Source organism: Cupressus sempervirens, chromosome 5 (assembly GCF_028749045.1).
Source record: "Cupressus sempervirens isolate cs-2001-9-10 chromosome 5, ASM2874904v1, whole genome shotgun sequence".
In the NCBI taxonomy this organism is placed as follows: Eukaryota; Viridiplantae; Streptophyta; class Pinopsida; order Cupressales; family Cupressaceae; genus Cupressus; species Cupressus sempervirens.
The window spans coordinates 554,029,513-554,101,601 of NC_143122.1; the positions used below are offsets into that span (position 1 = coordinate 554,029,513).

The window sequence follows — 72,089 nt, forward strand, 5'->3', positions numbered from 1 at the left end:
TATACTTTATTTAAAACGTCATTTCAATCATTTGCTTTTATTCTCAATTCATAAATCACAAGTTTAAAGATTTCCTATATTTCTTGCCATTTGGAAAATGTTTATTGTGTTCACGTTCTAATTGATCTGTTTTAAGTGTCTTGGATTTAAGTGTTTTGTCCAAGATTAGGTACACCCGCCTCGATTTTACAGAGTTGAAAGTGCAGGGAATTCAGACTTTGCTATTCAGTTCCGTCAAGTTGGCCTTAACCAGTTGGATATCCCAACATCAAGAAAGCAAGGCTTGTAGGATTCCAATTTGCAATTTTGGGAACCAACAATGTCATTTGAGGACATTTTTATAGATTATTATATTCTTGGGATTCATTATATCTTGTTCCTTATTGTACATGCACTACTCATCATCAAAATAACATGGGGGGTTGATGTTTTTCCTATGTTTTCCATCTTCCTTTTTTCAATGAGTGTCCCTTCCATGACATTAGCCTCATGATGTGTCTGAGATTGATCACCTTAGTACACACATATATACTCTTTTGTGCATCTTGATCATGGTTCCTTGACATGCAATTCTTTTGGCCCACTTTTCTAGTTTCCTATCACCTCACCCTTGTCTACACTAGGGGGGTTCTATTGTTTCTCATGCTTCCTTGGTTCGATGGAGTGAACTATGTATTTAATTTTTGTTCCTATGTACTAGGCAGATGTAATGGCTAGGTACCTATGCATTTCGGTGAGATGGATCATTTACCATATAGAAACTCTTCTTTTTGTCTCTACTTTGGTTGTAGTATTCCATGTTTGATTGATCAACTCTTTAGGCTATGGCATTTTATGCCATTTGTATCTTTGAGTTTAGTTGTTTGCCTTTGTGTGCCTCCTGATTTGATGCAGATTATAGTCTTCTTTACCTGGCCAGATTCTATTTCAGTGGAGGTTCTTCAAATCAATAATTACTTTTGACAGAGCTTTACAACTTCTACATTCTTTAGTGATGTCCTTCATGATCATATTTTGTTTCTATCTTCTAGGATATTCCTAATTTGGAGGCTTCTTTAGTCCTTCACTAGTTTCTTTCAACATGTTTTATATCTCTTTTTGGAGTAGGGTTTTTTCCATGTGGTTTACTCTATTTCTCCTCTTTTTAGAGATTTGGTTGTGCTTGGGTACCTCATTTGACTTTGTTTTCGAGACCCAAATCTACTTTTTGTAGTGGTTTCTAGGTTTTTAGCTGCTCCCTAAGTTTATCTTGGGGGAGGGGGGTGTTAGAGTAATTAGATATTTTCTAATTAACTCTAGTTTTCTTAAGCTAAACTTTAGTCATCTAATAATTAATTTTTTTATTAATTATTATGATGCAACCTAGGTTAGACCTTTTTAGGGTTTTGATCTCCTTTATAAGGATGATCTCTCTTTGTAATTAATCAATTTCATTATTGATAATAGAAAATTATATTTTTTCTCATCAAGAATGTCTCATCTATGGGTCTAGGAATTATAGCCTCCGTAGCCTTTTTTCTTCTCTCTTTCTGTGAGAAATTTTTGCATGAAGGTGATTCTTGGGAGTTGTGGGTTGAGCTTTCATCAAATTCAACATTTATTTTATTATTTATGCCATTTCTTTCGATGTTAAGGCACAATTACCTATGACCAAATTATCCTGCTAATTTTTGAATTCAAAATTTTAATCCCATGTCTGCTTTGTTCATAGGTGACCAATGATCCCTAGGCATGATCCCTATGCCTAGGGTCTAGATTGGTATCCCTACTAGTCCTTCTGTGAATCAATGGCAACCTTTGTCCTTGCTTGCTTCCACCACTTTTCTCTTATCTCTAGTAACATCATTGGTGATTCATCATGTTGATGACTTAGATCAACTACCACTCATTCTCAACTCTTGTGTTGACGTGGGTGTGCCAAAGTGTATGCTGGTGTAATCCTTGATTGGTAATCATCAACTTCCTTCTTCTTCTCCTTCCTTCAATCGATTGTCACACATTTTGACAATCAAATACTTTAGCTATCAATGGCAATACTTCCTACTTCTTTCAATATTTGTGCCAAAGAGATTTGTAGGGGCCAACAAGTTAACAATGTTTGAGCTAAGAAACTTTGATAATAGTTAATCAAGATATGAAGTGACACTTCAAGCTTTAGCATGTGAGGAACCATGCTGAAGAAGAATATTTGTTGATGATGGAGAGTATGAAGGACTAGTAGTAGAAGAAAAAGAGTTGGAAGAGATGGAATCCTTGATTGCTAAAAGATTTCCCAAAGGAAAGAGTTCCATTACATGCTAGAGTTATAGGAAAATTGATCACTTTGCACACAGATCCCTTAGCAAAATGAAGAAAGAGAAAAATGAAGAAAATATGAACTAGTAGAGAAAGAATAAACACTTTGGACAAAAAGACAAGAAGACATCTTACATAGTCGATTGTGAAGATAATGAAGATGATGTTGATGGAGATGATATAAAAATAGTTTTTGTTTTAGAATGTTTAGAATAAACAAGAAGGGGCAAGGGGGGCGTGGTGGGTGCGAATAAGTTATCCAAGGTCTAGATCTAGCAATTGAACAAACAAATACTTAAACAACTTCATATCTTCAAATCTAGGTGTCCATAGTCAACTTTTAGTAACATCAACTAGCAGTACACTATCCTAAATAGAAAAAACTTGTAGAATGTAAACACTAATGATTAAAACACCACATATAACATATACACAAGCTTGACACTAGGATTTAATGTGGAAACCCAATTTGGAAAAAAACTACCAGTAAAATGCCACAAATGTTTTACTCTTATGAAGTGAGCTCAGTTAGGAGCCAACCTTGTTAGAGGTTACAAAATACACTATTAAATGTGACCTTGTTAAATTATTTAATCATCCTATTAGGAGTGGCCTTGTTAGAGGTCTTTAGAACATTCCATTCAAATGCCACCTTGATTAGAGGATTTACATATGACTGTTAGGTCAACCATGATTAAAGGATATCAAATACTGATACAAGGGTTAGAAAATAAAAATAGGTTTTGATTTGTCAAGTAAAACTCACTTTTCATTTATAGATCTTAGTTTGGCTCATAAGATGATCTACTAATAGGCTTTCATTGTCATCTCAATATTTAATTCTCTTGGAAACACTTCAAGAAATCTCACTTCTCCTCTTCTTAGCCTTCTCCTTAAGTTTTCTAGTCAATAACAACATCAACTACTCCAACCTTCAACAACCCTTGTTAAAGTTAGCCCTTATGCCTCCTTAAATAGGTAATTTTGATATTTTTTTCTTAAAGACCACTATAGATCTTTGGGTTACAATTAGATTCAACAAATACAATGAATCTATCCACCTTCTTGTTCATCCTCTTCTTTTTTAGAAACTTCTTCATGAATCCTTACATAGTAATGCACAAACATAGTTTCCCTTGATTTAAATATTCCAGGTCATCCATCCTTATCTTCAACATGATTTCCATATTCCAAGAAATCAACTCTGTCGGTTGGAAATTAGGATTTCTCATAAATTGTCAAAATTTTGTTCCTTGACCAACACTATGTCCTAATACTCAGGCATCACTAGGTTACTTGGTCACCACTAAATTTCTTGTTTGACATATATACTATCACTCGGTCAATAATGATGCTTGGTCAACACTAATTCTACTTGACACATACTATAGCTCAGTTGACACTAGCATTAGTCGGCTTATTCTTCAAGCTCTTTAATCTTCTTCTCTATTTCTCAGTCAAGCCTATGCATTTGGTCTATCTTTGATCTCATCTTCAAAGCTTTAATGTTACTGCCTTCTCCACTTGAAACATGATTAAAAAAATCACTTTATATTGCCAAATTCCAACTAATCAAGTGTCCATTTGCAATTTTCTCTTCATAACTCAATCTTTCCTCTAGGTCCTTTTGTTATGAACAACATCAATTCCTCTTCATCAATCAGATAGTTATGATACTTAGATTAGATAGCAAACTGTCTCACCAGCAAGGTTTGGCATCAATTACAACATAACAATTATTTAAATTTTAGTTTCCAACATCTTGTTGATGTGAAAGAAGAGACATCTACTGACACATATGTTATTGAAGAAAAAAGGCCTTAATCTCAAGCATGGACAAGAACAATGATTAGATCATTGATAGTGGTTACTCTCATCACATGACTGGAGATAAATACAAATTCATAACCATGGAGCAATGTGATGGAGCTTAGTAAAATTTGGAAATAGAACACCCTGTGTAAAAAGAGGAAAAGGTTCAATCTATCTAATTGATGATATTGTTTGTGATGAAATTTATTGGGCATACGACTTACAACACAATCTTTTAAGTGTTTCTTAATTGAACAACAAAGGGTTCAAATTTGAATTTAGTAATGGAAAATACAAAATATTTGAAAAGAGTGGAAAACTGATTTCAACTGATGAATAAATAAAGGGTAATATTTTCAAGTTACACACATCACTAGGTAATTGTTTGATTGCAAAAATAGAAGAAAGCTAGTTATGGCATAAGAGATCGTGTCATGTCAATTATGATAATCTTGAAAAAGAAAGAAAGAAAAAGTGCAAGAGGAATGCCAATAGTGAATAAACTTGGGAGTGTTGTATGTAAGAAGTGTCAATTTGGAAAAATGACCTATTCAAAATTTTCAAGTAAAAAATATTTAACTTAGATTATATTGGATTTAATACACACAGATCTTTGTAGTCTTATTGGTCTTGAGAACTATCATGGAGGAAGATTATTTATATTATTTATTGATGACCAATCAAAGATAATGTCTATCATGTTCTTAAAGGAAAAATCAAAAGCATTTGATATGTTCAAAAAATACAAAGCTAGAGTGAAAAAGGAAACTGGTAGAAATTTTAAATGTCTTAGCTTAGATAGAGGAGGTGAATTCACATCTAATGAGTTAAACCAATACTGTAAAGAGAATGGAATCAAGAGGTAGTTGACACCACTGAGAACACCCCAAAAAATGGTATTACTATGAGAAGAAACATATCTATAGTTGAGTGTGCAAGTACACTATTGAGTCAGAACAATGTATCACACATATTCTAGAGAGAAGATATTAGTATAAAAATCTACAAACTTAATCAGGTACAACTCAAAAAATAAGTAAGCAAGACATCATATGAAATCTGGTATGGAAGGACACCTTATGTAAGTTATTTAAGAATCCTTTGTAGCAAGTGTTACATTAAAAAGGATGAAAGATGTGGAAAGATTGACACCAAAAGTGAAGAAGGAATATTTTTGGGATATTCAACCAAAAGAAAAGCATACAAGTGTCTAAACTTGAAAACAATTTTTTTTTTTTTGAAATCTCAAACGTAAAGATAGATGAAGTCTTTGAACATAATAAAGAGAACAACAATAGGAAACCAAAAGTATATATGAATTAATATACTTTGAACTTGATAAGACACAAATACAATGAGTGATTGCTAGAATTGACAATGATAAACTAAAAACACAACAATGAGAACAAATTGAGGAGCAAAACCAAAACACAAAACATGTGACACCAAAGTGCATGAGAATCATCCACAACTTTTTATACATAATTGGAGACATAAATGAAGGAGTATTAACTAGAAGTCAGCTAAGAGAAAGGAATTCTACATGTTTAATGTCAGAGATGGAGCCTAAAATGGTAAAGGATGCATTGAAGGATGGAGATTGGAAACAAGCCAGGAAGGAAGAATTGGAACACATTAAGAAGAATAATATCTAGTCATTAGTTCTAGACCTAAGGAAAAAAATTCTATAGGTACTAGTGGGTTCTTAGAAAAAATTGAATGAAAAAGGAGAAGTAATTAGAAACATGGCAAGATTGGTTTGCAAAGGTTATGCACAAGAGGAGGGATTATATTATGGAGAAATGTTTGCACCAGTTGCTAGATTGGTAGGTGTAATAATACTAGTGACATATGCAACCTATAAAGGATTTAAGGTCTATCAAATGAATGTGAAATCCATATTTCTCAATGGAGTCTCCAAAGAGGAAGTATACATTGAACAACTTGAAGGTTTTGTTAATGAACAAGGAAAAGATTTAGTACATGCAAGTTACACAAAGTATTATATGGACTAAAATAGGCACCGAGAGCATGCTATGAAAGGCTACATTCTTATTTGATCAAAATAGGATTTGTAAGAACGAGTGATAGCTATAATATGTATCTCAAAACTGAAAGTAAAAGCAAAATCTTAATTATAGAAATTTATGTGGATGATATAATCTTTGGAGGGGATGAAGCTTTAAGTAGGTCATTTGTGGAAGAAATGACTAGTAATGAGTTTGAGTCTATGATTGGAGAAAAAAAATTCTTTATTGGACTTCAAATACAAAAAATGAAGAATGGGATCTATCACTCAATCAAAGTACACAAAATAAATATTGAAAACATTTCGGATGGAAGAGTATAAGCAAGTTAGTACACCAATGGTTATCGGTTGTAAGTTATCATAAGAAGATGAATCCAAGGGAGTAAATGAAACACTATATAGATCAATGATTAGGAAGCTACAATATGTTGTCCATAGTAGACCTGACATAGATCAAGTTGTAGGAATTATTGAAAGGTTCTCATCACAACCAAAGGAGTCGCATATGATAGTAGTTAAAAGGATATTTCAATATCTAAAAGGTACCTAGTATCACGACTTATGGTATGAAAATAAAGGAGAATTTGATCTTAAAGTCTACAATGATGTAGATTATGAAGGATATATTGGTGGAAGGAAGAGCACAAGTGGAGGAGCATTTTTATCAAGAGAAAGATTAGTTTCATGAACAAGTAAGAAGCATAATTGCATTTCACAATCTATTGTGGAAGTTGAATATGTAGTAACTACAATCAATTATCATGGATGAAACAAATATAGTAAGGAATATAGGAAACACTTGAAGAACTAGTTGTTATACACTGTGACAATACCAATGCTATCAATATATCCAAGAATCCAGTAATGCACTCAAAAACCAATCACATAGCAATAAAATATCATTTTTTGAGATAGCAAGTACAAAACAACGAAGTCAGACTAGAGTATATTCCCACCAAGGAATAAATTGCTAATATTTTCACAAATCCACTACCAAAGGAAGGTTTTGAGTATTTGAGAAGAAAACTAGGGGTCCTACCCCTATGAAAAATTAAGTAGAAAGATGCAGCGTGCATCAGTTCATGAAGAGTTTAAATTAGAATATCTTTTACATGGACTGATGTAAGCATCAGATCCTCAAAGGAGGAGTAGTCTAAAAGGTGAGTACAAGAGTTAAGATATGAAATTATTTTCTATGGAACCTTTGACCTTATTGTCAAAGGGGGAGAAGATATGAAGATAAAGCAAAAATTATGATGAGAATGAGGGAGAAAGTAGCAAAAAGGAGAAACTAAAGATCTTACGAAGAATGAAGAATATGAATCATTTAAATAAAAAAGTGTAACGCCCCGCTCGGGAACCCAAGAGAATTAAACCTAAGATGTTACAATGTTTATTGAACTATTTAAAAAAAAAAAAAGTTTAAACAACATCAAATAATATTAATGCGGAAGCAATAAGAACATACATATCAAATACACATATGCAATTACAGATACAGTTCAATTCCTCAAGGATTCCTTTATGTTGAGTCACATTTAATAATTTTAAATTAATTAGTTTAAGTTTTCAAGTACAATGTCTCGTGATCATAAGGAAATGACAGATACATAATTGCATAAGCAAAGCATAAGTATAGCTAATACAATGAAAGTACATCCAATTAATAACATCCACTCCACATGTCGCAGGGTATGTGAAAATAGATACAATAAATCAGAATACATGATAACATATATACATCATCTGAAAAGAAGTCTCTAAGATAAGAAATAAGAATGATAAAGGTACATCTTCTGCAACGAACATCCAACAGCTGGCAATGTGAAGGGGAACCCAAATGGTAAGAAGGCACTACCTCCCGATCGCGTGGTTACCTAGTCAGGCTTCCACTCCCACCATGCAGGGAAGATAATGAACGATCCAGATACGACTAACAAACATAAAACATTCCTAGGCAAGGTACCCCTAATAGCCAAAACTACCTTAAAGGTAACACATACTACTCAAGAAGATAAAATAATCCAAAAGTAAGAACACTCAATCCAATACTGACACCACATAACCAAACATCATACACGAACCAAGTATAAACCAAATACCAAGATCATAAGATAAAGTCAACGAAAGATAATCATCTCAAGTCAAAAGCCACATGTCAAAAGTACAACATCCATGAATCACCAATCATCATCAATGAAAGTAAATAACCATAATAGACACATCCGACAATAGATACACCACCAACAATAAGTACACCACTAGAGGTACACAAATCTACAGAGGAGACTTAGGCTACATACTAGGGAGTGTCATCACATGGCTGCTTGACTTACCCTGGACTGATCTCTTAATAGGCCCCAGACCCTCAAGCGTTGAGTTACCCTGGACTGGTTACTATGAACCCCGGACCCTCAACATCACACATATGGAAAACTAGAAAGCCCTCTCAAGAAGACGAGGCACTCTTCTCATTCCCATCCTTAGTCTATACAAGCACTCAAGGCATAGGTGGATCAAATATCTCTAACTTATCTTTTTAATGTGTTTCCCCCCCAAAGATTTTTCATTACTAGATTATCACTTATTACACAACTTGCATAGGTTACCTTGGTACTGACCACTTTGGGTCCTGGACCCCTACTGCAAGCCACTCCCAAGTCATGTACCTAGACAACCTTTCCTAGGCACATAAAAACACAGTTGTGTCCCATACCACAACACCCATAAAGATCAAACTCGGTTCCTTAACAGGCAACCTGATAATAAGATGGTTCTCCCACCCAAGTACACATAAATGCTTCATAAAGTAAACCTCATAACTATAATTTCAATTTGAATCACATAACACATCATGACAACTAGCCACATAAATGGTATAACAAAAATCTGGCAAAGCCTCTGGTATACATCCTAGACTGGTCAAACTAGGTCAACTCCAAAATCCACAAGTAAAGACAATACATAGAAAACAGTACAATTTCACAGTTTGGGTTTGATTTGAAAGGACATAATAAAGTCAAAAGTAATGTTTTCAATTTGCATTTCAATGAACGTTTAAGTGTATAAGATTCTCAGTTTATCCCACCCAATAACCCATTCAACTATTCGACTCAAATATATATATAAAGTTATGCTCATGATAAAATTCAATTTTCCTAAAAGCATAGTCTGAGTATACCCATTTATTTCTTCAAGTTACCAAAGTAACGCTTTACTAATTTTAATTGAATCATGATCATTAACAATAATAGATAAATTTACATATTCGCTCAATAACTCTCGTTATAATAATTCTTAATCAAATTCAATTAAGTCAATTAATAATTTTATTTAAACCATATTTCAATTATTAATAATTTAAATAATTACTAAATTAATAATAAATTTTAATAAATAAATGTATAAAAATTATTAATAAAATTATTAATAATTAATAATATAGAATATTAATAAAATTATTAATAATTAATAATATAAATTTTATTTAATTTAAAACGTAATAATTAAAAACAAACTCAAAAAATGAATTAAATACTTTTCATTTTTTTTATAATGCAAAAAGCGCATTGCTTAAACAAGCAAGCGCAGCCTTCAAGGCTTCGCTGTTGTGCGGCAGGCCTGCTGACGCAGGGCTTGCGGCAGCTCATCTGCGCAGTACCTGCATCAGCAGAGACTGTCGACAGCTGTACGTCGCAGGAGGTGGGTGGGGTACGGTGGGGTACCCACCCCAAATTAATAAATTTGTTATTATATATATATATATATATATATATATATATTTTATAATTTAATTTCATTTAAATTTTAATACAATTGCTATATATATATATATATATATTTATAAAATTATTATATATGAAGTTTAAGAGGAGTTTTATAAATTTATAAATTACAATTTTTATTTTATTAAAATATATGATACTCATTTTAAAACAAACTCCACAATTATATATATATATATATATATATATATATATATATATATATATATATATATATATATATATATATATATATATATATATATATATATATATATATATATCACATTATAATCTAATAGGAAAACTAAGTTTAATTATTCGAATTTCTAATTCAAAATCTTTCTTTTCCTTCAAACCCTACATGATTTAATTAATTTCCTCTATGATTCTTCTGTATAAACAATGAGAAACTAATTTTAACCAATCAGATCTTGAAACCATCGAGATGATAAACATAACTTCAATCACCCAACAATCACGAAGCAAACAGATATTTCCAATTAAAATTGCATTCACGAGATTTCAAAACCCTACCTCGTACTTATGCTAAAACTCTAACAGCTGGATGAAAATTTCTACTGCAAGCAATATCCTTCAAGCTACGAAAAATTCCTTCTTTTCCAAACCCTTTGAATTGCTCTCCAAACCTGTGTGTGCCCTTTAAACTTGTGTCTGAAAAACTCTCCCCTAAATAATGACCCCAAAACCCTCTAATATAGAATCTAATTACCCTTTAGGGTTTCTATCACCACCAGTCTAAAATTATAATTATTTAATTTAATTAATTCATTCATGCACAATTAATTTTTTTTTTAAATTTAAATATTCTTTTATTATTCCTTTATGCACTTTAAGTGAATGTTAAATTACTTTATTTAACTATCCACTTGACTTCTATTTTAATCAATTTATAACTTATAAATCTCATGCGCACTTAATGCGATTAAATATCTTTATTAATTTCACATGTTTAATCTTTTCAATTAATTTCTTTTATTTTCAACTCATGCATAAATCATGCGAACTATAATCTTTATGATAATTAAATATCTTTTCACTTTTAATTTCATTTTTTTAGAAACTTAATTGATAAAATATTTATTAACTTAAATAACAATAATATTTAGCATTTATTTAAAAATGCACTCTAAATATATTATTATTAAATTAAATAAATATAATCACGTTCTAAATTTAAACTTTATTTAACTTTTATCTTCCAATTCAATTCTTTATATTTAATTAATTTCTCAATTAATTAAATATAATTAAATATTCAAAAAGTCATAATAATTCTCCATTAAATTAAATTATTAATTTAATCTATTAATTAGACTTAATTAATAGAAATTCATCAAAGACTCACAAAACAACATACGCACAAAATACTCACAGGTTTAAAAAGGGTAGACAGTCTGTTACGAGTCCTCTTTGCAGGACAAGTATTATAGGCTTATGGCTAGGATTGGACCTGATCATTATCTTCCCATTCTCACCATTTGAGTATTTGTAATAGGGCACGCTCATCCTGGCAATTCAGGAAAGTCGATGCCCGGTACCTACATCCTGCATAAAAGACAAGCATGTACATGTATATAATATATCTAAACTAAACAGACAATGGCGGGGAGTGGTTCATCGTGTAGATCTCGACTAGCAGGTGACTACGATTCCCTCCTCTAACCACATCAAACACGTCAGACAGAAAGATAAAATAAACACGCGCACCATACACATGCAAGTATGGGGTAAGTATCGTAAAAATAACAAGTCTAATATCAAATGCGTACATATAATAATGCATCTCTATCAATACAACATAATCATCATTAAAGACATCATGTTAACATTTTTATGAAAGAAACCACATTTACTAACTAGGAATCATTAAAATATCATTAACAACACATGAATGAAATCAACTAAGCAACAATAACTGATACATTTGTGATCAAAGTCATGAAATAATATCATAATATTACAAATCTAGTATCTCTAAAACTAATCAATGCATAAAATCAACCTAAAGCAAATTGATAATGATAACAGAAATGCAAACGAGGGGCAGGCACTACAAAAAGATCATATGGTATGAGAAGATCATTCTTTGGTACATGACGACATAGTTTACTAAATTTTTTCATCAATGCCAAAGGGGGAGATTGTTGGTATAACTGATTTACAAGTTGTTGATGAAGAAAAAAACTTAAGTTTTATTGTTTGTCATTGATGTCAAATATTTGGCATATTATTTCATCTTTTTACCAGGTCTTTAAAGTATTAAGGGCATTGAGGAAACGAGGAAGAATAGTAAAAAGAGACTCATCGAGTACCAACTAGAATAAATAATGGAAGCAATGTTAGTGTTGAAAAGTCTTATCAGACTATCGTAAAAGAAGGCTTATTAGTGAGCTAATCTCTTATCATAAGAACAAGAAAGGTTAGTCATCACTAGATCAAGAAAGGAAAACTATTCAAACAACTTCTACAAGGATGAAAGATGTTATGATGATCACTGGATCTAGGTTAAGGGTGTATGAAATAATTCATGAGAAGAAAAAGGCAAGGAGAAGGTATTGTTTCTAGAGAAAGTGGCTCAAAGAAGGAAGTAGAGGAGATGGCTAGTGATAGAGCTATTAGAGCACAAAATTAGAAAGGGGGTTGTGATCATAGAACAATTAATGGTTAAGTTGTTGTATTGAAGAGATTTAAGGGATCTAATATAGAAAGATAGTGCAAGTTATAGATAATTTTATTTTTTGTTATATTGTTTTCATTTTAATAGTTGAAATCCCTTGAAATGTTGGCCTTAATTAGTTTATTGTAAAACCTCTAAAAAGGTAGAAGTTTTTAGATTAGAGTGTTGAAATCCTTTAGAAAGGTTACTCCTAGTAGAGTAAAGATCCTAACAGATCTAGAGAAAAATTCTTCAACAAGGTACACTTAGTAGTATTTTATAACCCTTAATTAGGCAAGCTCCTAACAAAGCATATTCCAAAAGCGTACAACATTTGTGAGCACCGTTATCACACTATGATTTTCACCCAAATTAGGTTTCCACAAGATCAGTATAGGTGTTACTATTATATGATTTCTTTTACTATTCTACATAATTATTTATGAACTTAACAAATAGCAATATTATTGGTAAAACTGTATCTTATCGGTAGAAAATTTGATAGTTATTTGAAAGATTGTTAAATTAGTGATTACTATTTCACCCCCGCTCCCTCTTAATAATAAATCTTATACCTACACATATAACACCCTTAAGCTATGATAGCTTAGTTTCTATCAGAGGTCTCACCACTGACTAGTGAGTTCATAGCCTCTACATGTTTGGAAACCTCTACTTCATCAATTTTCTTGATCCAAGTTTTGTAGAAGTCCTTCTTGGCTTCTTTTGTGTTAACAATATTTCTCTTCCCTTTCCTGTTAGGGTGTGGATTATTGGATATATTTCTTGACCTACAGTCCTTGGAAATATGTCTAGTCTTGTTGTAGTTGAAACATGTCATTCTTGTATCTCTCCAAGGTCCAATTTTGTTTCTCTGACTAGTCCTTAACTTGCAATATGCTATGAGATGTCCTTGGTTTCCACATGTTGGGAATACCTATGTGGTGAACCTTTCCCTCCTAGTGGGACTCACTAACTTTGGGGATGACTAGTTTGATGAAGCCTTAGATCTATAGTCTTCAACCTTATGGCCATACTTTTTATAATAGTAACAATATCCATCAATCTTTGTCTCACTAAAATGAGACCTGAACTCTGTGCTATATGACCATACCAATGAAACTTGTGACATTATCCATCAAAGGTACATTGGATACCATGTGATACCTACTTGTGGAAACATACACTTGAAGTATGTCCTACTTTACCACAATAATAACAAGTGGATTTCTTAGGTTTCATACCTTTAGGTGATGTCTTTCCTTACTTCTTGAAGTTTGGGTCTTTTGTTCCAAATGACTCACCCTTTTCAATCTTGTTTTGACCTTCATATCCTAGATCAATGGCACTCTTGGTATTTCTTTGAGCTTTGAGTTTCTCATCTATCTTTTCAGAGTTGTCATTAAACTTCTTCACTTTTTCATTCTTGTCACCAATTAACTTATGAACTTGTTCAACTAGTTGCTTGTTCTCTTCACTCAATTGTTCAATATTCTCTTTGTGGTCATGATCATGTTCAAGCAAGACATTTTCTCCTATCTTATGTAGTGACGCTCTTCCTCCATTTGTGTCATTTGGTCATCTTTTGTTCTTACAAATTCCTCAAAAACTAGCTTAGTCTCTAGTGTTGTTCTCAAAGATTCTTTAGCTTTATGTTTGGCTTGAATATCATAATCTTTCTCTTTAAGTGCTACACTCATTCTTAGTGTTGTATCTTCATGTTCTTTCATCAGCAATGCAATAGTTTTGGTTAGCTTCTCATTATCAACCATGGGATCTGTTATGGCCTCTTCATATTCTTCTAATTCACTTTGATCTTCAAGCTATTCAATAAGTTCTTGAATGTTACTAAGCTTTTGTACTAGTTTATTTCTTTTGTTCAAGGAACCCCTTAGCTTGTCTTTTAAACCCTCAATTATGGTGAGATATTTATCAAGTTTCTTATGAAGTCTAAAAGATTTCATTATATCTTCCCTTAATTTTTCAAGCTTGTTACTGTTAGGACCTAAGTTCTGATACCAATTATTTTCCCAAATGGGTACTAAGAAGCCGGGGGGAGGGGGGGGGGGGGAGAGCTTTCAAACCAGTTATTTTAGTTACTTTTACAAACACTTTAACTACTAGTTGCTTAAGCAGTAACAAAACAATGAAAGCAACACAATAGAACCATATCAACTCACACAAAAAATAATATATCAATGATACATGAATTTTTGTACATGGAAACCCTTGATGTGAGAATGAAAACTATGGTGGGAGTAATATACCCACTAGCCCTTTACTGCAGATAAAAGGTTGCCCAGTTAGAGGCTACAATTATTCTTTCTGAGAACACATTTGGTCAAGAATTCTAGTAATCTATATTAGGATTACAATAAGCTTGTCAAAGCTACATTGTGAGAAGATTTACAACACTCCTTCTAGGAGGTACCTTATTAAAGGATTTAAATGTGCCTACTAATGAAGCATGCCCAGTTAAGAGCTTCCAAAGTAGTTGCAATGGTAAGAAAGAAAACTAAAATGTTTGATCTAATAAGTGACAAATTTCCTTGTAGATCTACTCTGTAAACCTTGAAAATTTCTTGATCTCCTCTTTTCATCCTACCTTTCCCTATGAACACTCTCGTATCACCTTTCTTTGTTGCCCATTCTTCACTATCTTTAGTCACCTATCTATTGTTCAACCCTCTCCTCTGCAACTCTCGTATACTTCTCTCTCATGCAACATAATCTTCAACAACACCAACCTCAAAATGCAGTGTACAAGCTATTTACACTTTGCAACATCTAGGTGGGTAAAAGCACAGATCTGTGTCACCATTTGTGATACAAAAATCTGTTTTGGTCAAATCTCATTTCTCTATCAAAACTCATTTTTTTTCAAAAACTAAAAATACCCTTTTATAGATCTTAGATTCAATATCATCATTATATATTTTTTTGAGTGTTTTGATTAGTTATAATATGTTATAATCTCAAAACATTATAAGTCGATATTTCAACATTTCAGAAGATGCTCTCTCAAAAAATGAAAAAAAATAGTAAATCATATCAAAAAAATAAAAAATATATATTTATCACTAGAGGAGAGAATCCTCTTCACGAATATGTAATTTTTTTTCAAGAAGGTATAGATTTGATAGGGAAGTTTTGACGGGAGGAAAAAATTGTTGGATTCTGACAAGGTCAAACTTGAGTACTTATAACAAAGAAAATATACATCAAAAATAATTATTTATTTTTTTGTTCACTAGCTATACATGTCATCTATAAAATATTTTCAAATCAGAACAAAAAAAGATGATTTGCACATACTTGTTTGACGGGAACTACATCCTATATTTTTTATAGTTAAAAAAGGGACTTCAAAATAAAATAAAATGAATAAATTCTTAGTCAAAAAAATTATAAAAATTATAGGCATAAAATTCATAAAATTCTACACATTTCATTAGTTTACATCATCTTCATATTTTAAACACAAATACCATTTTTTTTGTCATTAATGTTGAACTGTCACATTCTGATATCACATTTCTTTATAAAAGGTGACACAGGTTTGTGCTTTTACCCAGGTGCCAAAACCCATTCAAACTCCCACTCAAACTAATGGATTTAAATTTGAGTACCATACATGAGTTAGTCACATAACACCCATGACTACCTACGAGTAGGGGTCTAGATTGTCAGTCTCCCTACAAGCCTATATATAGCTTATGTCTTTCAACTCTATGATTGTTGAAACATAGATGTTAGTCACATCATGTTGTCTACTTGTCCCATTGTCATGCCACATCATGGTGACTCCCTGTTTACATGTCGTGACTTGACATAATCACTATCGTTGTACTGACCGGTGTATAATCCTACTGACTTGAAGTCTTCCTCCTCTTCAGCTACCGGTTGTCAATTAATGACAACACTTAAGTATGTGATGCAAAACATTTACCATCTCTTGTCTCGAGTCCTCATGCCAATAAACTGATAGGGCCAACATAAACAGTACTTGAAATGACCACTTTTAAACTCTTAGACATAAAATAGATTCCACAACAGGTATTGTCATTACCAAGAAGAATCCTGAACAATAGCTATTAGCAACTAAGAACATACAAATGCAATAGCTAACAACAAAAAGATCTTAGAAATCTAAATATATGAATGCACAATCTATGAGTCTAAAATTAGCTAATAATGATGGCATTGGCTAATCGCCACACAAAATGCACTAAAGACAAAAAAAAAGTTAAGTTCTTTCCAGATTCATGAAAACATAGTGATTTAATTAATTTGATTTATTGTTTTCAACTACATATTGATTTAATTTAATTTTTGTTGTTGTTTTAGACTGATAGGGCCAACATAAACAATACTTGAAATGACCACTTTTAAACTCTCAAACATAAAATAAATCTAGGCCATCTGCTTCTCCTTCAGTAATGAATCTTCGATCATGCAGGGAAGACTCTAAATCAAAGGGCAAATCGTGATGTATCTGGCCCTACCTCCTTGCTAGATCTTTTATTATGGTTGGTGATAGGATTTTTTGTCACCTAAGTTACCCTTTGTTTGTGGGGTGGCCAGTTCTGCATTTGTTTGGTGCACCTTTGGGTTATGCGCTCATTAAAAATCTTTAGTCTTGTACAAGGTTTTAGGCACCCTTCAAAACCTGTTTTACTTAATCAAAAACATAAAATAGATTCCACAACGGGTATTGTCATTACCAAGAAGAATCCTGAACAATAGCTATTAGCAAGTAAGAACATACAAATGCAACAGCTAACAACAAAAAGATCTTAGAAATCTAAATATATGAATGCACAATCTATGAGTTTAAAATTAGCTAATAATGATGGCACTGGCTAATCGCAACACAAAATGCACTAAAGACAAAAAAAAAGTTAAGTTCTTTCCAGATTCACGAAAACATAGTGATTTAATTTAATTTGATTTATTGTTTTCGACTACATATTGATTTAATTTAATTTAATTTAATTTTTTTTGTTGTTTTAGACTGATAGGGCCAACATAAACAATACTTGAAATGACTACTTTTAAACTCTCAAACATAAAATAAATCTAGGCCATCTGCTTCTCCTTCAGTAATGAATCTTCGATCATGTAGGGAAGGCTCTAAATCAAAGGGAAAATTGTGATGTATCTTGCCCTACGTCCTTGTTGGATATTTTATTATGGCTGGTGATAGGTTTTTTTGTCACCTAGGTTACCCTTTGTTTGTGGGGTGACTAGTTCTGCGTTAGTTTGGTGCACCTTTGGGTTATGTGCTCATTGAAAATCTTTAGTGTTGTATAGGGTTTCAGACACCCTTCAAAACTTGTTTTACTTAATCAAAAACATAAAATAGATTCCACAACGGGTATTGTCATTACCAAGAAGAATCCTGAACAATAGCTATTAGCAACTAAGAACATACAAACGCAACAACTAACAACAAAAAGATCTTAGAAATCTAAATATATGAATGTACAATCTGTGAGTCTGAAATTAGCTAATAATGATGGCGCTGGCTAATCTCCACGCAAAATGCACTAAAGACAAAAAAGAAGAAGGTGAAACTTAATTTTTTTCCAGATTCACGAAAACGGAGGGATTTTTTTTCAATTTTTATTTTATTTTCAACTACATAAAGATCAAATGCTGAAAATTTCAAAAAAATCCGAGATGTTTTTAATTTTTAAAATTTTAGTCGTAGCTTAGTTGGGTCCAATAATGATTACTATACACTTAGCATACATTATATCTTAAATAATATATTTTTAATAAATACTGATATTGTCCAAGATAGGCATTGCGTTATCAGATTGTGGAGTGGCTATTACGTTATTGGGAAAATATTGATGTTTTGATAGTCCTTCCATGCGCATTGGGCAACTTTTGTTTTAAGCGCTCACATGCCTTGTATGGGCCTTTTCCCATTGCTTCACGCATGCATTCTAACCATAATCCATAATCTCTTGCTTGTCAAAATCCACCTTATATTTGTTACAAGCCTTTTCTGTTTACATCTGCAAATGTCGCTTGCATTGTGCCTTAACTGATCAGAGAGCATTCAAAGGCAAATATTGCACTGAAAAGTCTTCTAGGCAACACAAGCTACAGGTACTTCAAAATCACAGTGGATCAGATTTATTACTTGCATTTAATGTTCCAGAGTTGTCTGTCTCAGAAAACCATAAACTTTCATAAGAATGGCCATTGTTAAATCAGTTTTTACTTAATTTTGATGTAGTTGTTAGTTTTTAGAAACCTTTTGGTTCTAATGTCTTCGGTCTTTTCTCTCCTCCTTATTCACATGCAAGTTAATTTTAAATTGTGCTACTCTTTTTTCTCAAGCTTCTTAAAAAAATTATTCACAAAACTTTAAAAAAAGATATTGAATTAATATAAAAAAATTTAGTCCCATCTTAACATGGATGATAAATTTTGAACTAAGCCTTCTCCTAGCCTATCAGATTCTCAAGCTGCAAGGCTAATGTTTTTCCAATTTCACTGACACATGCAAATATGAGATAGTTTGAAGTTTTCATTTTTTAAATTAGCAACAAAAAATTGAATGATGATGGTGACCATCTAAAATTTGGATGCGGCTATCCTTCCTACAAATTGCACCATGATCTGTATATTTTGTGATCCAAAACAACAAAATTTTCTTAAAATTTCGCTGTGTTTTCTTGAATATGAAAAAGAATCACATTTGATTTTTTTTTTTTGTCTTTGGTAATTTGTCTGGAGATTAGCCAGCGTCCTCAAATTTGTTTGTAAGTTTTGATACTTAATATCTATCTATATAGTATTGAAGATCATGATAGAATATTGTATATCTAGATGTCTCAAGTCTTATTCAAAATCTTGGAGAAGGGTTTAAGTGTCCACATTATGAATTTTGTGGAGTGTGATGAATAATCTATCAAACTAAGTTCATCATTTTTTTGATCTACATCATAACAGATTGATTCATATCTTCTTCCATTGGAATATGATGTTAATAGATATAGAATATGATGTCAATAGATATAAAAGGATGTTAGATCTCAAATATCAGATTCCTATATGGTCCAAAGCTAAGTTTATGTTAAATGTTTCTTTGAGTTTAGTGTACTTTACATTCCTTTGTCTTTAGTTGTTTAGATGTTATAATTCTCTTATATTGCTATATTGGTCTTGGATAATGCTATTTTGAGTATCCATAGTTGTTGTGGAGCTCCAGACTATATTTTGGATATGTTTGGTTGACGTACATCATAGATGGAAAACTCATAGATTGCTCGGCGAGTTTTAAACACTTGTCGAGTATTTAAGCTGGGCGAATAAATCCTAGAAAACTCGCCAATTACTCGACGAGTTTTTACTAAAAACTCGGCGATTTAAAAAAAAAAACTCGGCTACATTGTTTGATGCCAAGAACTAATTACTATTTTGCTTCCTCCCATGAGCATTCTGCATGAGAATGCAATTTTGTACGCACTGTGCATTTATATATATCTAAACTCTGCTTGTTTCTTTTGTATTCTCTTGAATTAACTCATTAGATGCATCTTCTCATTAAATTTTGCAAAATAAATGTATTTTTAATTAAATTTCAGCAATTTTTTTAGGTTCTCGAGTTTTCTCGAGTTTTTTTTTTAATCGCCAAGTTTTTCCCGATTAAACTTTTGCAGGGCTTGGCGAGTTTTCCAACTATGACGTACATTAACAATGTTAGCATTATCTTTTGGGGCCAAACTAAGTTATTTTGGTTTGTGCGGTAATGTGCATTGTTGAAAATATCGATTAGGGATTGAAATGAAGGTTTGCTGATATGGTGTGATGTTTCATATGTCTTGTTTTCCTTCAACATGCTTTGGAGAATGATTTAGGGGCCAACGTCTTAAGTTTTGAATATGACATCTAATTACGCCACACTAAGGGTTCGTTTGGTTGTTGGAATAGGAATAGGGGAATAGGAATAGCTATTTTGGAATAGAAAATGGGGCTACATATTCCTGTTCTCTATTTGGTTCAGCCAATATTTTATGGGGAATTTGCAGACTCCAAAATTTATGTTTTTTAAAATAAATAAAAGTGGAATAGGAATAAGGATTCCAATAACACTTATTTGGGTGGAATTGCAAAACCTCATTTTTGAGCCAAAATTGGAATACATATTCCTATTTTACTTCGTATTCCAATTTTGTTTTGGTGCATCCAAATGAAGAGTTCAAAATTTTAAGAATTTGCATATGCCTATTCGGCTTGTATTCCCATTGCCAAACGGGCCCTAATTGATAATGATTTGTGCTGTGGATGATATATGAAGGTCAAAATATCTTTTAAAGATTGATGTAAGTTGTGAAGGTGATTTGGTATGGTGTTTTTGTGAAGTACAAGGTAGGAATGGGTAGACAATGTATAAAATAGTGAGTAACATTAATTTATTGCAATTATTCCAATTTCAATGATGTTTTGAGGAGTGATCTTTAGTGTTTTTCAAGTTTATATATTTGACTTTAAGGTTGTGCACTTTAGCATGAAAGTTCACTCGCACACATACATATCATATATAATGTGCATGATGATCATGTGGATGAAGTGATTATATTGTACATTGATCAAGACTTATAAATTTTATTCTCTATCATCAAGGTAAATTGATTGCTAGAGTCATTATTATGTATGATTGTAAAATTTGATAATTATTTGATTTGATTATAGGACATTAATAACACAAGATTTGTGCATATGATACATGTTACAAGAAGCAATCATACAATAATCCTCATGTTGGCCTTAGACTAGTTAAAATAGTCAATATTAGAAAGCTTGTCATAGTAGATATATATGATTAAGATACAAATAGTTTGACATTAAGTATTATCTATCAAGTCAAGCATCTCAAATTTATTGATAATATCATCAGTATTTTCATTTAAACAAAATCTAGGACAAACAATGAAAATTATGTTAATAATAGAAAAAATAATAATAATAATTCATAATTGTACTCCTTATCAGTTATGTTCTTTATTAATATCATAATGTGACAATTTCTACACTTGCAATTAAACCTCTTTCAATTGTTTCATGTTATTGTAACTATGCAAAATATATTATTATTATTATATTTTGTTTACAAAATAATAATAATAATTTGATTTCTCAAAATGGTCTCTATGGTATGATCAACTTATCCAAGTATTTTATGTTGTAGAAAATATGTTATGGTTTGTTCTTTGAATAACTTGTCAAATTTTATGGATCCATGTTTATAAATTGTATATAATGTTCATTTTAAATTTCTACAAAAGTAAACTATGGTGATAAGATATCATTAAACACTTATGTACATTTAAGATGTGCATCTAACAATATGTATATAGCACATATAACACATAAGTTCAATTTATCATAATATTTTTATTAAGTAATGTATTTTCAAATAGCTTACTATATAGTGTATCTTAAAACTAGTGTTATTGAAAATATACATATTTGAAAAAAAAACTTATGAATTAATTGTTGCTACATGATCAATACTTATTATATCACTTTTAATCATTCTTAGAAATGACTATTTATATTAATTAATTAAAATAAAATTAACGCTGGTTTATTCTTATAGAATGTTTTATTATCTTTAAATTATATATTTGTGAATTCTTAAAATTGATAAGTAGGACTCTCCATTGCAAGCCAAATAGAAGGGCTCTCATAAGAATAACAATATGACAATTCTTAAAAGTTAATAACAACATTAAAAAATACTATCAATAATTGATATATAATTATATGTATGAAATAACTCTAGTAAAATTAAAACACAGAATACTTAATCAACATAACAATAAATGTTTATCATTTTAATTTTAATTTTTTTAGGAAACCTTTCAACTTCACTCTTAGACCAAGGACATATTGACAAATGTTTATTATTTTTTAGTAAAGACTGCCACTTCTCTTAGAAATCAAGGACTACCAAACAACAAAACAGTGCCACCAATCAAATCAGGGTGAATTTATTCAAGATTGCCTTATTGTTTTCAAATTTGTAAGACTACTGCATTTCTCACCTTGCTGAGCAAATAAGATATTTAATGCCCAAGCACAATGAGCCCTCCATTGCACCAGTATACATAGACATTTCCCAATGTTCCAAGCAAACAAACAATCATGAAGCACTTCCAAATGTTTGTACAAACTATTGTACACACTAAGTAAAACTCCAAACAATTGTTCACACTAAGTGAAACTCCAAACAATTGATGAATGATTGTAAAGCAGCAAGCATTATCTTTGCATAGCCAAATCCTCTTCATCATGGCCACTCACCAAATCAATAGAGCTCTGTGATTGCCTCCCCTCCTCAAACACCTTCTTCCCAACTCCATTAACAGGCTCATAAACACCATTTTCACCATAGAATCTCAACACTATAACATACACCCCCATTGTGAACAAAACCAGGAATGCCAAATACCAACTGAACTGCAAGTTAGCCAGAGCTTTAGCCCTGAGTGTGGCCTCTTCATCCATACACATGACAGCACCATGACCCAAGTTCCAACCATGCTGCATTTCACAGCCATGTGGAACACATGCAGGAATCCACAGCATAAAGGCCATGTGCAACAGCCACAGCCCCTGAAACAGAATTGACAAAGACCTCACCATGGCAGCCACAAAGCTGTAGCAGGGCTGAAGCTCTAATACAAGAGACACCATCCCCACCATAACAATGAGCTGCAGGAGCCAGTGATAGTGGCCCTCTAGTCCCATATGATCAGTGGAGTGCTGCTGGAATATGAACAGCTCCTGGCTGAACACCAGGGCACCTATGACATGGAGCGTGTTCTGGGCGATTTTGGCAGAATGGATACCTTCCATGTACAGCGCCACAATGGCATAGATGATAAAGAACAATGAAATGGTGGAGTGCTCAAAGTTCTTGAGATGCACTGCAGGGATGGACCAGTCCTCTGCCAGAGGCTGGTGCTTTGCTGGCATTATGAAGAGCTCTAAGGAAATTGAGAGGCAGGAGCCTGCTATGATGCCTAGCAGCTCCAGGTACTTTAAGAATTTAGATTTGAATCTGGTTGGAAACCATGTTCTTGTTCTGAAGTCCCATGGACATGTCACATAGTTTCTGATTGTATTGAAGAGATGCCACAACCCTATGACTGCAAAACCTAATCCAGGATACACGTGCCCTAGGAAAGAACCCATTACAGTGTTGGGGTAAAATGTTCAGCACTCCCTTCTAGATTTGTGACAAGGGTCTAATTGCCTCCTGTGTACTATAAGTTGAGTGGTTGTATCAGGTACTGACAGATGGGTCTTTTGGTGCAAGGGCAACCCTACTCTAACACGCATGAATCCTAAGAATCTGATACTGTACACTGTCTATAACTATAAAATCACAAATTTATTAAAGCAAGAGTTTACAACATAATGATAACTTGTGGGCCTCTCATATGAAAGGTCTTAGATTCGAATTTGCTCAACCTTAACACATAAATTTATTAGTTCTTAGGCAGCAATTATGGATCAGCACATGTTCTATGAGCATAAAACCTGATTCAGGATGCATATGCCCTAATAAAGAACCCATGATGGAAATTCTAAGAATCTGATACTGACTTTGTCTGTAGCTACAGACACAAACTTATTCATTCTTGGGCGTTAATTACAAGGAGATATGTAGCCATAGAGTGAACTTCTGAACCAGAGAATGGAAGGAAACGTGACGAAATCTTGGTTCGGGTTTAAGATTTTGTTTTGTTTATTCCAACACTCAAATTCTTTTTATGTTCGCCATACTTCTTCAGATTTGTTTGAGGAGATCACGGCCAATGTTTATGTCAATGCCCACAGAAAATGGGAAATAAACAAGTTTGCAGAGAGCCTATAGAGTGGTTCGTTTGACTTTAACAGACCCGGTAAGCTTGAGTACAAGTCTTTCTTTCTTATCCATTTTGCAGCTTACCAACCTTCATCATTTTTTCTATACGCATTACGCATTTCTTGTCCAGATTCTTAGCTTTCTAAGCAGAGAATTGTATAATATTGTTTACTTCAAATTAAATTGATATTGAACATTCATTCCAAATTATTGTAGACTTGCAAGCAACGATTAGCAATTAAATAGATAAAAAAACAACTATTTTTTTTTTCACCTGAATTTTGATAAGAATATCATAATCATTCCGATCTAATCATTCAAAAGGCATTTCATATCAGATTTCCTATATCAAATCAACAGCCTACGTTTTAAAATCTATTTTAAAATTGAAGAGGGATATGTAAGATTGTATAATTAATCTCAATGAGAATATTATATATATATATTTCAAAGTACTATAAAAATAATACAAATAATATTTTTTAATATTATTTTATTAAGAAATTACAAACAATAGTTCAAAGTTATTATAATTTGAATTAAATTTTATATTCTATTTTTATTTTGTTTCATAAGAATGTTATTTAATTTATTTCAGTTTTTCCTTTCTTATTAAGAATTAATTTTTATTTAGTTAAAATTTTGTTTCAATTATTTATGTCTTTTTTATGAAATTATAAATTTTTTGAAAGATATTAGAGTTATTCAATTCACAATTTAATGTTTTAATAAAAATTTATTCACTACAATTGTATTTTCATTTAAAAAAAAAACTAATAAAATAGTTTTCAGCTTAAAACCTGAATTAAAAGTTTGAACAAGAGAAAGAGAGAGAGACCACTTGTATTCCTAAGTATTGATGCCTCTCTCTCTCTCTCTCTCTCTCTCTCTCTTCCCCCCTCCGCCCTCCCCACCGCTGCCCCCCCCCTCTCTCTCTCTCTCACACACACACACACACACACACACACACACACACACACACACACAAAACTCCCTATTTCTCTCTCCCTATCTCCATCTCTATATCTATCTCCCTCTCATACACATTGTTAGATGTGAGGATGATACTATCCAATTATCATTGTCATTAATAATTATCATTAATGTCAACATACACATCTTTTATCCTTTGGTGTATCGGTTGTTGGGTAGCTAACTCATTGGTGTATCGATCGATGTGTCGATAGTCTGTGTATTAGTTGGTGCATTCATTGACTGGCTATGGCATGAAATCTGCATCATGGTAGATCATATGTTTTCATATCTAGATGTGTATATGGTTTCAATCCCAACTATCTAATTATAACATGTTGCATATATTTGTTAGAGTCAAATCCTAGGAAAAAGATGTTGTGTATTGGCCTAACGCATGACATGACGTATTATTTGAGGTACTCCTCATTTCATTCCTTCCCACTTTGAAAATGTTTTGGTGTGACCTATTTCAATTTTTTTCCCAACCTTGTGGATCTCATAATTGTGTATAAGTGGGGCAAGCAGTTTAGCTATTAGAAAGAGAGTCAAAGTTTACAAGTGTATTGCATTTAACGTGGCTTCCGTGGATTATATGCAAACTAGCTATAAATCTATATGAAGGAGATTCATGTTCATTCAAAGAAGTTGTAGATCTTAGAGGTGGATTTTATCTATTTTCATATCTTCCAGTAGTGAGCTCCCATGTATTGCTAGTGAGCCTAATTGTATTGATAGTGAGTCATCCAATAGTGAGCCTTCTTGTAGTAAGTCTCTTGTATCAATCATATTTTTGTGTCACCTTAACATGTCTTTTCATATTTGACAAGAATTATATTTTCCTTTTTTTTTTCTTTTTTTTTTCTGGTGCAAGTTTGAGTTTTCCATGTAAAATTTAGTGTTCTCTATTTTGGTGTTCCTATGTATTTCATGTTTACATTTATGGTGGATGTTCAATATGTTAAATTAATAAATCTTAAGTTGTTATTGGAATTGTTTAAGTGTTAACCAAGAGAGATTTTTTTTTAAAAGTTGTGTGAGAATAACTTACTCAACCCCCTCTTAATTATTTACCCCGCACCTCTCTCTCTCTCTCTCTCTCTCTATCTCTCTCTCTCTATATATATATATATATAGATAGATAGATAGATAGATAGATAGATAGATAGATAGATAGATAGATAGATACATACATACATACATACATATGTATGTATGTATGTATGTATCTATACACACATATACACACATACATACGTACAAATATATACATACATATATATCTACACTTGTATATAGACACACACACACACACATATGTGCATGTGTGTGTGTTTGTGTGTGTGTGTGAATGTATGTATATGTATAGATATATATGTATGTATATATACATACACAGATATATATGTAGATATCTATATTTATCTATGGATATATATAGATATATATACATACATATCTATACATAGATACACACACACATATATATATATATGTCACATAGACATATATATATATATGTGTGTGTGTGTGTGATGTATATATACATATAAACACACACACACACACACACACATATTCACCCCCCCACCCCCCTCTTAATTATTTACCCCCCACCTCCCTCCCTTTCTCTCTCTCTCTCTCTCTATATATATATATATATATATACATATGTATGTATGTATGTATACACACATATACACACATACATACGTACAAATATATACATACATATATATCTACACTTGTATATAGACACACACACACACACACATATGTGCATGTGTGTGTGTGAATGTATGTAAATGTATAGATATATATATGTATGTATATATACATACGCAGATATATATGTATATATCTATATTTATCTATGGATATATATATATGTGTGTGTGTGTGTGTGTGTGTGTGTGTGTGTGTGTGTGTCTATATATAGATATGTATTTATATATATATATATATATGTGTGTGTGTGTGTATATATATATATATATTTGTGTGTGTGTGATGTATATATAGATATAAACATACGCACACACACACACACACACACACACACACACACACACACACCCCCTCGCTCTCATACTTCATATCTCTTGTATGTGTACAATATGAAAAATGGAGCACATAAAAGGAATAACTTTCTCCAAATTATAGAGCACATTAGAAGTTAAATTCACCTCAAGAAAAATATGATTAACACCATTTAAAAGTTGTCAATCCAATATATGTGTTTGAAGGGTTTTTATTCTTTTTTGTTGCTTGCAATCAAGAAATACATAGATGATACTAATATAGAAAGTACTAAATAAGAACATATCTTATTTAATCCAATTGAGAAAATATATGTAATGCGGCATAGAGTAGAATTTGAATCCATATAGAAATAAAATAGAAGTGAATTTTTAGATCCAAATTCTCAATTGTAAAAATCTTGAAATGCCTTGTAATCCAGCTCTTCCAAATTTGAGCAAAAAATGCAAAGTATAGGGATAAACTCACTCTATACCTGGGGACAAAATGCCAATGACATTTTATATTGGGTGATTTTGGCTAAACATTTTTTGAGTATTTTTGTCTATGTCAGATCTTTATGATTCTTGTCTAGTGGATCTATAACTTATTCTTGGACACGTAAAAATGGGTAAGAAGGTTTGATAAAGGGGTTTTCCTTTGTAAAATAGCTATTTAGGAATCAAATTTAAAAATGAAAGTAATTTTCATAAGAAAATATGAGATAGAAGCTAGATCTAATTTGAAATCGCCCTATACATTGGTGGTATGATGCTTCTTTTCATGTGATAATCTTTTCTGATGTAATAGCTTGATCCAAAAGGAAATCATGAAATAAAATTTTCTTGATTGATAGATATTATAGTTATCCAAAAATTATTGAGGAAGAAAGAGAATATTTCCTTAAAAGATTTAAGACTTGGAGGCTCATCTATAGAAGAGATCTAAAGAATGTATGAAAAATTTGATAGTGGATGATTTCACCTAACAATAAATACCAAAATGAGGAGAGATGGGGTGCTTATAATTTTGGAGTTAGACCTTAGGCATACCGACTACAAAAGAAAATCTCCTGCAAATACTCAAATATATGCCTCCTAGCCATAGAGGACAAAAGGCAAATGAAAATTTGTACCTAGGAAAATGAGATAGAAATTGGACAATGGGTCTCAAATAGTTGGCATAGGTAGGAATTATGAGTACAACTCAATATGTGGTTAGAACAAGTCATGAAAGCCACAAATACAAATATAGTGCCAAGATGATGGAATGAATTATTTGATTGGAGGAAAAATAGAGAAGTGCACATAGAAATAAGGCTTGACCTTGTTTTTGAAGAAATTGAATCATTATAGGACTTGTAATGTTAATTTGAAGTCAAATAAGTGATACATACTAAAATGGGGCTAAAATGAGTGATTGATTAAGGGTGCTTCCCTTTTAGGATGGTACATTTAGCCTTCACCTCAGTGGGAGTATTAGTTCACCTCATGGTACAATAGAAGAAAGGGAGAGAAATATGAGAACCATGGGAAAATTGAAAGGATATAAGATATCAATAAGCTTATGAACATAAGACTAGAAATAAAGGATCTTAACTTGGACATCTATATGAAAGGACACATAAAAAAAGAGAGCATAAAGCTAACTAATATTCCAATTCGACTAGATGAAGAGACCTCATTAAGTAAAATATCTCAACCACTAGAACCATGCTAAAAAAACATATTGAAAAATATCAAATGGTCACCAAAAAAGAGGAGCATACATCAAAAGTAAGATAAGACTCAATGATTTAATTAAATAGGAAATTGTTTTATTCTATGTAATCATTGAGGAAATGAAAAGACAATAATGGATGAAACAAGCTAGCCACTTGTGTTGAGTTGGGAAATTGATGAGAGAGAAAGAAGAGAGAAGAGGGAAATGGTGTAGCAAATCAGAAAAGAGTGGACTTCTCTAAGTCCTTCTATCCAAGGGATTTCATGGATTGAGAGTCTCAAATGGTGACTTAGAGCTCTCTAGTCATGATGTGTAAATGAGAGAAATGAAGTATTTGTGCTCTCAAATGAGCTTAGATACACAACCCGTTACAAAGTGCACCATGAAATGGGAAATTCAAGAATAAGAGAAAGAGTGCAAGTGTCCAAGAACCAACATGAAATGCAATACAAAATGAAACTAAGCTAAATGGAATGAAAGAAATGCAAACTTACTAATACAAAATGATCGTGTTACAAGCCTTCTAATTAAACTAGATGAGCTAAAACTAATGCATAAAATAAACTACACTAATGCAAGTATGAACTATGATTCTTTGATGTGAAAGAGATCAAGGTGATGTAACAAGTCCTCAAAAGCTCCAAAGAGTACCTAGAATTCCTGCAACATAATGTTAGTACAAAAATGAGTGGTTGTGAGGTGAGAAGAGAGCTCTCCCTTTTAAAAAATAACAGACGGTGGAGATCATGAGGTAAGAAGGATCTAATCAAGGGTGGAGGATGAAAGTAGAGTGATCCATGTGCACAAGTGTTTCTGCTAATCGCAATCAAGAGTTGATTTTTGTGCCCCACATGAGACAAAATAAGTTTTTATTTTATTTTTAAAGTGGGAATAGTAGTTTATATTTGCACAACTTGGGATAAGCGGGAAATGGGTTTTTTTAAATTTAATTAAAGGGGGACAAGTTCATTTTAATTAAATAATGACTTAGGATATAATGGTCAAACTATAGGATAAAATCAATTTTTCTTTTTGAGATTTGGTCAAGATAAGTGATTTAATAAATTTAGCAAAAATGATAGAAAGGGGGGTAATAGTCTAAGTGACCATTTTTGGATTCTTATATTTTTACCTCTTTGACTAATGTGTGATCGATTTGGGAGCATGTTACTTTAACGATTGAAGAAGCCTAAGCAAGCAAAAAAGCGGTCCGACTTTGGAGAACAGAGTGCAGAGTGATAGGAGATCCTAAATACACAATTTGTTAGTGACAACACTGAATACTAGGAGAGAGAGAGAAAATATCAAAATCCGAGATGAGTATTAATATATCAAGAGAAAATGGAAAGGTCAAACATATGCTCTTGAGAAATAGATAACTATAACATAAAAGCAATTTGCAGTGATGATAGAATATTCCTGGCCCCTTAGGATCAAAATCAAAATGAGATAAAGGAGATGTAGAAATGAGATAAATATGATCAAATGGAGATACAATAAGGTCCACAATGATAGATAAGTGATGAAAACTAAAGATTGACCACCAAGAAGGGATATTATGCCCTTGTTTGACTAAGTTTGACTAAAGAAGATAAAGCATAAAATTTAGGTCAAAACAAGAAGAACGGTGAAATGGAAATGAAATAGAATGAGCAAGAAAAGTGGAAGAGAGTAGAAAGGAGGAAGGAATGAAGAAATGGTAATGCCCTGACAAGATGCAAGATTAAGCCTCAAAAGGTCAACTAATTACATAGAAGAAGGAAGAAAATTTTAAAGGCAATTTTGGCCATAAAGATGAATTCAAATTTTGATTTTGATCCTGAAAATAGATCCAAGATGGCAAAATTAGCCAATAATGCAATTTTCGGGTAAACATGAGGAGTTCAAAAATTAGGTCAAAGGTATAAAAGGGGTCCAAGAGTTCATTTTCAATTCATTTATCTTATTTGATTTTGGAGATCTTAGAGCACCTAGAGAGAGATTACGATGGCCCAAAAGGGAATTTTAACCCTTTGATAGCAATTCAAGCACAACTAGTTACATAACCGGCCTCTAGTCTGGAGCACCTATAAGTTTTTAATTTTTTAAGAAATTTAATGATTTTATGAGCATTTTAGCATGTTTTTCTAGGTCAAAATAGGGTTTCAAAAAAAATTCATGTGATAGTTTATAAAGTATAACATAGTAGTTTAGAAACTACCGTGCAATATTTTTTGCATGCAAAAAGTTTCGCACATGCTATATACAGAGTATTGTATGGGCCCTACCCATCTATTATATGATAGCATGCAAAGTATTGCATGGATAGATAATGTAGCATGGCTATAGGAGAAAATATCGCACAGTACTTCTTCAATGTTTTGTTGATGTTTATGCCTATTTCACATGTTGCATCAAATTTGCATACTTTTTTTGTGCTTGAGTAGCTAAATTATGATGTTTTTAATGGCAATTTGATTTCCATGTTCTTGACCCTTAATGTTAGGGTGCTCATGGTGGTTAGTTTGATACTTGTACGATGGTAGGATGATTTTGATAGGGGCAAATTAAATACCATGGGATTTGGTTGGTTATTGCAATGCCCCATATCCAGGCAAAACATGGTCTCCTTACAACCCTAGATGAGCGCTGGCATAGTAAGCATAACACCTTTCACTTGTCGACTAGAGAGGCCACCATTACACTTGAGGATGTGTATTGCATCCTATGAGTACCATGCCATGGAGACACAACGAGTATGATGAGAATGTTTAGAGAGTGCATTGTACTTAGTCTCTTGTGATATGCATGCTGATATGAGCTTGTATCACAGGTGTATTATGACTAGACCCTAGAGGATGACAGAGCAACATTACAGGTAGTATTCCATGATGTGATGATCTTGGATAGATACATTGCATGGGATCAATTGATAAAAAACTATAGAGATCAACATCTAATGGTGGTGGCATGAGCACTAGTTACTGATAGGAGTTAGAGAGGCTTCCCTTATGGCTAGGATAGATTGGTGATGGACTTAGTAGGGAGGCCATGGCAGATGACATAGGGTCCTACAATACTAGCTGATATGTATCATGAGCTACATGAAATCGTGTCCTAAGAGGGGCAGACTTGAGTGTGTGGAGATATCTTGGCATAGATATGGGTGTGGGATCACATTACAATGATCTAGCTAAGAGTACAACCAAGGGAGAGATGGTATCCATACATCTATAAGTAATGTGGATTTATATCAGAACTGCATAGTGGGGATGTGACCTATTATGACACATTTTTAATGAGTTAGCAGTGTTCAAGTGGAGACCCTACATAGGCTACAAGGTATATGAGAGGCCCAAGATGAGATGGGTTACATGTTCAAGAGTCAAACATTAGCTGGCCAACATGCAAGGATTGTGGAGCATTTTGTGATCACTCAAGTATGGAGGCTATTTGGGTGGAGACAATGGGTACCAATTGAGACTACTACCTATGCTTACATGTGGGAGGATGAGGATAGGGGGTGGTTTTCGATGATAGACTATGTAGTGTGTCTCTAGGAGACATATGCATTATAGAGGCAATTTTGGGACAATTTTCCTACACAAAAAAATGTGGGGATATCGCCATATTATGCATGGAAGATGAGGAGACATCCATTTCCAAGGTTCATAGTACCATATGTGCTCCCCAATGATGATTTATATGGAAGGGATAACAAAGGAGATGGAGGAGACAAAGGGGGAGGGTGGAGAGGTCCAATGGGTTCAAAGGAGGAGGGACAGGTGATATCAAATGAGGTATAGGAGTCAGGCAAAGAGGATAGAGGAGGAGAGGCTTGTTAAATGGCCTTGGGTGGAGAGACAACATCCTAGATAGGAGAAGAGGTAGGGGCCACCCACACTAGCTGGAGGGGGAGATGATCTGAGGGACCAACAGATCATAGTGCTAGAGGAAGAACTATAACATGCACAAACTATCATTGTCATGTGAGACCAACAGTTCATATATGAGCGAGCACAAAATGAGGAAATGACACTAGTAAATTTAACCCTAAATTTTGACCAAAATATGAATTTCTTAATGGTTGGTCACATTATAAAGGAAACTCTTGTTTTTTATATAGCATGCCTGTGTTGGTCGTAATTGCGACCAATGCTTTCTATTTTGTGTTGGTCTCAATTATGACCAACACATCAACATAAAGATATAAAAAAAGTACCAAACATAATTTTGCATTTGAATTTCGAGTTGCATTTTGGCAAGCATGGACCAATTGAGCATTTACATCCTCTCGCTTACTGGGTACAGACTCTGCATGTCCAAGGAGATAAGTGCATGAGGATTTCTCTCTCTCTCTCTCTCTCTCTCTCTCTCTCTCTCTCTCTCTCTCTCTCTCTCTCTCTCTCTCTCTCTCTCTCTCTATTGCAGCTTATAAGTCATTGTTTGCTTTAGACATTGGTCCTTTTTGCTTGATTTTTAATGGGAATTGTACAAGTTTTGTATTGCATTTTGCATGGATTGAGAACAATTATTAATAGTTGTTGTTTTTAAGAGCTTTTACATAAACTTATTGCTCTTTTTTATAAGTAAATACCGTACCTATGGTTTTAAAACACAATGGATATCTCACCTTTGAACCATAGAGAAATGGAGATCTTGTCCAGAGAGGGAGGTAGCCCAATGTATTATAGAATTCGACACTCAACAATTATACAACTCACCATCTCCAAGTCCAATTCAATTTGTTGAGATTAGGCATTTTGATGTGAGTAACCTGGATAACATTACTAGTGAATTTTTTTGGAAGTAGGAAGGGCATTGATTTAGTGAAGATGAACATTAGGATGCATATGAAATGTTCTATAGGAATGGATATTTGACATTGGGTATTCCCTAGAAGCTTGAACTAGCATATGCCCTAATTAGTAGGACTAAAACCCTTAAACTTAGGGTTTTGCGGGTTAGCAACTTAGAAAAGAGTTGAAAAAATAAACTTTGTAATCTTGAAGTACTTTGAAATGGGAGTCTAAAAGTCCATTTTGGTTTGGATGTATTTTGGAAGAATTTTGAATTAAGGTCCGAAAATTCAATATGGAAGCCTAACTATTTTAGGTTTGTTTTAGGCCTATCTTGCAATTTCTCTTTGTGGGCATTGGTAATGAAGCTTGTAACCTCGAAGATAGTTTTTCTAAGTTGATTGAGTTGATTGAGTCATTCTTATGGGATGCCTTTGTAAAGTTGGAGTTGATAGGTCCTACAAAGGGCTTGTTTGAATTGCTTGGAAGGTGAAGAGTCATCTAGGAGATTGGTGAACTATCATGAAATAAATCTACCCAACAAGGGTTATTTCCATTTGAGTGAATGATGTTGATAAGTAACATGTACAATAAAGTAGTGACTGACAACAAGCAATGTTAAGGGGCAGTAATACTATATTACATTGTCAACAACAATTCTATAAACAACAATGACAATTTCATATGCAAATAACACCCATTTTATGTGGTATGTTGTGATTAATAAATTGTAGGGATCAAAATATTCAAAGCACAAGTGGGGAACTCATCAGGATCAAGTTGGGTTCCATAAACCTAAAATACAAAACCCCCAAAGTCTATAATGAAAGAAGGAAATATAAAATAAGTATAAGATTAGAGAAAAAGTAGTTTCCTTGCAAGGAGAACCAAAGGATTCAAAATATGTTACTAAGTGGTTTTGGATCTATAATGAAATCCTCAAAGTATCAATAAACAAAGCATATTTCAAATTGTGGAATCCAATACCATGGAACCATTTATAGCCATAAATACTAGTACTTTGAATAGAAATAGGGCTGTGCTCCAAGAACGGGTCTCTGAAAATGTACAAGAGCAAAAGACATATTAGAATAGGGTTCAACCCTATCACAAATAGTTGATGCATTTGGAGTCATGTTTTTAACCCTACTTTCTATGCTTCTACACGTGTCAAGACAACTCCACTGTACCTAAAATAAGGGTTACGAAAATTGGTCAAATTTAAGCATGAAGAGTTGACTTTTGAGGCTTTAGACATAGTTTCAACAAAATCAATAATTACTTTATTAGTTAACATTTCAGTTCACAATCAAAATTTCATTGAAATAAGGAGTTTATTTGATTCCCAATTTTTATGTAAAATAGTTCTATTTGCAGGGAACCACAATCTCTTAAATTTTTAGTTTTGTATTCGAGTCATGGTGCATGAGACTTAAGAGTGTTAAATATTTTCAACATGGTAGGTTTAACTGGTGATTTAATTGGCTTTTGTCTCTTGATAGTCAACCTACTCCTTCTGTTATCAGGATGAAAAAGAAGGCTCCTAGGTTTACTGTCAATCGTGTAATATGTTTGGATAGTGATAGTCTTTGTTCATTAATGAAGTTTTATGTGAAGCCCTGTTATGTTACATACAAAAAGACAAAAGATCTAGCACATGGAAAACATTATCCATTAATTAGGTAATGCAACAGGAATGTACTTCTTGGTGGAAGGGATTTTGTAAAATATTTAATAGAGACTAGTATTTGATGAAGCTAAGCAAGCATACTTCTCTTGAATGCGTTTTGACTTGCCTTGGCCCTTGTAACTTCTCAATGAAGTTTATTTCTCTTATATTTGCCACCCAAATTGAAATATTATTGATACTAAAGTTGTTCCTATTTTCAGTCTTAAAAAATTAGACTTTTCATCCACATTATTTTTTCTAGTCTTTGTATAAACCAAAATTTAGTTCAGTGAACATAATCTAAATTCAAATTCAGAGTTCTAAGATGCAAGAATCCAAATACAGGGCTTATAACATTTGTTGGTGCCACTACATTTTATTTAATTATTGATATTTTTCTTTTTTTCATGAAATGTTATTGTAATTGGATTTGACAGTGGCAATGCAAGCCTGAAAAATCTACAGCTCCATGGTATTGATGATGGAGTTACTGAATTCCATACATATGTAGAGTAGATATTCTAACCAGACCTTTATGAGAACTTTTGTGACATTAATATAATTTTCACTAGCCATAGTTTTAAAAATTTGACATTTCCACTTTATCTAAAATGAATTAAAATTACTAAGGATTGTGGGAGCTAGAAAAACCCTAGCCTACAAGACCCTCCTTTCCCAGTTTTACCCAATGGTCTTTCATCTAGTAGGACATCAGCTCAAATACTGACCTACACTTTTGAGATCACTTGAGCTCAAAGCTCAACTCTAGTTAACCTCTTTAGTAGGATTTATCTTGATCGTTAGAGGTAAGGAGACCGATGGTGATGTGAAGGCTTTACATATTCATAAGCTAGAGAGATGATGATTAAAACTAAAATTACAAGGGTTTCTGGGCAAGCAAAGTTGAATTAATCTTCATAATGCTTACAATGCCTCTTAAAATATCTGCAAACACCCACAATTCATTAAACATGCTATTAGTTTGGCAAAGACCTTTTTAAAATGAAAGTCCCGCCTATGCTATGAATATTTGTTGTGCAAGAATTCTCCACCTTTAAGAAATTCTTCCAACATTCTATGGACATTTCAAAAATTTGCATAGTAGATGATACTTTTATTCACATGATTTTTTAATGGCTTGAATGGAAAAAATATACACACGCATACGTGCATAGGCAGACTTTAAACATGAACAAGAAGATCATAAATCATATAACAATGACATATTGAAAATGATAAAATTCTGACTTGAACAGTGATAAAGTTTACTTTTAATCAATATTGTATCAAAGCTTCAGACTGATTATGTATTGAATTAACCTTGATGAAGGTATTATGATTTCATTCAGGAATCACCTTTGAGATTCAAGTTTCTAGATTTTGGAGTTTCATGTTGAAGGTCATTGATGCATATTACTTGCAGTTTTTAAAGAAGGATTTTTGATTGATTATCACTTGCAGGGGTGTAAGATCACTACATTTACACCTGGAAATGGTAACTTGCTATAACTACCTAGTAGCTACATTCTCTAGTAATTTAAGATTTTGTGAGAAATTGAAGATATTTTGATTCTGGGCCGTACATCTCTATTTATAGGCTGACATATCTTTTTGGGCATCCTTGGGGCGTGAATCTACTAAGCTAATTCTATCTTTTGTTTGATCATTTTCAAAATGTTACTATGATCTCTATTTGTAGGCCATATCATCTTTTTGGGAAGCAACCAAATTGATTTTGTCTTTTGTTTAAAGTTTTTTGGAAATGTTATTGTGACCAGGTTGCAAAATCTACAAAACATATAGCAAAGGAATTTTTTTGATTGAGTTGTAACATTGCCCTGGTTGGCCATACCACTAATTGTTGAGCGTGAAAATTAAAGAGCGATAAGCTACAATTTGGAGGTGTTTTTAAAATTACATGGTGAGCCCATGACATTGAGACTCTTCATGGATAAAAGATAGGGTGATGTTGTCTTATAAGCTTTCCTTGGTGGCTATTAGAATATATCAATTGAAAATTAGTGATTTTTAGGCCCTTTAATGAATTATTTTTCCTCACAATAGATTATTATTATACATTGACAAAATTTGCTGGTTTGGAATGTGATTAAGGTTGTTTGGAGGGACATAACAATAGAACATTAGTTATTATCAGACCCTTTAAAGAATGATTTTTCCTCACAAAAGACTTTTATTATACCTTAACAACATTTGTTGCTTCAGATTGTGTATAAGGTTGTTTAGAGGACCTAACTCTCAGTGATGGGTATGAATGGAAACCTGTGAATTGATATGTTCCTTGCAACCTGAAGCTATCTGTAATGGTGAGTCTATTAAAGGTTGATGATCAACATTAGAAAGAGTAATATATGTTTGGAGGCACTCAGACTTGCACCTTAAAGAGTGATTGTACAAATATGTGAGTTTTTGGTGATAGGTGGAATTGTAAGCATCTATACCCTTATACTTGATTGTTTGAACCATAGTACAAATTTTAGTTCTTTGCCACTTATTGATGAGGCAAAAAATAGAATTCTCGATGAATATTGGAGAGAAGTTGGCAACTTCTTGAGAAAATATTGAGAAATTTGAAAATACTTAAATTGAATTAAAAGTGCAGATTTGTCTTTCCATTTTAACCCACATGTTGTTATGAAAACATTATTAATTACATTGACAAGCTGCATTTTGGATTTCTAATGCAACATTTTGGAGCATTTCAGATTTCTAGTACAACCCTAAACTCGAACTGCCAGGAGTATTTCGAGCATACATTGTAGCATTTCATTGCAACATTTCAAGCATACATTGCAACATTTTGAGCATACATTGCAGTACTTCGGCACTATTAAAGGTATTCAATCATTGGGGAAGCCCTAATTTGATACTTGGTAATGTATAAACAAAATTTGGACTTGAACAAAACAAAATTACCTTTGTTTAAGAAAAATTTAAACTCTCATTTGAAGATTTGATAAAGAGTTGAAAAATAGGTTAAAAATTTTTGCTAACTTTATGATTTTAGGAAATTATATATTATTTGGGAGTTTCATTGATAGATATGCACTTGTGAACTTGTTTTTCAAATTATGAGTAAATATTATGGTTACCTTTTGTTTTTTCTTTATTTTCGAGTAGTTGATGTTATTCAGGGTGATCTTATGCTTGATAATGGTATACTGAGAATTATATTTGTCAGATTCAGAAAAGATGTGAATTTATATTCTAGTGTTGATGTTAATCTTGATACATTTTTTCTTTACAATAGGATATTGTTGAATATGCTACATGGTTTTGAATTTATATCTTCTATTGCCACTCAACCATTAAATTTCATACTAATTGTCACCTTAGTTACACACAAATTGTGCCTACCTCTTTTCCATGAGAATAATGATAGTTCCAAAAATAGTTCAAACTTAAAAGAGTTCAAGAGTCATCAACAATTTAGAAGAAACAAGAAGTGGTGTCGAAGGATAAATAGGAAATAATAGTAACTCTATTTTTTTTACAATCAAAACATGTTTCTTGGCTCCTCCATCAATGTCCAATATTAAGGACTATAGATGAGTCAAAAGAGGTAGAATTGGAATAAGGAGAACCTAGTAGTAGGAGAGAAAAATCTTTGGTTTTGCATGAAAGAGAAATGAGCTCTAAAAATGCAAAGAAGAAGATATAGGAGAAGATAAAAAAACCAAAAGGTATCTTGCTGGATACTCAACTGGAAACCCTTTCACCTAGACATGTTGAGGAAATAAATGAGTTTGATTCTATCATACCCTCAATATCAATAGTTATTTAAGAAATTCATTTAGAGGGCATATCTCATATCAAGAATCCCTATTTTATTTCCTAACTAGCCACTATTTTTGTATCTAACTCATATTTGTCTATGGAAAGAGTGATGCCACAAACTCCTACTGAAGTTACATGATGTAGAGAGAGAGAGGACAATAGAGGTGGTGAATATGTGACAACAATTCAAAAAAATGGTCATTTAACAAAGCAACTATAACTTATATTTATCCCTAACTATGAAACTTTCAACAGTCTTCTAATATGACTCCAAAAAAAAAAAAATCAACTCAAAATGACCCTAAGGTCTCTGCAACTATCAAAGCCCCAATTTGGTCTTTGACAAGCCCTTAAGGCTAGGGCCTCCTCAATGTACCCTCTCCAAGCACTTCTAGGCTTAACCAATGATTTCTAGGGCCTCCTCCATGTACCCTTTCCAAGCATCGCCTTAAGGAATCCTTCCACAAATTAAGTCCTTCAACATAAAAATCAACTTCTCGAGGTGATCACTTGTAATATTTACTTAATTCTTGCAATTATAAGGTTAGTTTATCATAATACAAGTCATGGATTCATCCCAAGTCACAATAATCACATTTTAGGGATGAATCCTTAATTCATGTTTCCAAATCAATGTAAACCCCAACACCTGTAATAGACCAGTCAATATAATTTGCTAAAAAATGATATAAGGAAGATGAATGTGCTTCAAAATGATCAAATGCAATATTCTTGAGCTATAGAAATGATTTAGAATCAACAACGCATCAAATGGATACCAAGAATGCAAGAAAACCTTAAATTTTTTTATTGCATTCTTCCTCACAGTCCGTACCATCCCCATTTTCTAGGCATTAAAGGTTGTTTATAATATTATTCCCAACTTCCATAACTAACTCCAAGTGGTTATAAGTGTTTATAATTTTTTTTAGGCCTTAAAACTCATTTTCCCTCCAATTTGCATATAACCATTAATATTTATTTTTTTTGAATTTCTAACTATTGTTTTTTTTTTTCTCATTCTAACTTATCAATATTTATTCTAATTTTTTCCTAGGACCTAATTGACCCATAAAATCAATCTAGATTCCTATTTGGAACTATTGGCCACCCATACAATATGTTGATTCTAAGTCCTTACTAGGACTTCTAGGACATTTAACTTTTAAATCAAATTGATTATTACAAATTGCCATTATTGGCTTCAATATTTCCCAATTAAAATTCAAACATGATTTTGATCCTCTGATTCCATTTGGTTTTAGGTGATTGGATAGATGCTTGTATGTAGCAAGTGCAATATGTAGAGGTAGAGTTATGGAAGGTCAACTAAGTATTTGTTTCTTTTCATTTTTTTAATTTCTTTATCTCCTTATCAATCTATATCTCTATCTATACCTCTTTCTATCTATCTTTCTTTAATATTCATTTCTATATGTATCTTCCTCTTACTACTCCATTTGCAGTTTGCAAATAAATCATCCTTCTTCCACCAACGAGTCATTCCATTCAAGAAAGACCATGTCTAATGATATCAATGCACAAAAAAATAGGGAGACAATTGCTAGACTATGGTCTAACTTAAAAAGAAAAGGTGATGGAAAATGTTATTGTCCTTGCAAAAATTGTAAGGGCTTAAAGACTTGAAGATATCTAATCAAAATAGCTGAGGAACATTGTAGGCAACATGGTCACATTGAAGGGAGAAACAAATATCATCCATTGGTATGTATTTTAATAGTTTATAAATTACATAAGACATGATTTGATGATGACATCATGGTCATGGCTAATATAAGGTCATCATTTTCATATAGGTCAACATCCCTGAGTTTCATGTTATGGACCATGACAATTCAGAGAATGCAAATTTCCAAATGAGGGAACATGGAGGTGTGAATATTGAAGTAGAAGGTGATGATACCATGGAAGAAGACCACAATGATGAAGATCACAATGATCAAGATGATGATGATGATGATGATGTTGACACAGAGCTTGATGTACCTATACTTAAGAAGGCAAATGAGTCCCTATATGAAGGCTTCAAAAAAACTCTTCTTGCCGCTATATTGTTGTTGGTGAACTTGAATGTTATGAATGGTTTATCCAATGTAGCAATGACATGTATGTTAAGGTATGTCATCTTCTTTCATTATTTTACTTGTAGTTCCCTTACAATTAACATTGGGCTTGTCCCTTTGGTGAAATGGTGGGGCTTCTTGCCTGTAAGGCCTACAACCAAGGTTCAAGTTCCGACAGGGCCATTCTCTACTATGGATCTTAATTGAGAATCTTTTTCCATTGACCCTTGGTGAAATAGTGGGGCTTCTTGCATGTAGTGCTTACAACCAAGGGTTAATAAATATTAAAGAAGATGGGGAAAAAGGGGAGCAAGTAGGGGAGTGATCAAGAAGTGCATGTTCAAATTTCAAACCTGGCGCCAATAGGAAATCTCAGGGAGGTGGATCTTAGAATCCAGGTACGTAGGATGGAATCCAAGCTGATTGTGGAGAGGTAGAGTTTGGGGATGGGGACCCACGTGTAGCTAGTGGTAAGGGGAGTAGACTAGGGAGTGGGAAGGGGAGAGATTGAGAAGTGCTTGTTCAATTTTCAAACCTGGTGCTAGGCGAGAAATCTCAGGGAGGTGGATCTCAGAATCTAGGCACATAGGAAGGTACCTAGGCTGACTGTGGAGAGGAGGAGTTTGGGGATGGGGTCCCATGTGATGTCGATGGTACCTAACATGTGCTAGATTCATTATCCAAGGTGGATAGACTAGAGAATCTCCCAGTGAAATGGGCCTCACTCTTTGGTGTTAAGCCTTCAGGTAAGTCCTCTTTCCCTCTGGTTAAGGTTGTGTCAAGTCTGGAAAAGGGATCGTGCATGATTACCATTCTAGATGAAATTGTTGACCACAACATAGCTATGATGGCTGCCACACTTGTGGGGAAGTTTATGGGTCAGAGACCAAACATCAATGTTTTTCGGTCCTTTACAATGAAGAAATGGAGTTTGAAAGGGTAGGTTAGTGTTACTGCTATGGCTAAGGGGTTTCTTTCTGTTGAATTCACCTGTAAAGAGGATATGGTTGACATCCTGTGTAAAGGACCCTAGACCATTGGAAGAGCTACCCTAGTGTTGCAAAAATGGTCCTCCAAACTAAATTTAAATGAATTATTCTTTCAGCAAGTGCCAGTATGGGTTAGACTCCCTAAGCTGCCCTTGGAATTATGGAGTGAGGATGTGTTTATGGGTGTGGCCAGTTCTTTTGGAGAGCTTCTCTCCATAGATCCAACTATTTCTTCTAAGAGTAGGATGACCTATGCAAGGATCTGTATAGGTGTTAGGGAAGGGGATGATTTGCCTGAAGTGGTGTGCTTTCAGTCCAAACTTGGCACTCATATTTAGAAGTTGGATTATGAGAGTGTCCCATTTGGATGTTATCATTGTTTTAAGATAGGTCATAAACCTTAGTTAAGAAGAAGAATCCCTCTATGGCTTCTCTTATTAGGGTCAAGAAAGTATAGAGAAAAAAGACCACCATCCAGGGCCAAAAGGGTCCACTTTTGGAAAATATTAAGGTGGTAGAAGATTCAATGAAGGTAAATGAAATGCTACCTTTTGAATCAACTTTGTCTCAGGGCATAGATGATAAGATGGGTCCTCGTGCTAAGCTGTCAAAGCCTGCCCTGATCTCCTCTCTTGTCATTAGGGAGAAGAAAACTATTGTTCAACCCCAACTAATAGAGGGTGCTCTAGTAGAGGGAAGGTTGGATTCTAGAGTTGAGGAAGGCAAGAAAGCCCCACAATAGGTTGCTTAGGTGGTGGTGCTATTAAGGTCTCCACTTTCTGAGGGTAGGCTAGCCCCAGCTCCCATAGAGGTGGACAATGATAGAGTTAATAGGGATATTATCATCTATCAAGACCCAGAGGAAAATCTTGTCTCCTCTTTAGCTGGAGGGACCAACACAGGAAAGTTGGATGTTTTGGTTAAGGAACTAGACCAGTGGGAGGTTCTTCCAACCAACCCTAAGACTGCCCTCAAGGCTTCTAGATCATTGAATTTTGGCATGAAGGGTGAAGTTATTCTTTCCCCAAATCCTAGGAAGAAAAATGTTAGAGGACCTTCTCAGGCCTCTTTGGTGGAGACTAGAAGTAGCTACAAATTGGATGTGGGCTCAGCGGCCAAAAGAGGCAAAAAATTTGAGAAGGAAGCCAGAGAGGAGGAGACCAGAAGAAGCTTGGCGAATGGATGCCAAAGAACTCTTTAGGAGTGTTCCAAGAATTAATCATGAAGATCATATCATGGAATATTAGGGTCCTTAATGAAGCCCATAAACAAGAAATTATTAGGAACCTAATCAGAGATCAGAGACTAGACATCTTGATGATCCAAGAAACTAAGATGAAAAAGGATTTTTTGGGGAAGATTAAGTTTAGCAACTTGATGAGTGGGGAGGCTTTAGACTTTGATGGTGCCTTTGGGGGTCTGCTGACCCTTTTTAATACCAAAATTTTTAGAATGGAAGTGGTCTACAATGATGGTAATATTCTTTTGTGGAAAGTTTTTCATTTCCCTTCCAATGAATGCTGGTTCCCGATGAACTTATATGCTCCTAACAATAAGAGAGAAAGAAAGAATTACTGGACTAGAGTTCGAAGTCTAGTGTAGAGCAGCAACTTAAAGAAAGGAATTATTATGGGTGACTTTAACACTCTACTGTTGAATGAGGAGAAGAAGGGAGGTCTGCCTCCAGATTGGGAAAGCAAAATTGACCTTGCAAACTTCATTAATGGTTTGGATTTTTTGGATATGGACCTCATGGGAGGTGCCTTTACATGGTCAAATAAATGCATTGGTTAGGTCCATATTTAGGTTAGACTGGACAGAGCTCTTATCGATCTTGATTGGCTGAAGACCTCCTCTTACAAATTAGCTATTTTTCCCAGAGTGGGTTCTAACCACTCCCCTATTTCCCTTTCAGTTGTTCCTATAGGTCCCAAAAGGCCTCCCCCTTTTCATTTTGAAAAAATGTGGACCTCCCACCTTGACCTTTTAGACAAGATTAAGCTCTGGTGGAGTATTGATGTGGAAGGCAGAACTATGTACAGGGTAGCAAGAAAACTTAGCAATGTTAAAAGGATAGTTAAAGCTTGGAACAAGTCTGATTTTGGCCATATATTCTTTGAGAAGGAAGTCCTAATCGATAATATTTCTGCTATCCAAACCTCAATTTAGGAGGAAGGGTATGAAAAGTTAAATAGGGAGGTTGAGTTGTCTATCCTATCAGATTTACACAACATTATCATTAAAGAGGAGAAGTTCTAGAGACAAAGATCAAGGGTAAACTGGCTAAAAGAGGGAGATCAGAAAATGAAGTTTTTTCATCTCACTACTCTAAAACATCGTGCAAACAACAAAATCATAGGTTTAAAGAAAGGACAGGGATTGTTGGCCAAAGATGAGGAAATATCAATTGAGGCAGTTTCTTTTTTCTCTTCCCTATTGTCTTGGGATCCTTTTCTTTCCAAAGTGGATCAGAATGACATTATCTCTTGTATCCCTAAGGTCATCCTTCCTCATCATAATAAACTACTTTGAGCCATTCCCTCTTAGTCAGAAGTTAAAGAAGCTCTTTTCTCTCTACCAACAGATAAATCCCTTGGCCCTAATGGCTTTCTGTATTTCTTTTTCCAATTGTTTTGGCCTATTTTGAGGAAGGATGTGGTTTAGGCTGTTTAGGAATTCTTTGGGGCTAGAAGCATTCTTAAGGAGATTAACTCAACTTTTTTAGTTCTCATTCCTAAAATTCCTAGAGCCAATTCCTTGGACAAGTTTAGACCAATTAGTCTTTGCAATTCTTTTTATAAGATTATTTCAAAGGTTCTTACTTCCAGGCTACTCAAACTCCTCCCTCTAATTATTTCTCATCAGCAAATTGGTTTTGTCCCGAGTAGACAAATTTGAGACTCCATAATGATGGTGCATGAAGTGATTCACTCCATGGAAGCTGGAAAAAGAGAAGGGATGTTACTTGAACTGGACCTTTCTGAAGCCTATGACAGGGTGGACTGGTCTTTCTTGGATAGAGTGCTTAAGGCTTTTGGGTTTGATGACAAAACTTGTAAGCTAATATCTTAGCTGGTGTCTACTTCATCTCTTGCAGTTTTAGTCAATGGATCCCCCTCTAATTTTTTCAAACCCTCTCATGGCCTTCGTCAGGGGGATTCTCTTTCACCTATTCTCTTCATTATCTTGGTGGAATGTTTAGGAAAACTTATTGAGAAGAATAAGAAGGAAGGGAGAATCAAAGGTTTTAAACCTTCTTCTAAAAGTGTCCCTTTTTCACATCAGCAATTTTTTGATGATACCATAATGGGAGGGGAGGCTTTGTTAAGGAGGCTAAGGCTATGAAGGACATCTTGGATATCTACTCCAAAGGGTTGGGGTAGCTCATCAACTGGGATAAAAGCTCTATTTTCTTTATCAACACCCCTGAGGATAGACATAAGAAAATCTCCAAAATTTTGGGATGCAGTGTGGGGAAGCTTCCCTCTACCTATCTTGGGCTTCCTTTGGGCATGAATCCTCTTAATTCTTTCTGGAATGGCATTATGGATAGATTTAGTAAGAAGTTGGTTGGTTGGAAAGGGGCCTCTCTTACCCAAGATGGAAAATGCCAACTAGTTAAATCCACCCTTTAGAACTTTTCTGTCTATGCTTTGAGCCTCTTTGTGATCCCTGTGAAATTTTCTGAGAGAATGGAAAAAATTTAGAGAGACTTCTTATGGATGAGGGCTGAAAAGAATAAAAGGTATCATCTTGTTACTTGGGAAAAAGTTTGCCTCCCAAAGAAATATGGGGGTCTAGGCATCAAGAAGCTAACTCACCTCAACAAGGCTCTTTTGGCTAAGCAAATATAGCATATCTTCAGTAGCATAGGGGAATGGAGAGACATTATGGAAAAAAAGTATATTAAGAGACCCTCTAAATAGTTTACCCTCTTTTGCAAAGATATCCCATGAGGATCTGCTATTTGGAATGGTTTTTTAAAAGCTAGGGACCTAGCTAATTCTAGAGTATCTTGGAAACTGAGAAATGGGAGGATATCTAGTTCTGGTTTGATAGTTTTCTCATTCAGGGCCCCCTTATGAACAACCCCAGCTATGAGGTCTGGATGAAAGACTGCATCAACGATTTTGGGCAGAAAGTTAGTAACTATAGGAATGACTAGGGATGGATAGACCTTTTCGTCATCTCTGAAGATCTTAACGCTATTATGATTATGCTTAACTCTATGGCCCTAAATAACAACAGGGATGAATTGGTCTAGGGAGATAATGCCAATGGGCAATATATTGTCGCCTCTAGGTACTCGACCCTTTGGAGATTAAAAGAGATTCCTCCTTGGTCAAGGGCTTGGATTCCTAGCCTCATTCCAAAAATTAATATGTTCTATTGGCTAGCTCTATAGGAAAATATCCTTACCTAGGATAACCTCATTAAAAGAGATCATATTATGCCTAGTAGATGTGTGTTATGTAAAGATCAGACAGATACTGGCAATCATTTGTTCATTCATTGCTCTTTCTCCAGGGAGGTTTGGGTTTTCCTGACCTAGGACTTGGGCTTTTGCTGGTGTGTGCCTTTTAACCTCCTGGATCTCTTCTTTCAATGGAAGTGTATGTTCAATAGGTCTCAACTTCAAGAATTAAGTTCCTGGATCCTGCCTCATTTCTATTGGAGCATCTGGAAGGAGAGAAATAAAAGAATCTTCAGAGATAAAGAGGAGCTAGCTATAGTGATAGGAAAGAAAATATTTGTTAACATAAAGGAAAACTATTCAGTTAGGAAAGGAGGAGATATTGAATTAGGTGGCAAAAAAAAGAGAAGGCAAAGGACAAAAAGATGAAAAGATAGGAAGCCAAATGGCTTCTCCCCCCGGAAGGTTGGCATAAAGCCAACTTGGACGAAGTGTCCAAGGGAAATCCTGGCTCCTCGAGAAGTAGAGGTATAATAAGGAATGAAAATGGAGATGGTATTGTAGCTTTTTCCCTCTCACTAGGTTATCAAACCAACCACTTTATGGAAGTGAATGCTGTGTGTAATGCTATCAAACTGGCTTTTGAAATTGGAGTTACTAATCTTTGGCTTGAAGGGGATTCGAACAACATTATAAAATGTATTAATGACAACTCTCAACCATCATGGTCGATTGTGAATCTTATTGATGAGACTCGTGAGACTCTTGCCAAATTCAGTAGAGTCCACGTTACTCATATTTTCTAGGAAGCTAACCTAGTTGCTGACAAGTTTGCAAATATTTGGGTTGGTGCAAGCCAAATTATGACATGGCATCCCATAAATACTTTGCTGGTAGATGTTAAAAGCATGATTGATCTAGACAAGATCTAAGGAAGTACGAAGAAGATCAATTTTTAATTATGAGTATGAATGGATTAAGGGGAAAGGGTACTTCTCAAAAAGTTAGCATGGGAAATTGTAATTGCTGCAATTTATTATAAACTAGTCGACACGCTTTGTGGGTTGTTTATTACATTTACAATAGGAGCAAAAGATAGGTTAATTCTTTCTGCATTCTACTTATTCAAAGAGGATCCAATCTTTTGCAGTGCGAGGTGCATATGAGAATTGAGGGTGCGCAGAGTGCAGATATGGTTGGCGAAAGGTGTAGAAAGGAGCCAGTGGACGAAATTGAGAAATGGATGAGTAGGGACAAAGTTTGGGAGTAGCTGGATTAGGGTGGGATTACTAGATACATTACAAAATTGCATTTCTTTGATCAAGAGGTGACCAATAGTATGATTGGTTCATGGAAGGATGGTAGAGTGAAGGTGAATGAGGTTTCTTTCATGATCACTAAGGAGGTCATTTCGACCATTGCTGAAATCCTAATTGAGGGTTTTAAGTTTTTTGGGACAAGAAGCTCTTGGCTAATGCTGTGTGAGATTTTGTTAAGGATGAGAAGGAACTAAAAGCCCTAAAGAAGATTGACACTTACTATGTTTCTGATACCATGAAGAAATTGTGGAGGTATGTTCTGAGAGTTGTTATAGAGTATATTAATTTGGACCCTAGGTTTGATAGGGCTCGTACCCACCACTTTGTTCTTTTGAATCATTTTTGGTGCAACTGTAAAATTTATTTTCCTTTTTACTTGTTAACTTCTTGAGCAAGGTGGTGGTTAGCTTCAAAAAGAAGCCTATTGATAACCCTGCGTTGCATGAGGGGCTCCTGTTGTTTATTTATGAGCATTTTAAGGCTAAGAATATAAGCAAGGCTCCCCCTTAGACTGAGAATGTGACATCTGGAAGCTCCAACTACTCTTTAGACTTGGATGACATTTAGAGCTTTAGCTCTGAGGATGACGTGATTTCATCTGCTGATAAAAAAGTCACCAATTAGGTCAAGAACTCACCTTCCTCCATCACCCCCAGTAGAAAAAGCCTTAGGGATCATGGGCAAAAGAATCCTTTGAAAGATGTGAAGGATGAAAGTGATGAGGAGGAGGATGTGGAGATGAAAGAGGAGGAAATGGAGATGCAGGAGGAAATTAAGGATGATTGGGGAGGGAAGAAAAGCAAGAGGGAGGGTCTGGAGGATGAGATTATGCAGCAAGAACGGGACATGTCTTCGCTGCCTCTTTCACCTATCCATACTCATGCACAACCTGAGGAACAAGATTTGGATTTTGAGATCGAGGGTGGGGAGGTGTAGGTAAATAACAGGAGGAAAGCTTGGAAAAACTTTAAAGTTAAGACCTCAAAAATGGGCATTTTAGAGAGGCCATGATCCCACAGGTCCTTGTGGATAACCGAGAAGAGACAAGGCTTGAAGAACTCATTGACCTGACGATTGTGGCTATTTAGGAAAAAGCTAGGGAAATCAAGCTGAATCTCTTGAACAATGCCTGCAATAGCATGATTGATAACTTTAGATCAATCAAGTGGCTTTTCCATGAGCTGGAGGAGGTCAAAGAGTAGGTGGGTCATAATGACAATGGTGAGAGGCTTAGTTTGGCAGAGAGAAGGATTAACACCCTCAAAATCTACAATCATAATATCTCGAATCAGATGATTTTGATGCTAAGCTCCATTAACAGCAACATCATATCTTTAACGGGCTAGATCAAAGACAAAGTTATGAAGGATGATGAGGATTGTAAAGATAGGGAAGAAGCCAAAATGGGGGTCGACACCACAAAGGACAACATCAACAATGGTCAGGACCAGGAGGATCAAAGGGCCCACCAACAAGAGGCTGAGGAGAACAAGATGGCCTATGAGGCAGCTTAGGTCATGCAAGACCTGGAGAGAAAGAATGAGGACTAATCCTCTACCTATTCTTTTGTTTCTTTCTGTGCCTTTTTTTTGGCTTTTTGTAAGGGCTTTTTCCGTAGTCATTTCTTGCTATTTTTGTTCTTGGCCTTTTCTTTGGTTTTTGTCTGTTGGTCAGGCCTTGTGCTTATTTTCAGCCTTTGAACTAGAACTTTTTTGGCTGGGCTTTTCACGCTTATTGTCAGCCTTATTAATGTTTTAACTCTTGGGTTTTAGGTTCCCTGTAAAACCTATTTATCTAATAAAAAATATTGGGTTTGTGTATCAATTAATATTCTTGAAATTAACAAATTATATTTTTGGTCATAGGTTGATAGGTGAGAGTTTGTTACCACCATCAAACATTCTACCTCGCTCGTACTGAGAATTATCTGACATCATGAAAGATATTGGAATGGAGTATCAAACAATACATGCATGTCCAAATGATCATATTATATATCATAAATAACATGAATTTGCAACACAATGCCCTTTTTGTCATACTAGTAGATATCAATCAGATCGATTAACAAAAAAGGTGCCTTGCAAGGTTCTTTGGTATATTCTCATTATTCCATTTCTGCAACAATTATTCAAGTGCAATAGCTTGGCACAATTTATCCATTACCATGCACGCAATAGAAGTCAAGATGACATTATGCGAATGCCTGCAGATGGTTTAACATTTAAGGAAATAGAGGAAAAATGGCCACACTTTAAAGAAGAACCTCATAATCTCAAGCTTTCATTGGCAGTAGATGGTGTTAATTCTTTTGGAGAGATGAGATCTATTTACTCGGTGTGGCCTATTTTTGTTATCAACAATAACATACCTCCTTGGTTGTCCATAAAGAGAGAGTACATAATGTTGACACTGATTGTTCCAGGTATTTTTTGATTTAATGGTCATCTAAATTAATTTATTATTACTAATCCATCAAAATGGTCATAATAATTATGTAATGTTTTTATTCATTCAACTAGGTAAGTACTAAGTTAAAGATATCAATGTATATATTGAACCCCTTATTAATGAGTTGATGGTGTTATGGAATGAGGTTACTATGTATGATATCTATAGACCAATAGGAGAAAGACAATTTCAATTTCATGCAATGCTTGTATGGACAATACATGATGCCCCTGGGCTAACACATTTTTGTGGTATGTTCTCTTCTTAACACCTCTTTTTTGGTATGTTATAGTGACAACACAAAGTTAACACATTTAATCCAATTATACACGATCTTGTAGGTCTTCAAAAAAAGGGAAAATTTGCATTTCTAGTTTGTGGTCCAAAGATGAAATCTCATCATTCAAAAAGTTTAAGAAAGTAGTTGTTCGATGAGAATAGACATTTTCTACACAAAAATCATAAGTACCGAATTACCAAAAAATATCTTTTCAATGGAAAAGAAGAGACTACGTCAAAGCCACAGAGAATGACACCTCACCTATGGAAGTTGGCATACAATAAAATAAATCATCCAGGTAATGTCATTCCATCTGATGGTTTTTGTTTCAAATTTATATTTTGATATTCATTTAATCCAATTATACACGATCTTGTAGGTCTTCAGACAAAGGGAAAATTTGCATGTCCAGTTTGTGGTCCAAAGATGAAATCTTGTCATTCAAAAAGTTTAAGAAAGTAGGTGTTCAATGAGAATAGACATTTCCTACATAGAAATCATAAGTACTAAATTACTAAAAAATATCTTTTCAATGGAAAAGAAGAGACTACGTGAAAGCCATAGAGAATGACACCTCACCTATGGAAGTTGGCATACAATAAAATAAATCATCGAGATAATGTCATTCCATCTGATGGTTTTTGTTTCAAATTTATATTTTGATATTGTGTTTTGTTTACTGATGATTTAATTGATGCTTGTGAAGGTCATTAAGACATCAATGACCAACTTCTAAAAGGACTAACAATTTATCCTACACAATTTACTAGAAGATGCATCACATACTAGATTATTTTTTTTGTGGTAGGAGATGAACCATCTACTATGCTAGATACAGATCATAGTGCATGTATTGGTGATAATTCACCATGATTTCCTAGAGCTACCTATGCTTCTAACATAGGAGCTATGCAGATGTCGTTGTTGATTGACAATGATGAATTGATGCCTTTAAAATGTCCTAAGATTCCAGGTACTTTAAATAATTTTTTTTAATATTGTAATATGCATTTACCTATTCATAAGAAGCTTTGGATTGATTATCTCATGACATTTTTTGCAGGAATTTATAAGATTCTTTATGACCTCACACTGTAAACATTCGAGCCCACCATACGTACAAGGTGGAACATCATAAGTGAACTAATTTTATCCCACTATTTTTTTTTCATATCATTAATTGGTGCAACATTTTTTCTTTCATTTGGGTCTTTTCTTTTACTAGCTATATCTAACAATTTTGTGTTTTTTCTTAAAAGGTGGAACTTTCAAGATAAAAAATTAAAAGTTTAGCTCATCAAAGATTTAGAGCATGAGTTTGGTATTAATATTTTTGATCATAAGAAAATGTTACAAAAAGCTTGCAAACATCTTAAGGTCATGAGGGACTCATATAGAAAGAGTCTCATCCTAAACCCAAAGTATGAGTGTCCTCCCTTTATTACAGTGAGGGAATGGAATAAGTTCATTTTGGATGCAAAGGAAAAAGGGGATGGTCGAAGACAAATTACACCAACAAGTGTGAGAAGGTATGCAATAGTATTAACTATTAGTACATTAATGTAATAATGCACTAATTAGTACTGCTATCTATATTTTTTTCATCTAACATATTTCAAACTTTTCATAGGTTGCAGGACACATCAAAGGCAACAAAGGCCAGACTGGAAAAGGTTGGGTAGCACAGACTTGGCTCTGGAGGATATTCTAAAATCAAAGCACAAGTTGTAAGTAGTAGTAAATGAGTTGTAGAGAAAAATTATTTATAAAATGAAAATAATTTTGTTAATTAATAAAAAAATGTAGGGCATTGATTTTAATCTAGAGGCCATGGAAGAACACAAAAGAATTGCCTTCATGCAAGGCTATGCAGCTGTGGTTGAATGCCTATGTCAAGTTTCCATTGCCTCAACTGAACAGTCTCTTGCATCATGTGCATAGGTAAATATGCCAAAAAATATATTAGAAATTGAATACTTGAGAAACAATCTATTTGATAATAATGTGTATGACATTGCAATGCAACATGTTAATCGTGACACAGATCATATGCTGCATCATGAAGCCCCTAATGTGCATCGTATTGTCCATGGAGGTGCTCATTTTCTATTTAAAATTAATTATGTAATTATTAATACAATTTGACATCTTGAATTGAACTTGGTGTAACCTTTTTGTGTATATTTTAGAGGATATAGAATCATGTTGTGCTGAACGAGTGCCAGAGGATGTTCAAACTGATCAATAGGAAGCTCATGTTGCACATTCGGGTAAAGAAAATCTATGTTTTGTTCTTTTAAATTAATTTTTTGATTTATAGTTCTTTTACTTAAATAAAAGCTTGTAATTCACTAATATAAAATGGTGTGAATTTAACTCATGAAGTACTTGTTATTGCAGCAAACCCCCCTTTGGTGCAGTGGCCTCATGTTCCTCAAGAGATGAGGAGGAGACATGCATTGCAATTATAACCAATATAGGAGGGGGATGATGAGGATATTGATATTCCTCTTAGAAATTTCATGAAAAAAAAATAGCAAGAAAGCCAAAAAGAAATGATTGTTGTGTGTTAATGAATTTTATGTGTTAATGACTTATTCATGAATGTTGCGTGTTAATGAATTATTCATGAATGGGTTACTCATGAATGTTGCGTGTTAATGAATTATTCAAAAATGTCGCGTGTTAATGAATGTTATCATGTGATTATAATGATTGACTATTATATTTCAAAAATGGATGAATGAATGAATGTTATTAAATGCTATTGGGGAATTTAGAGTGATGTTAACGAGGGGGAGGGGCCAAATGACCAATTAGCAAGTCCAAATGAAGTTCTTCGTTACAGGTACCTTTTTAGTTTTTAAAGCACAATGTCATGTTTTAATATTGTTTAGTTTTTTTCTTAAGTCAAAATATTCTTTTACTATAAGAACATAATTTATGACCATTTTAGTAACTATTCTAACATCATTTTATGAAAAATCTTGTTTTGGAAAAGATGGCAATAAGTGGTGCTGTCTATTCCTTGGGAGATTGGATTGCATAGGTCTATATCTCAAAATCATTTGCATGTGGTAGAAATGCATACTTACAACCATTTCATTCTACATTTAAAAAAATTGATGACACTCTAGATACAAAATAATGCTAACTATGGAGATAAGCATTCATAAACAAGATGGTGAGAAAGATAAGTATTCATAAACAAGGTGGTGAGAAAGTGAGTATTATGGGTGAGTAGTACTCTCTAATCACATGTTTTCTACTTCTTCAAAGATTGGGTTTTTATACTCTTATGGTCTAATTGGTACATTTTTGTGTTTGTAGGATGGAGAAAGTAGACATTAAGTTTGCAAGTAGCCAGTTCAAGATTGTCAGCATAGTGTTGTGTGTGTCTGAAGCCATGGCCATGAGCTTCCTACATGGTCCTGCTATAAGCCAGCTTTGGCCTTCATCAGACCCTCCCTCAGAAAATCTCAATTCCCTAACTTTCTACATGAGGGGAATCCAGACAAAACTATCACTAGATTTATTTACCTCTTAATATTTCTGACAATCATGTCATCTACCATGATTGTACAGGTGGAAAAAAGATCAATTATTATTATGTTTCATGATTAATTGAGTTGAGAGGCTTACAACTCACAGATATGTTGTAGACTCTTGCCTTGGTTCTATTTGATTTTGTCATCCTCTTTTCCTAGCTTTTAGTCCTTTCTTACTATAATAGAAACATTGGTCTCATTCATGAAGCTCTTTGCTTATATAGTAGTTGTATTCTTGAGTTGTGACTAAAAATTGAGAGCATGTAATGCAAGCAGAGACAATGAAAAGCTTTCCAGCCCCATTATCCCTATCAGCACTCACAACTCTTTTGGGATCCACTGAAATTGGTACTTTGATAGTGTTTTTTGACAAGGGTGTTGATAAATCATCATGGTCTTTGGAATGGGGTGGGGTTGTCACTATTGTGCTTGGGATGAGTGAAACAAATCTTATCATTTTATTGTTGTTAATGTTTTGAATCAAATTTCATCATTCATCTTTTTTCATCATACATTTATAAGCATGTTTGACTGATCAACTACCTCAGGAATAGTTATAATCAGTTCAAACTCCTTTATTTGTAATTACCAACTTTTAAGCAAAAGTTGCTTAGGAACTTTTTGTTGCATTTTGCAATTTTGAACATAATGAAGTCCGAAGACTCTCAAACCTTCCTACAACCTATATAAACTTATTCTAAGGTCTTTTCAACCATTTTGGACTATATTCCTTATTATAAACCTATTTAGCCCTTATAGGTCTCTAAGGATTCATGGTTTATAGAAACACCAAATGAACCTTGAACCTTTACAAATGGGCTTATAACAACATGAACTTATTCCTAACATCCTAAAAAGAACTCAAGTCCCTTGAGTTGGTATTGTGTCCAATTGATACCCTACCTTTTAAATCTCTATTTGAGTCATCCAAGTTGCATCTTCATTGGGTGTGTCCTTCCATTTGACTAGGTAGGAATAATAGGTGCCTCTCTTGGTTTGTTTTGTAACCTTCTTGTCCAAAATGCATTCAATCTGGGGTTTAGTGACCTTCGGTAACCAAGAAACATCAGCACTGTCCTTATGACCTATTCCTGCATCACAAACATCAGTAGGTGGCTTATATGCATAAAGATTAGAAATGTTAAAAAATGGAGAAAGGCCTATGCCTGATGGAGGATCAATCTTATATGCATTATTTCCACATTTCTTGAGGATTTATCTCCATAATCTAACATCAAGGACAAAGGGTGTCCTCTAAAACACTGTATGGACTTTGTGTTACCATACATTACCCTATAATACAAAAATTCATATGTATAACTAGACCCACATATCCTTCTTTGCAATTCATGGCTTCAATATTTACATTAGCACCTATTGTTTTGTACAGGTTACAAGATTGATATATACCAATTTTGGTGTTTCTCTTTTAGCATTGGCATCAAATGCACTCCACAAACTATGGAAATGGCCATGGAAGGAGTGAAATCCATTTGGAAAGGTAATGCTCTTAATTTGGAAAGAATTTTTGTGTGTTGCTTAGAAAATTGTCTTTTAAGTGACTAAAATAGTGATCTTCTCTATAGTCTACTACCAATCTTCAACCACAAATGTGGTAGCCAGCTAGTGGGATTGTGATGACTAAGGATATCAATGCTATTAATCTAGAAGAAGTTGATTCTTGCATAGCTTTGTCTAAGAATGATTCCTATGTAACGTCTACCTCTAGTGGAAAGGTCTCCTTGTTCAATATGATGACATTCAAGGTGTTATTGTCTTTTGGTGGCCTTTAACTTCATTTTTACCTTTATTGTACATGAAGAATGTAAGAGTGCTTGAATGGAGAAATGTTAGATGTGTTTTGATTTCTTTTTGGGAGGTTTCTAGATTTTGTTCTTGCAATCCATCAGTATAGCTTTCTTCCTTTGTGATTTATTATTTAGATGCATCATAGAGTATGTTGTCAAAATTCTATGATCTATGTATCAAACTTTTCTTATCTAGCTCGGTATCTTCAATATAGATAATAATTCAAATATTTAAGGTCTTTAATGTAGATCTATAGAGTATGACTACTAAATTTATTTTGAATTTGAATGCTCTTGAAATTGTTTGCATATATTTTATCTATGTCAACATTTTCTATGATCCATTATCACCTTGTCTTTTCTAGAACATTGTTTCAATAATGCATTATAGAGTATGATCCATGTTCTTACAATCCATTGTTAGGATTATTATTATTATTTTAATTCATTATATTGATGGGTGTTTGAACTCTTTGAAAATATTTATTATAGACCAAGAAAGTAAGACCTCCTAATTTGTTTTTAGATTCAATTATTTTATCATTTTTTCCTATCAATATTTTAGATCATGTTCTATGATCTACCATCACAACTTTCGTGTTCTCTAACTTCCTATCTTGATCATGGTAGATAATGGAGTATGGACCATTTCAATAATGTCTTATTAATAACTCATAAATATTGATGCAAAAGAGATTTATGAAGTCATATCAAAATATTTGAAATTCATTAAATTCTAAGAAAAATAGTGTACACTAGTAAACTACTTATAAATAGAATCTTTATTCGCTATGAATTTTCATTTTTTTGGGTTGATTGTGTATTTTTGTAAACTTAGAATTAGAAATCATAGCTTTATCTATCATCATAACTTTTCTCTTTTCTAGCTCATTATTTTGTCTGATCCATTATAAACTTGACCACACTCATATGAAAAAGTCTTAATTTGTATCTTAAATTGGAAAGCTTGTAAACTTGATTGTAGGTACCTCCAAAATTATATTTATGATCTAGCATGACTTTTTGTCTCTTTTCAAGCTCACTATACTAAATGATATATCATGGTAGTTCTCTTTTTCACTAATTCACTGTCTAGATTATAGATTCTAAAATATGAATTGCAAAGTCAATGCAAAAATGTTATACATGATCAAAGTGAATTGTCCTCATTCTATTCATTTTGTTTCGGTCTTTATTTTATAGGAAGAGTATTTGGGGTCGTTCAATATGATGACATTCTAACTTGTGTCTTTTCAACACTTGTTTAAACTAACTAGGTAAAAATGAAGCTTAAAGGCCACCAAAAGAAAATTACAGGCTTGGCATTTTGACACACTTTGAATGTATTGGTATCTTCAGGGGCCAATGCCTAGGCTTGTCTTCATTTTGTATATCCATTGCCATCTCATTTTGTACATTCACATGTTTATAGATTCAAATTACTAAATGTTTGGCCAATGTTCTAGTAGCTCTATTTTTGGAGCTTTGATAGATGGGAGAAGCAAAAGTCACAATTTTTACAAGAGTAGATAGGAAGATCATCACCATTGGTTGGGGATACAAGAGTACAGTTCCATAATGATCAAGTTCACTTGTTGGTTGTTCATGAGAGCCAACTTGCTATTTATGATGCTTCTAAGTTTGACCATTTGCATTATGTAAGTCTTTGTCAGCAATTTAGAATTCAAATTTAGTAAGTGATAATGATATAAGCTACCTTCTCTATATGAGTGTAAAATAATATCACATTTTTTTGTACTGCAGTGGACACCTCATGATTCTCTATCTGCTCCCATTTCAAGTGTGATATATTTATGCAACAACCTTCTCATAGTTGTAGGCTACTATGATAGTGCCGTTGGAGTATTTGATGCAGAGAGCTTGAGGCCACACTATTGTATTGCACCTTCTACATATTTAGCTTCAGGCATGAATAGGTAAGTTGGCCCGGGAAGGTAAAAGTTATGCTATGTATGGATAAATGGATCCCCAAGTATTTTATGATTCAACTCAAAATGTATCCTTTGATTATTCATGTAGTTCCTATCCTCTAGTAATTGCATCACATCCATCTGACTCAAACCAGTTTGCTCTTGGAATGATTGACGGAGGAGTTTATGTCATTGAGCCTTCGGAATCAATAGGAAAGTGGGGTGTGGGACCTCCTCCAGATAATGGTATCGTTGGACCAAATCCAAAATTAAGCAATCAAGGTTTAGAACCAGCTCCATGGTAGTTCATCATATTAGAACATAACAAATGGTTCCTTGTACTACCTTTTTATGTTTCATTTACCTATCTGCAAATCCATAATCGATATTGATGACAGTCTCTTGCCCTCACCATGCTCCTTTTGATATATCAGTCTTGTAATCTATATATATATATATATATATCTTCAAGAACATGGTGCATTTTTGTGCATAATTTTGAGCTTTTAGAGAAAATCATTCACTTATGAACATTCCATCAAAGATGATGTATTCTAAGGATATGGCTTTTCTAGCTATTAAATGGAAGTTTTACATTTTTTGAACATTCAAATAACTTTACTTTTATTGATGCAGCTAAACTACGAGTGAGTTTTGTGTTCTTGAAAAATGGTAAGCTTTCAACTTTTGTGAAGCCATTATAGATGCAAATGAGCTACAACTGCTGAGGTGTCAATTTTAAGGAAAATTTTGTTTTTATAGTACAATTCAATTGCTAGAAATAGGCTCAGTGATTGATTGCGTTTTAATAGTCCTGGATACTCTTGCCAAGGAATTGATCAAAAAATTACCAAATAAGGGCTTATAGTTATATATGCACTCTTATGATGATGTGATTGGGACTGTAAGGTTTTTTGTTATGTTTATCTATTTGAAAAATAGAGATTAGTTAGTGTTATTGGCTTTATTCTTGATAAATAATTTTTTCCTAATTTAATTTTTCACTGCAGTCTTCACAAGTAATGGTGTCTCAAGAACCAAAATTTAGATGGGCTATGCTAATTATTGCAAAGGCTTTGCTCTCATAGGAGCCTTTTAAACTGCACAAAATTTGATTCTAAAGCATAATTTCTTGGTGGAGCCTCAAGATATCGTGCACATTTATTCCTCCTTCCCATTGTTTTGTATGAAATAAATCATGTGATATGAATGAAACAATGGTGTGGAGGTAGAAATGTGCATGATACCCTGAGTCTCATGCACTGAGAAATTATGCTTTAGAATTAAATTTTGTGTAGTTTAAAAGGCTCTTATGAGAGCAAAGCTTTTGCAATAATTGGCATAGCCTGTCTAAATTTCTACCAAGCCTTGGTCTCAATTTTGATCAACATGTCTTCCCTTTGTTGTCTAATGTATGGTACCACTGTAGAAAATCAAGGGGACTTGGTCACAATTTTGATGATGGTTGAAAGGGACCTTGGTGGCAGTTTCAATGATGGTTGGTCTTTTTTTCCATCGAATGTTTGGCTTTACTATCAAAAAAGTCAAGGGGTGTAGGTCAAAATTTTGATCAATGATGGATGCAAATAAGGAAATAAGAGTTCAAGCTAGACTAAGGAAATCAATGAAACTCGCATCAGTAAGTTGACCTTTTTGAAGTCGAAACTGTGATGCATAATTAATGTGATGAAAAACTAACTAAAAAAGATTGACGATAGGTTTAATGATCTATTCGACCAAATCTTGTTGCAATTTCAACCTTTTCTCATCAAAATTTAGGGCTAAATTTAATAGTGTGAGATGGGAGTGGGATGTATCTAGATGAGACTCAAAACACCATCGAGTTGGGAAAACTTACTACTATGTAGCCTATAAAGGCATTGTGCCACCAGGGTAGGGATTACCCAACTACTATGAGAGAGCCAAGAGATTAGAGGGGGTGGTAAAACTACTAGATAGGACACAAATGTCATTGCCACAACCTCCTCCCACACATGAGAGAGGGAATTAGTTCTATTCTAGGTCTAGATTGAGGTTTTTGATGTCCATGTGACATTCAATGTATCATTTTGAGAGACATGTATCCAAATTTTGGTCTCACATTGTACGTGTATTGATTTTGCATGATATCTATGAGATACTAGATTTGATATAGTATTATGTACTTGTCTCTTTCTAGTTCATGTAATGGTTGTTCATGTATACTTTAGCAATTTTCTTTATGTTTCCATGTGATGTTGATATGTATGCTCATGTTTATGTTTATGCTCATCTTATTCTTATATGCTCATGGATGTATGGATGTATCTCTCATAGATGTTTTAGCTCTTATGTTATGTTATAGACTTGTGATTTGAAAACTAAGTACTTGGATAGATTAGATATGATGATGAGATTAACCCCTTGTAATGACATGAATTAAAGAAGTATTAAGTTGACAAGACTAATAAGGAGTGAAAGATATGATCAAGAGGAAGCGAAAGGAAATGAATTCAATTAGATGACATGTCTATGAAAGATGAAGACAAAGCTCTTTCAACATGCAGAATGCAAAACCTAGAATGAGTCCTAAGATGAAAACTAGTATGAAAGAGGTGCAATTGCAAGGGGTACATAAGTAAACTCTAATTTTCATCATTGAGCTTTATTAGGAACATCAGAAGACCATACAATCATCGCTAACATAGCTATGAGGATATGAATATGATCTTTATTGGAATGAGATGTGGGAACCCAACCTATGTCTCAAAGAAATACATATCAAGATGACTAGTGTACTTAGATTTCCTAAGTTTAGTATAGCAAGATTACACCTGTATCAAGGCACAAGTGCTTGGATAACCCCTGAGTGTAGTCTTTCAGAAAAAAGGACAAGGATAACATATTGTAGATCCCAAATATCAAGTAGGAAAAGCATGAATACTTATGACACTTTAGATCAATGAACTACACCCACAAGCATAAAACAATAGAAAACATGTCCCATAATCCCATTCCTCTAGTTCATGACATCCTTGAGAGATTATTAAGGAGTGATTCATTGATGAAACACAAAGAAAATAAAGTCAATCAAGTCTCAAAAAGTTTTAAGTGTTTAAGTGCATGTGTGTAAGGCACATGATCATCTCTTTAGGACTCAAATATACTAGTGAGAAACATCGTAATATCCTAGACTGTAGCTAAGGTATTTGATAAGTGTTAAGAAACACCTGATGTCAAGGGGAGTGTTGAAAAATATCATTGAACAAGTTTCCAAACAAACACCTATGCACAAAGAGACCCTGATAAGCCAAGTGGTTTGTGCCCCCTAGATCTAGATGAAAGTAAGATCTAAGCTAGGAAACCAGAAGCAAAATGAAGTAAAATGAGCACACAGAAAGAGTGATAGGCATAGGTGCAAGGGTCTCAAGTAGCTCTAGTTTCTAGATTTTTACCACTTGATAGATTTTTTTAAAATTTATTATTATTATTTTTTAGGAATTATTATTATTTTTTTTTGGAGATATTTGCTATTTTTCGTGATACATCAAAGAACCTATTGCTAGGTTTTCACTAAGATGGTCTTTTTTTCAAGACACTTTTTGATTTTTAGGAATTTTTTAGGATCATAGAATATGGACAAATAGCTAAGCAACATGAGCCTTAAGAATAGAAATTTTTTAGATGAAGAATATTGATAGGCTTAGGGAGCTCTTCTCCCTCTAGTGTAGATAGCTGATACACACTAGATCTAAAAGTAGTAACAATGTAGGGACCCAACCATTTAGGTTCAAACTTTCCCTTTTGCTCCCAATTTTGCTAATTTTTTGGGTTTTATCTAAGAACAAGGTCACCAAATTTAAAATCTTTGGAATGAATTTTATTATTATAGCTTGTAGACATACATTTCTAGTAAGCTATCGTGTGATCAAAAGAAACTTGTTGGTGTTCATCTAGAATTTCAAGTTCATGTATACACATAGCCCTATAGTCTTCAACTATGATCAACCGTCTTAAGGAGTCTTATAGAGAAGGAATCTCAAATTCTAGTGGAAAAACAACTACAAAAACACAAATTAGTGTAAAGGGGGTAGCTCTAGTAGGAGTGCATATACTATTTCGGTAAGCCCATAATGCATAATTATAGGTGTCAATCTCTCCCTAATTTATGCACAGTTCTATGAAATTTTTTCACCAAAGTCTTATTGGATGCTTCATCTTTCCCATTCCCTTGAGGATAGTAAATGGAGGACCAATGTTTCTTCATCTTCAATTTCTTATAGAGTTTCCTAAAGTCCTGTTTTTTAAATTGTCCCCTATTATCAATAATGATGGAGGAGGGAATTCCATACCGATAAATGATGTAATTTAGAATGAATAGAGAAACATGTTTTCCTATAATAGTCAAAAGAGGTACAACCTTAACCCATTTGGTAAATACTCTATAGGTGTAACAATGAACTTGTGTCCACTCAAAGAACTAGGATGGATCTTGCCAACTAGATCAAAGGCCTATTGCTAAAAAGGCTAATGTATGATGGACAGAATCAACTCACACCCAAGAGCGTGAATTAGGCATATCATCTTAAAATGGAAGCACTTCCATGATAAGAGCATTTTTCCCTTTGGTTAAGTGTTCTATGGTCATGTCAAGAATCTTGAATGGGTCTTAGCATGGATCTAGCTATTACCCCATGTTCTACTTTTCTCCCCCTATTTCCAGCCTCTTTCTAATAATTTTTTCTGAGAAACTAAAGACTTTGACTTTCTAAGTCATTGATAACTTGAAGGGTCAAGGTTGACCTCAACCCTAACCTATGTCAAGGACAACCTCAACCTTGACCTAAGAGATGACCTCAACCCTAACCCCAGGTACAGATTTCAAGTTCCAGAGGTTTCTGGATGTTGGGTTTTAGAAAGTTTCATTTTCCCACTTTTGGGTCATCTATTTCAAGTTTTAGAATGTACAACCTTAAATTGAGTTTAATTTAGGTCCATTTCTAGGGGTTAAGATTAATTGGGATTTAATTCTCCAATGTTGGCCTCTCTAGAAGTTTGTGCCCTAGATCACTATATAAGGAAGCCTTCTCTCATTTTGACATGGATGAACTATGAAGTTTTGATCCACTATCTATGAGAAAAGTTATTATCTACTTTTCAAGAGGAGATATTATATTGAATGATCCATTATCAAGTATTCAAGAATTCAAGCATTTAAGCATTCAAGATCCAATTCAACAAGGAGATCCATTGTTAACCATTGAAGGATTCAATTTCTATGGAACCCTCTTGTTAAAGATTTCTCCATCCACTTTCATTAACACCTCTTCCTATGCTAAGATCCATTCAAGATCAGTGTCAAAGATCTAATGACATTGATTTGAGACATCCTACACAATTTTACATTCTTTTGGAGCATCCATACTTGTGGATTCAAGGATTCAAATCCTTCACAAGGATTTCTACATAAGCAAGGTGAATAGTTCCACTTAGTTTGTTTATCCAGAGTGTAGTTTTAATTAAATTTGAAGGTTGATTCTACATTGGGGTTTTACCAAGGAAAATGCCCCATCCAAACCAAAAAAAAAAAAAATGTTGTCTTGGAGGTACAGGAGTGCAGATTCAGATACCCTTTTCAACAAACTTCAAACATCTATGAACAAAATTTTTGTTAGAGAAATGCAGGTCAAGGTTGACTTTTTGGGGTCAGAGACAACCTTCACTAAGGTGTACAATTGTGCCTTGAGGTAAGATAGTGCCCTACTATCTGGGTCAAGGTTGATCCCTATTTGGAAAGATATAAATTTTCTAGGTTTCCTCTGTCTTAGCATTTCCAGTTTGGAGTAGGTTGTAAAATCTCCCAAAATTGTATACAAACATTAGAAATCATCATTTTCAAAATTTTGTGTCCCTTAAGGTTAGTATTTCTCCTCCTCCACATTTTCTTTCTATTCATTTTGGTGAACCGACACGTGTACCCTCTTTTCTTTTGTGGAATTTGATGCCCTATTGTGTTTTATGGTGTTAAATTTCCTTTTATATTATCTTGTTGGTGTTAAATTTGTCTTTTATGTTAAATATTGTATACTAATTAGATTTCTTACATCTATATTTTAAAAATACAAAAAAATTACAAAATCTCTTTCAAAATAGCAAAATATTTATGGTTTATGCTTTCTTAATTAAGTTCATTTGTATTGCATTGGTTTATGAGCTTTACTACTTCTAGGCCTACATCTGGTATTTCAATTAGATGAATTTGTAGACTTATGGGTTCCTTTGATCCTAAGTCTTCTTCTCCTTTCCTTTAGATTCCATATGACAATTTGATTAATCATGATTTTAATCCTACTATGGAGCAAAACCCTTCTCACTCATCTCATGATGAGGATGATGCCTTAAGAGTTCCTCCTAAACAAGTCCAAAAAATTTCAACCAAACTTGATAAAATGGGTAATTGGCTTATGTAAGAAAATAATAATCAAGATTCTATTCAAGCTATAAAGGCTCTTAAGAAAGATATTTGTGATAGTGATCAAGGTGTTAACCTCTTGCATGGTATTCCTCACCTTGTGCATTCAAATGTTAAAACTTTAGCTAAAGAAGCTTAAGATTTAGGGTTGATACCTCCTATCACTAGTGTAGAACTTTCTTTTTTTCTTTTACCTAGTGTTCCTACCGATACTCCTTTGGTGACTGTGATAGTTCCCTCTATTACTATGAGTGTTCCTCTTGTGTCCCTTCCTACATCACAATCTTCTTATCATAATGTTCCTTTTACTTATTCTAATTTTCTGCCATTTATAGTTCCAAGTGTTTCTCCGGTTACATCTTCCATTCCTGCAGCTTCATACACTTTACCTAGTGTTTCTAATGTTGTTCTTTCTCCTATTTCTTCTAATGATTCAAAAATTATCAATTTGGCTCAAACTATGTCCTCTTTACAAAAACAATTTGCATCCTTGATTCAAAACAAGTTTAGTGTTCCTACGTGTGACATGGGAAGTCCTTTTTCTTGGGATATCATTTGTACTCCTGTTCCTTAGCAAGTTGATATGCCTTGTGTTGAAAATTAAAATGGTAAGGGAGACCCCATTCATCATGTTAAAATATTTCAAATCCTTTTTAGTGATTATGCTCATGACCGTAGGATTTTAGCTAAGTTTTTTTCTAGAACCTTTTGTGACAAGGCCTTACAATAGTTTTGTTGCTTGCCTCCTTATTCTATTGATTTATTTCCACAACTTGCCAATGCCTTTATTCAAAAGTTTCAAACCAACATTGGCTTGTAAGTGTCTTTGATTGATTTGATGCATTGTAAAAAAAGTGCTAAGGAAAAATTGATTGAATTTATTGGTAGATTTAAGCATTTACATGCTTATATTTTCTATCTAGTTCCTAATATTGATATTCAATGTATGTTTATTTCAAAATTTCAAAAGGATATTAGAGATAAGATTCTGCTTAATGAATTTACCTCTTTTTAACAACTTTGTGTAGTGCTTATCATTATTAATTACAAGTGAGTCAATTTGAGAGCAACATTCTAATGACTCTTGTTCCTATTGATAATAGTGATGCTACTTTTAATCCAAATAAATTTCAAAAATTCAACAACTATGTCAAGATAAAAAAATGAGCAAGCCCAGTTATTGATCAAGTTGTTGTTGCATCTCATAATGCCACTTCTGCATCCATTGATTTTCAATTAAATCCTACATTTACTCCTCTTTCTAAATCTTTATATTCTATTATGAATAGGTTGTTAATTGCTAATATGATTACTTTACCTCCTATTCGACCTCATTTACCTACTATGATTGCATTTAAATCTTTTGATTCTAAAGATTTTTTTCAATATCATCATCATAATGGTCATGATACTAAGAAATGTTATTCTTTAAAATATAATGTTCAAGACTTAATTGAATCTAATTCCTTATTTGTTGATAATTTTGATGGTAGTAGGAATAAATATGTTTCTCCTCCTAATCAAAATTTTCAAATCTATACAAATCCTTTACCTCAACATGATACTAATACCATTGCTCAACCATCTTCTATGGATATTGTATATGATTCAAAGATGGATGATCTTAATCACATTGTTAATCAAGTGGAGCATGTTGTTCAATCTATATCTCCACCTCAACCTCAGCTTCAAGTTCTACCTCAACCTCAACTAAAACCTAAACCTAAATTGAAGAATCAATCTAAAACTTGACAACAACCTAAGAATAAAAGACTTCAGGAACTCTTGATTAACTTTGATGATTCTGAGACTATTAAATCTCTTAACGGTCCCCTTTATATTTATACTAGGATTTATCACATACCTAGTTGTGGTTATCTTGTTGATCCTACATCCTTAGTATATGTTACCACTAAATAAAATATTTTAATGAAATGATTACAACATGATTCTTATGATACATGTGATGTGTGGATTCAAACTTGTAATGGTTTTCTTTATCCATCATTTGGTTCTATTAATTTATCGATTGAACTTTGTGGAAAAATTGCGAACACTACCTTTGTTGTTGTTCCTACTTATGATTAGTTTCAAGTCAAGCTTAGTTTGTCATGGTTAAATTCCATGCATATTGTTGCTTCACCTATTCAAAAATGTCTTAAATTTGTTCATGATGAAGAAGTGAAGATAGTTAATCATAATTTATATCACTCTTCTACGCCTAGGGATTGTGCTATACTGGACTTCTTTTGGCCTACATTACCTAATTCATGTCCTTCTCAACTTGATCATCTTTTCTTCTCATATCAAGCATATCAACATCATAAGATTCTTGAGTTAAGCTTACCTCCTATGGATCTTAATCGTGGTCTTTTTCCCACACCTTCTATAATTCCTCTATCTATGGCTTCTACATCTATTAATCAAATTCCTCCTATTGTTTGTTCCTCTGCTAATAATCCTATTAATCCTCATATAAAACTTGTGAGGGATCCAATAATTTCTCCTTCTAGTTCTCAACACATTTCAAACAAGACAAAATGTAATCAATCTACTAATGAATATCGTAAGAAGTGTCATGCTCAAGCGAAAGCTCGTAATTATATTCTTCAAAAATATTCTTTGGATACAACTATGCATGATGTGTTAGAAGAAGTTGCTACTAATGATGTTAAGATGCATAATTATGATGATTCCATTCATATCTTAGATCATATTTTGATTAATTTAGATGAAGAAGATACTCTTAATGATACTGATGATGTTAATGATGAATATGAAACTATTGAAATTGACATTGATTTACCTAATATATGTTCATCACAATTGACACTTACACCTAGTATCGAATATGGTGATTCTCAAGACGATCCTTGTTTGGACTTGACTATCATTCCTACCATGTTGGATATAGTCCCTCTTGTGAGTTACCCACCTTTCCTAAATGATATAAAATGAGATGGGGAGAGTAGGTGGAATGCTTGAATGGCTTGTCCTTTATGGTAGCCTTTTTGTGTTTTCTTTGGTTGTATTGTACTTTTCTCATGATGTGTTTTCCAAATGCTATTAGATTCTTTAATATGATCCTTGTTGCCCTATTGGTGCAAGGTGATAAAAGAATCAAACCTATTGTACTATTCCTCTATATGTATCTTTATTCTTCCATATGTGTTTTTATGTTATGTTATGCTTGTGCTATTGTTCATATATGTTTCCTTGTGTAATATTCTTGGATCTGTGACTTGGTAGCACTAATTCTTTTTGGTCTCTAGGTCATGGTTTGAAAAGACTCTTCTTCATATCTCTTATGTGAAATTTCCTCCTTTGTGATTATAGTTATACTTTCTTTGTGGAATGATGCAACTTTATTTACAATAATATTATAGATATTATCTTATGATCATATTGACCCCACAACAGGTAGATCTCTTCTTTGTTATGTGTATGTTTATGTGGTATTTCCCTTGATTTATCTTCATCTGGGGGCATCTCATAGTGGAAACATAATCAATGGAGTTGTTTATGCTTCCATTAAAGCCATTGCTCCTATTAAAGTGTTAGCAATAAATTTAATGTGGGGGCATACACTCTACTCACCTATTACACACACACACACACACACACACACACACACACACACACACACACACACACACACACACACACACACACACACACACACACACACACACACACACACACACACACACACACACACACACACACACACACACACACACACACACACACACACACACACACACATTTTGATATACATGTATTATTTTTCAAGATACCTTTTCTCCCTATTTTGATTAGTGACTAATCCTTAAAGCATAGATTTATATTTTAGGATCTCTTGATCCCTTAAGGGCGAAGGTGTCCTTAAGACTATATCTTTTTTTTTTGGGTTTTACTCTTATGGAATAGAATATTCTTGAGGATGAATCCTTGATGTGTTGACTATTGAGTAGCCACTTTTACTAGGTGGTTCAATTCCATCTTTCTGGTTGCACTATTTCCTTTTGTGATTCATGATAGGACATAAGTTCTCAGTGGGCCAGATAATCACACTCTTTCGCTCTTTCTCTTTTTTCTAGAGATGTTTTTCTTATTGTGATCTTGGAGTTAATGAAGACTTGAGTCCATGGAGGCTTGAGGGTCCCTTTTTTCCTTTGATTTTAATGAGATTATCTTTTCATTGTGATCTACTTTACCAAGAGTTTTCATCAAGTCCATACTCTTGCTAAAGTTGGGGCTTAATGTATCATCTTAAAATGGAAGCACTTCCATGATATGAGTGTTTAGTCCTCCATGTAAGTGTTTTGGGGTCATGTCAAGCACCTTGAATGGGTCTTAGCATGGATCTGGCTATTTCCCCTTTGTTCTACTTTTCTCCCCCTATTTCTAGTCTCTTTTTGACAACTTTCTCTGAGAAACTGAAGACTTTGACTTTGTCAATGAAAACTTGAAGGGTCAAGGTCCATCTCAACCTTGACATAGGTAAAGCATGACTTCAACCTTGACCTAGGGAAAAATTGACCTCGATCTTGACCCCAGGTCCAAATTTTAAGTTCTGGATGTTTTAGGATGTTGGGTTTTGAAAAGTTTCATTTTCCTGCTTCTGGGTTGGCTGTTTTAGGTTTTGGAATGGTACACTCTTAAATTTAATTTAATATAGATTAATTTATAGGGGTTAAGGCTAATTGGGATTTAATTCTCCAATGTTAGCCTCTCTAGAAGTTTGTGCCTCAGATCACTATATAGGGAAGCCTTCTTCTCTCATTTTGACATGGATGGACTATGAAGTTTTGATCCACTATATTATTATCTATGAGAAAAGTTATTATCTAATTTTTAAGAGGAGATATATTTAAGATCCAATTCATCAAGGAGATCCCTTGTTAGCCATTAGAGGATTCAATCTCTATGGATCCCTCTTGTTGAAGATTTCTCCATCCACTTTCATTTATGCCTCTTCCTATGCTAAGATCTATTCAAGATTGGTTTTAAAGATCTAATGGAATTGATTTGAGACATCCTATAGAATTCTACATTTATTTGGAGCATCAATACTTGTGGATTCAAGGTTTCAAATCCTCCATAAGGATTTCTACATAAGCAAGGTGAATAGTTCCATTTACTTTGTTTATTCATATTGTAATTTCAACTACATTTTGGGTTGATTCCAAATTTGGATTTGACCACTGTAAACCCCCCATCCAAAGAAAAAAAAAACCTATTTTTTTGGTAGGTACAGGTGTGGAAAAATGAAAATCAGTGTAGATTTGAATGCCCTTTTTGATGAACTTCCGAGATCTATGAACATAATTTTTGTCAGAGTAGTGTAGGTCAAGGTTGAATTCTTGGGTTCAAGGATGACCTTCAATGAGGGGTAAAATTGTGTCCCAGGGTAAGAATGTGCCCCACTATCTAGGTCAAGATTGACTTACATTTAAAAAGATAAAAGTTATCTGGGTTTCCTCTGTCTTGGCATTTCTCGTCTGAAGAAGATTGCAAAATCTCTCAAAGCTATATACAGACTTTAGAAATCATAATTTTCTATATTTTCCCTACCTTAAGGTTAGTATTTCTCCTCCTCCACATTTTATTTCTATTCATTAGGTTTCAATGTAGTTGACATATCTTACAAGTCTTGGCATAAGACACAACATCCACCTGCATGGTAGGCCAATAATAACCAACCCTAAGTGGCTTTCAAGCAAGCACATTACTATTAGAGTGTGACCCAAAAATGTTTTCATGGACTTCAAATAGCACATTTTTAGACTACTCTAGTTTGAGACACCTAATAAGTGTTTTGTCTAGACCCTTCCTATATAGGTCACCAGAGACAAGGGTATAGTGTGAGGCATTGCAGATGAGATGACATTTTTTGTTATGGATAAGATTGTTAGGAATAATTTGGTCTCAAAGATAAGAATAGATGGTGGCATAATGAGAGGAATCATGGCTAACAACAATGTAATTAACTGTGTTGTCGGGGAAATCATAAGTAGAGTAATGCTATTCTTCCACCAGGAACTCAAAATGCAACTCATGTTCTTATAATTGTAGGATAGATGCAAAGGTAGCCATAGAATCTGTAGCCTTGTTCTCAGCCCTAGGAATTTTTTGGAATTTAATAAATGTGAAATAGTTCCTTAAGGAATCAACCAATTTCTTGTAGGGTATTAGCTTGTCATCTTTAGTTTTATAATCATTATTGAATTGATTTATAATAAGATAAGGATCCTCATATATGTATAATTTTGTAATCCTCCATTCAATGGTGAGATTGAGACTATTAACAAGGGCTTCATATTCAATAATATTGTTGGTGGAAGGAAAAGAAACTTATAGGACTTAGGAATTGTATATTTGTGAGGTGTGATAAACAAAATGCCAACACTGATCCCATTATGTGTGTGAGATCCATCAAAGAATATTTTACAGGTTCTTTCTATGATATACATGATGGAAGAATCTGAGAAATCTATTTGCATGGAGATGTTGTCTTGAAGTGGGAAATCAAAAAACTGATTAGTAATGGGTCATCTTTTGATAGCCTTACATTCAACATACTGAATGCTAAATTTTGATAGAATCATCATCTATTTAGCTAGTCATTTTATGAGTGCATCCTTACTCAAAAGGTACTTTAGAGGATCAATTTTAGCCACTAGATGTGTTGTATGCACAAGCATATAGTGACAAATCTTTTGTGACACAAAGACTACAACAAGGAAATCCTTTTCAATATTGTTATAATTGATCTCATAAGCAACTAGAGTTCAACTGATGAAATATATAGCTCATTATTTCCCATTTTCATCATGTTGCACTAGTAGAGCCCCTAAAGAAGTGTTCATAGCTGAAATATATAATATCAAGGGATTTCCAAGAATAGGAGACATGAGGATTGGAACTTTAGCCAACTAGTCCTTGATTTGAGCGAGGCTCTGTTAGAGTGGGGTTGCCATTGCACCAAAAGATTGATTTATCAATGCTCAATAAAACCACTCAAACTATAGACATATGAGGTGGTTAAGCCCTTGTCACAAATCTTGATGGGAGTGCTAATTTTTTTTCTAAAAATCCCCCCCTTAGCATTACCTGAGCGTCTAAAGATTTGAACTTGTGACCAAGCTTTGATACTAATTGTTAGAGTGGGGTTTTTGTTGCACCAAAAGATTGATCTATCAATGCTTAATACACCCACTAAAATTATAGTTCATAGGAGGTGGTTAAGCCCTTGACATGAATTCTGAGGGGAGCATTGAACAAATTTGTAATATAATCTTCTCACATTCCTCATTCCTTATAGAGGTAGATCCCTTATGCAATTTTTTATTAAATGATTGGAACCTATCAACTAACTGA

The 72,089-nt window shown here is 33.7% G+C and overlaps 1 protein-coding gene and 1 long non-coding RNA gene across 2 annotated transcripts; one reads left to right on the top strand and one right to left on the bottom strand.

The window, feature by feature from the left end:
* The first annotated feature begins 18,643 nt into the window (after window positions 1-18,643).
* On the top strand, window positions 18,644-53,577 carry LOC149557133 (uncharacterized). Its single transcript, XR_016352386.1, has 9 exons — window positions 18,644-18,700; window positions 51,777-51,941; window positions 52,032-52,092; window positions 52,228-52,497; window positions 52,599-52,695; window positions 52,775-52,909; window positions 53,013-53,063; window positions 53,158-53,238; window positions 53,369-53,577. It is a non-coding gene; the product is annotated as an uncharacterized LOC149557133 (long non-coding RNA).
* LOC149557134 (uncharacterized) lies at window positions 22,569-24,229 on the bottom strand. The gene has a single exon (XM_089831849.1). The coding sequence runs from the start codon at window positions 23,798-23,800 to the stop codon at window positions 22,865-22,867; it is 936 nt and encodes a 311-aa protein (XP_089687975.1). The 5' UTR covers window positions 23,801-24,229; the 3' UTR covers window positions 22,569-22,864.
* Window positions 53,578-72,089: the final 18,512 nt, after the last annotated feature.

What these genes read in the sequence shown, in the direction of transcription:
- LOC149557134 (XM_089831849.1), bottom strand. Translation starts at nt 23,800, where the DNA reads ATGGGTTCTTTCCTAGGGCACGTGTATCCTGGATTAGGTTTTGCAGTC.